General features: G+C 36.2%; 1 protein-coding gene and 1 pseudogene across 2 annotated transcripts; one reads left to right on the forward strand and one right to left on the reverse strand.

Annotated features, from left to right (window-relative positions):
- Positions 1-20,305: 20,305 nt before the first annotated feature.
- On the forward strand, positions 20,306-25,373 carry LOC129899891 (uncharacterized; annotated as a pseudogene).
- A 24,281-nt stretch (positions 25,374-49,654) lies between these two features.
- Positions 49,655-57,579, reverse strand: LOC129901673 (SNF2 domain-containing protein CLASSY 1-like). 2 transcript variants are annotated; one of them, XM_055976920.1, is made up of 6 exons: positions 57,119-57,579; positions 55,512-55,705; positions 54,435-54,688; positions 52,668-54,140; positions 52,299-52,454; positions 49,655-51,988 (listed from the first exon to the last, which is right to left on the reverse strand). In XM_055976920.1, the coding sequence occupies exons 2-6, from the start codon at positions 55,555-55,557 to the stop codon at positions 50,054-50,056; spliced, it is 3,864 nt and encodes a 1,287-aa protein (XP_055832895.1). In that variant the 5' UTR covers positions 55,558-55,705; positions 57,119-57,579; the 3' UTR covers positions 49,655-50,053. The 2 variants fall into 2 exon arrangements, with proteins under 2 accessions (XP_055832895.1, XP_055832896.1); XM_055976921.1 differs by lacking the exon at positions 57,119-57,579 and having other exon boundaries at positions 55,512-55,722.
- Positions 57,580-72,089: the final 14,510 nt, after the last annotated feature.

Consider the following 72,089-nt stretch of genomic DNA (forward strand, 5'->3'; position numbering starts at 1 on the left):
CTACATGGCTATGTTGCAGCCTAAGAGGGATATGAGTTTCCTATGGGGCTATATTGATGCTTAGGAAGGCTATATATTTCCTATAGGGCTATGTCGTTGCCGAAGAGGGATATGAATTGACAATGAGGCTATATTGATGCCTAATAGAATGACGCACTACCTAAGGGCTATATTGTTGCCTAAGATGGATACGTGACTGCCAACGAGGCAATGGGACTACTAATAGGGGATATAGATTGAATTGGCACCTTCTAGGCTTATGGGGGCTTGATTAGGTAGTATTTTTCGATGTTTGTACCTGTTGAGCTTATGGGGGCTTGGCTTATTTTTTGTTTGATTATTTTTGGTATGCTTAGATTCAGGAGAAGGCCAGTACGCTTATCTTATTCTTGATTTCTTTACCTGATTACTTTCAATATATTATGATACCTGCCTATTAAGTCTATTGCCTTTCATAATTGATATATTAGTTTGTGTTGATGCCCTACTGCCTGGGGGCACTGCATTTATGTCTGCAGGTCCCGATATGACTCGTCCTTAGAAGAATTAATTGACTTCTATCTGGTTGGCTAACCCCTTTCATTCGGAGTTGCCAGAGGTTAGAGGTTTGTTGGATTTTGTTGTATATATTTTTGTCTAGGATGGGACCCTGTCCCGCCAATCTTTACTATCCTTAGGAGGTTGTAAACTAGTGTGTTAGGTTTTATAGCCATATTATTGGCCATGTTGTCCTTGTATGCTGGTTGGTTTCAGTTTGATAGTTGTTTGATATATAATTTAGATATGTATATGTTTTCAACTTTTGTATAGAGATCATTGTGGTTTTCATAGCCCACATAGTGTTTATTCTTTCCTAGATACCATGGTGGCCTTGACGGATCAAACAAACTTGTTTGGTAGATGGTTACTGCTTTATATAAACTATGGGGACTAGCCATTTTCTTTGTAGAACATTTGACAGGGGCCTTGCTGGCCGAGGTCTTATTTTTTAGCTGAGATAGACTTGTATGTTTTCTTGAATGTGTATGGCTACTATGCACCAGTTCTTGTGTAGTTTATATTTTGTCTTCTCTTCTTTCTTGGCTTAACAGGTATAGGAATCTTGATTGGAAGCCCAAGCTGGTTTCCTTGCACCACACATGGGACACATTCAAGTTCTTGTTTTTATTTTTGTTTGCTGGTCTGTATAGATACACCACACTACACATCCTGGAATTTTTCTACATCAATAACAACAAGAGGAGCCACAAGGGAAGTGCTTCTTTGTTTTGGGGTTACAGAATTATTTCTAGACTTTGCTTTTTGTTTTTGCTTCTGTGCAGGTTACAAACTACAGCAGGAACAACATTCCATCCTCTTCCAAGATTACAGCAGTTACAACAATCCAAAAGCATTCATTAAGAACACCTCTCAACAACTCCTACCAACCTGAAATTGCACCTCTTGAGCCATCTGTGTTTGTTTGTTTATTATTACAAATTCATAACACACTCCAGCTGTGATAATTTAAACAACTTGCAGACATGCAGCTCTACAGATTCAGCAAGATCCCAAGATCAAAAACAAGAGGAGTTGTTCCTTGCAACAAGTTGTCCAAACTAAGAAAAAGCAGATGCCAGAAACAACACATCACCTCAGTAACAGCCATCAGCCCTCAACAACATGCATCATGCAACATCCAAAATCCTCCAAATTTTGCAGGATAATAGCATCCCCAAAGATGGTTGAGCCCAAGAAATTCAGCTCGAACGGATAACCGAAGACGTTAGTCGAGCGACATTAAAAAAGACAGCCGATGTTGCAGGCAGAACAGTAACTCTCAAGAGGAGCAACAGTATACATCATAAAAAATTCTCCAAATTTTACAAGAATACAACAACTCCAACAATTGTAGAGCCCAAGAAATTTCAGCCCGAACAGAGAATCGGAGATGTTAGTCGAGCGACCTTGAAAAAGATACCCGATTGTTATGGAACCCCTTTGTTTCTTCTTCTTTGGCAAAATCCGAATTTTAGCAACTTTCAACAACTTGTATGTTAGCTATTATATGGACCCAAGAATTTAAAGCCCAAATAGATTCTCAGAAATGTTAGTCGAGCATCACAGAAGATATGACCGATCTCGACCCATGCAAAGGAAATTGGGTATACTTGATTTTCTTCAATTTAGCTAGGTTCTGTACCTTAGTTGAATAGAACTAGTTTCCTATACTTGATCTTCCTAGTCGAGAGGAGTCCTCTCATTAGATATCTTTCATTTTATTTTCGGAGGTAAGGCCTTTCACATCCCCCTCCTTGTACTTGTAAGCTTACTTTTTTATATATAAGATGAAAATTTCGATAAAAAAAACTATGCACTAGTAGGAAGTGGTTCAGCAGGGTTGACTCAAGCCTATATTTTAGCATTAGGTGCCAGTTGTGCCCCTCGAGTTTGGTGTGTGACAAACTTGGTATTAGAGAAATATCATATCCTAGGGAGTCTGCAAGTCGTGTCTAGTAGTTTCTTGATTATAGATGTGTTGTGCACTACATTCTATACATAGGAAGCTAAAGGGAATGTTGGAATGGCTACCCTTTTTCTTACTCAAATCATTCTATAGAGATTAGTTATAAGGGTTGAGTTCTTAGGCTTACAATTGTTATCGAGCTTGTTCTCAAACTGCACATAATGACAATATGGACATCAGTCGAATTCATTCCACTGTGCAGAACATTGAGATGCTTTAACATCAGTAGTATATGATTGAGAAAGTCGAGAGAATGCACTAAAGATGGGCTAGGCCCACGGGTATTAGTTAGAGGCCCACAATTGCTCCAGACCTCGAGATTTATGGGGACTACCTAAACCCCCACAATAGAAGTCCTAGGGTAGCAGGTTGATCTTCGAGGGCGGTCAGGTCCAGGTAAGAGTTCACGAGCATCAGGCTCACAATAATGCATGGACCCAGAGTAGTTTAGATTAGTTGTGCCACATTATGATATATGTAGTAAACACATGTTAGGAGATTCCATCAAAGCTCTAGAACATGCTATTTTTGTAGCCAAGAGGGTCAGATACAAATATATTTTCCATTTAGGGACAAGTAAGGTTCAACAAAGACATAGATTAGCAACCAAATCAGTTTCCTCAATATATCTTATAGAAAGAGGTACTAGATTTTTTCAAGTAGCAGTCGAAGCTAAGAGGAATCATCTAGTTTTCGCAGTGGCCAAAATTGCACATATGCACTATAGGTTATCAAGATTCATATTCATAGCTAGATGTTTTGATAAGGAAGTAGTTTGAGAGTAGAAGGGTAGTACGACAACACTGAAAGGTAGGATTGTTTCCTATTTTAAAATAATGAAATGATCACCAAAGGTAACATTTACCATACTGTATGATTTTAAGATATTGATGTTGAGCTACAAAATCTTTAGTTTATTTCCATGACTAAAGAGTTTTTGGATGAGTTTCTTGGTATTCCCCTACAACGAGAGATTGACTTTGATATTGCTAAATTATCGGATGCTCAGCCGATATCAACTCCCTTATATAGAATTAGACTACTAGAATTGAAGAAATTAAAGGAGCAACTGAAAGATTTATTAGATAAGGGCTTTATTAGGTCTATGTGTCACAATATGATGCACCACTGTTATTTGAGCAGAAGAAAGACAGCTTGTTGCAAAAGTATATAGACTACCAAAAACTTAATAAGGTGACTATAAAGAACGAATATCCACAACCAAAGATTGTAGGTTTTTTTTTCTAGCTCCAGGATGTCTGATGCTTCTCAAAGATCGATTCACGTTTATGGTAACACTAGGTATGAATTATTGAGAGTGATATTTCAAAGATAGCCTTCAGGACTAGATATGTGAATTTTCAATTTCTTGTGATATCTTTTGGGTGGTGAACACCCTAACAATATTTATGGACCTCATGAGTAGTATCTTCATCCCATTCTGAGACTTGTTTCCATTGTGGTTATTGTTGATATTCTGCTATATCTAGTTCAGAGACCGACCATAGAGACAATGTCCGAGAAGTGCTTTAGGTACTCTGAGACCAGAGGTTGTGTGCTAAGCTCCAAAAATATGAGTTGTGGTTGCATTATATGGCCTTGTTGGGCCTTATTGTGTTAAATGCTAGTATTCAGGTTGACTTACAAAAGATTGAGGCTGTGAAGATTGTCCTAGACCCACGGCCATGACAAAAGTTCATAGCTTTTTGGGATAGCAGGTAGTACAAAAGGTTTGTGGAAGGGTTCTCTTCACTTTTAGCACCATTGACAAAGATGACTAAAAATGCCACTAAGTTTTAGTAGACTATAGCCTATAAGTGGAGTTTCCAAGAGCTGAAAGATAGAAAGACTTTAGCATGGGTTCTGACCTCACCAGAGGGTCCAAAGGGCTACGCAAGTTCTATGATGCTTAGAGCATTAGGCTGGTTTGTATTCTAGTGCAACACAAAAAGGTAATTACATATGTTTCTAGACAATTAAATAAGGATGAGAAGAACTACCCTCACCATAATTAAGAGTTGGTTATATTTATTCATGCCCTGGAGATTCTGAGGCATTTCTTGTGTTTCATTAATGTTGATTTATATATACAGATCATATATATCTCTAGTATATTTTAAGATTGAAAGAGTTGAACCTGAGATATTGCTAGTAGCTTGAATTGTTTAAAGACTATGACATGGATACTATCTAGGGAAAGATAATATAGTAGCGGATATCCTTAGTTGTAAGTCTACTGACAATCTATTGTATTTGGGAGTGAAGAAGCAAGAGATATTTTGAGAGCTCCATCAACTAACTAGTTTGGGGATTAGAGTAGCTCGGAGGCAAGATTCAGCAATAGAAGTCTTTAGCCTTTGATTCAGTAGGAGACAAAGTTTTTAGATTCAAAGATCAGCTATGTGTTTTTGATGTTGCAGGATTTAACGGTAGGTTTTTGAAGAGGCACTATTTTCTTTACTTTATTCACCCAAGATCCATCAAAACATTTCAGAGTTTGTAACACAATGTGTTAATTGTCAATAGGTAAAGCTTGAGCACCAGAAGCCAGTTGGTCTAGTCCAGAAGATAGCTATTCCTTTGTAGAAGTAGGGGAGGGGGCAATTAATACGGATTTTATTATTGAGTTACCTAAATCGCGGTGTAAGTTTGACTCTATTTGGGTAATAATTGATAAGATAACAAAATCAGCCAGTCAGAACTACTTTTACAACTAAATAATATGCATGGCTTTATATTAGAGAAATGTTAGGTTGCACGGTGTCCTAGTATATATTATCTTTGATAGAGGAGCACAACTTACCGCTAATATTTGGGACTCTTTCCAGAAAGGACTAGGGACGTAGGTTAATCTTAGTACAACCTTTCACCCTCTGACGGATGGTCAAGTTGAATGCTCAATTTAGATACTTGTGGATATGTTATAAGCGTGTGTGATATTCTTTAAGGGATGTTGGGACGACCACGTGCCTCTTATTGAGTTTGCATATAATAATAGTTATATCCAATATCAAGATGACATCTTATGAGGCTTTGTATGAGTGGAAATACAGATCCCCTATTAGATGGTTCAAGGTAGGTTGGTGAGGTTTGATTGGACCCGACTTAGTATAATACACAATGGAGCAGGTTAAGCTTATTTGGGAGCGGTTGTTGACTGCTCAAAGCTGATAGAAGGGACTTAGATTTTTGTGTCGATGAATGGGTATTCTTGAAAGTCTCACCTATGAGGGGCATTATGTGTTTTGGAAAGAAGGTAAAACTTAGCCCAAGATTCATTTGGCCATATCAGATCCTTTGAAAGGTAGGACGAGTGACTTATGAGTTAGAGTTGCCTTCGGGGCTAGAACCTATTCATCCAGTTTTCCATGTATCAATGTTATGAAAGTGCATAGGATACACTTCTTGGGTTGTCCCAATTGAGGATTTTCAGATCACAGATGAGTTGTCTTGTGAGGAAACTGTAATTTACTATATTAGATCGGCAGGTCCAAAGATTGAGGACCAAAGATGTGGCTTTTGTTAATGTATTTTGGAGAAACAAAAATAGGGAAGAGGTAACTTGGAAAGCTTAAGATGGCATCAAGTCCAAATATTCTCACGTGTTTCGTACCCTAGGGTGATGGCATATCCATTTATATTAATACAATGATGTAATATACCTAGTCGATCTTTATGTTGCTGCATATTAGTATTATTTTTGTTGTATTTTGATCGCACTACTATTGCGGAGCCATGATACTTAACTATTTGTGTCATCCTGTGAGACGCCTAGGTTATAATTTTCTACTTTTTAGGTTCTTGGATTGTCACATTTACAAAGGATACTCTACTAAAATTTCAACAACTCATAAGGACTTAACCGTGTGACTTAGCTTTTCAAGGATGAATGATCCTCAAGGGGGGCAGGATGTAACACCCCAACTTTTTGAAATATCTAAATTAACCTGTACCTTCTTGAAAAGACTAGAAGTTATTAATATGTTATGATATATTTCAATTTTTCAAGAGTCGTATCTCAAGATTCGAAGTCAAATAAGTTGAAAAATAAAAATTGGTGAAAGTTATCGTAACTTTTATTTTAAAGATTTCTCTGAAACTTGGGTCAAATATTTTGAAGATTTTATCCTAATCTATAAAGAGTTAGAAGGCCAATGAACTATCAAATAGAAGATCTACAAGTATATTTCAAACATATCAAACTGTTTGTCTATACGACTTCAGAACAAAAAGATGTTTGCATTTTCATAAGACTGCATAAGCACGTACTTTAAGGTGGGTCCCTAGCAGCTATATTGGCTTAGATTTATATAAGCAGTTTAAGCTTTATTTTAATTTTAAAAAATCAACCAAAATTCATATAAAATATGAGAGAGAGTGTATAAATTCTCCATAGATATTGATTCTTTCAACTCGGAAGTTTAACAAAAATTGCTCTACATAGCGATCTCGTTATTTTGTTATACTTTACCCCATTGATTTCATGGCGTATCTTTATGGGCTTTGTGGTAGAGATATAGCATGTGTTTATTGAATATTTGGCAGTAGATATGGATATATATTGCCAATGTAAGGATCTCGTACACTTATCTATATGTTGAATAGAGATTCTAAGCTTCTAATTACGAAATGTTGTAGTTGCCGATGACTTGTATTAGTTTCTTTTTGATTTTGGTTTTTGTTGTTGTTACTTCAAAGAGGCATATTTTTTATATTGGTATTTTGAAGGTTTTTTTCAAGGAATCCCTACGACCCTCCTTCATAATCCTATGTTCTAGTGTTATTTTATAGATTTTTTAGCCATGAAGTGGTGTTTTGGATATTGTTTCTCTGGGAAATCCCTTTTTCTTATTAAGTTGAGTTATTATTGTTGTATATTAGAGGTATTAAGGTGTTGGAGGAACTTGGGGTTTGTTTTATTCTTATCGGATTCATGTAAGAAGGTTTTTAGATTGAATGATGTGAAGTACGCTTAGGAATGGTGCCTCGAGAGCTCATTTATCCTTTGTGATATAGTCATCATATTGTGGTTTGTTTAGCTGCCATTTATTATTATTACAGGCCTCATTTTATTCTTTGGAGTTGGCTGGTTGTGAGTGTGACATTAACACATTATTAATTATATGGCTCATACTCATAGCCTTGTTGATTCTAGCAAATGTTGTGTTATGATAGGTTGGTCATGTTTCATATAGACACCTTTGAGGCTTTAGTTGGAAGCTGTTTTAAGGATATTTCCTTCTTTTGACATGTTTCCTTAAAGCTCAAGATGTATTCAAGAAGGTTGTTGTTACTGTTGATATGCTCGTAGCCATGATTATTGGTTGTTGGCTACTCAAATTGTTGTAATTCTCTATTGTTAGGATTCTTATTTCGTTAGTAGCAGCCCTATGTTGGGCACGACTTAGAGTCTATTTTAATAGGTTGCTTATAGCAAAATTGTGCGCTTTTTAGCCTATTGAATATTTATTATTATGCTTGGGGCTATTGTGGTTAGCTACAGGGCTATGTTATTTCCTAAGAGGGCTATAAGTTGCCTAAGGAGCTATGTTGATGCCTAATAAGGCTATGTGCTGCTTACATGCTATGTTATTTCCTAAAAGGCCTATGAGTTGCCTTAGGGGCTATATTGATGCCTAAAATGCTATGTGGTGCCTATAGGCTATGTTGCTGCCTAATAGGGCTATGAGTTGCCTATGGGGCTCCATTTATGCCTAAGAAGGGTATATATTGTCTACGGGGCTATGTTGTTGCCTAAGGGGGCTATTAATTGGCTATGAGGCTATTTTTTTCCTAATAGGGTGTTGCACTATGTATGGGCTATATTGTTTCCTAAGAGGGCTACTTGACTATCTATGGATCTAGGGGACTACAGATAGGGTTATATAGATTTAATTGGCACCTTTTGGGCTTGTGGGGGCTTGGGTAGGTGGTCTTCTTTGTTGTTTGTACCTGCCGGGCTAATGTGGGCTTGGTTGGGTTGTTTGATTATTTTTGGTATGCTTAGATTCAGGAGCAGGTCAGTATAGTTATCTTATTCTTGATCTGTTTACCCGGTTACTTTAAATATATTATGATACCTCCTCATTAAGTTTATTGCCTTTCATACTTATTACATTAGTCTGTACTGACTCCCTATTGCCTAAGGGTGCTGCATTAATGCCTGCAGGTCCCGACATGACTCAGTAGACATGCTCAGCAGCATGATTGGCTTCTATCAGGTTGGCTAGCCCTTTTTATCTGGAGCTTCTAGAGGCTGGAAGTTTGTTGGCTTTTGTTGTAAATATTTTTGGGTAGGTTGGGGCCTTGTTCCACCAAGCTTTACTACTCTTAGGGGATTGAAAACTAGTGTGTTGGGATTTACAGCCATATTATTGTCTATGTTGGCCTTGTGTGCTGGTTTCAGTTTGATAGTTGTTTGATATACAGTTTAGATATGTACCTTTTTTCAACTTTTTTATAGTGATCATGGTGGGTTTTACATCCCACATAACATTTTTGCTTTTCTAGATACAATGGTGGCCTTGATGGACTAAATAGACTTGTGTGCTAGATGGTTATTGCTTTTTATAAACTTTTGGGAGTAGCCATTTTCTTCATAGGGCTACTGATAGGGGCCTTACCGGCCGAGTGATTATTTTTATGCCCAGATATAATTGTTTTTTTCTCTTAACTGTGTGTGGCTGCCATGCGCCATTAGCAAGTGGTTTAACTGGTTGGCTCAGGCCTATGTTTTAGCATTAGGTGCCAATTGCACCCCTTGAATTTAGGTTGTGGCACGTATATTTCATGTACTGACATCTTTTAATGCCACATCATTTTATGATGCATGTTTAGGTGTTAGAGATCATCAATAGGAGCTTCGTTGAAGATCATGCTTCTCCAACTTTTTGTGAGACCTCCTTTCTTCCAAAGGAACCCCTTTCCAGTTATTTGGTTCTTTATTAGTAGCCCTTTTAAGGTAGCAATGGGCCTATCCTAGTACCTAACTACACTTATTTAGAGGCTTCATAGATAGAGTAGAGAGTCAGTTCAGTATGTCAGCATTATGTTTTAAACATTGGTTTTTGCCTTATATATATTCAGAGTATTTTCAGAAAATTTTTATGATTTTATTCTTAGTATTAAAGTTGCTCACTACTTTGAAATTTATCTCCATCATATCAGGTATTCCTCTTAGTTGTCAGCCAGACCAAAGGTTCACTTGGGACCAGCAATGGTTTTTGAGTGCCGGCTATACCTAGGGTATAGACCCATGGTATGAAAAATTTGGTATAAAAGACAAGTTCAAGAGATCTATGATGTCTATGAAGCCATGTCTAGTAAAATCCTTCCTATTAGTATAAAGCACGCAACATCTTTAATAAGGAGGCTAGAGGACTTTAGGAAGTAATCATCCTTCTTTCATACTATAAATTCCTGCAATAGAGTTTAACTCTATAAAAGTTTCTTCTAACTCATGTGCTTACGTGTTTTCAGATCATACCTTCAAAGCATACCATTAGTCATAGGAACATCGCCAATACCAAGATTCCACCAACTACCATGCCTCCACCTTCAAAAATGTTGACAAGGAATTGAGCTCACTTTTCTGACAAAGAAAATAATATTGGAACTCAGGAGGTTCCACAGACACTCGCTCCACAACCTTTCCCAACTTCTGAGGTCGTATTGAGAGGAGATATTTCTATGCTCACTCAGGTGATGGATGCTCATTCTGGCAGGGCACTCCAGTCACTATATCTACTTCTAAAGTATCTTCTGCAGATACACAAATAAGAGATTTATTAAGGATGAATCCATTAGTGTTCACAAGGTCCAAGGTAGAGGAGGATCCCCAAAACTTAATTGATGATATATGGAATATTCTCAAGATTATGCATGCTATTGAGGTTGAGGAGTTGAGCTTGTTTCTTACTAGCTCAAATATGTAGATAACATCTCATACAACTGCTAGGAAGAGATTCATGGTGAGGATACTGAACCGACCACAGAGAATAAGTTCGAAAGTGCATTCTTAAATCACTTCTTCCCAGAGAACTTAGGGAGGTGAAGGTGGAAGAGTTTGTAAATTTGAAGAAAGAAGGGTTGAGACTGAAGGAGTACAATCTTATGTTCATCCAGCTCTCCATATATGCTCTAGAAATGGTCCAAATGTGAGGTCTAAGATGAAGAAGTTCATCTTTGGTTAAGGAAAGCATGTGAAGAAGGAGTACAAGGTCACTCTACTAATTTTTAACATTGACATTTTCATACTTATGGTCTATGCACAACATATTGAGGAGGACAAGATGAAAGATAAGGAGGAGCATCAAAACAAGAAAGCAAAGTTAAAGGGGCATGATCCTAACAATCAGAAGAATGGTAATGGCAATTGATTATTCTTCCAGAAGAGGTCTTCTGGATATGAACCATCATCAGCAACAATAAAAAATATTGATGATCACAGGTCCTAGGGAAACCAGAATTTTAGAGCTCTAGATTCACTATCGCAAGGAAGTCTGACCCAAGGTTCTTATTGAAAGTCGCCTTGGGCTAAGTGTGGTAGGCTCCACCTAGGGGAGTGTTATAATGACACTAATGGTTGTTACAAGAGTAGTCATATGGGTCATTATATGAGATACTGTACAATGGAAAAGCAAGGTAATGAGGGAAATAAGGCCCAGTCATCTTTAGCAGCACCTCCAGGCAGGATTGCCCAAATGAGCACTACTTCAGGGACAGACGGAGGGACAAACCATCTGTATGCCATGATAGTCTCCAAGATTAGGGAAACTTGTCAGAAATTGTCACTGGTATGCTTTAAGTCTTTTCTCTTGATGTTTATGCCTTACTTGGTCTAGGTGCAAATTTATCCTTTGTGACTCCTTATATAATGTGAAGTTTGGGATCCATCCTCAATGTCTTTTAGAGCCTTTAAGTGTTTTTAGTCTTTTTGGTAAGTATATTCTAGCTAAATGAGTCTAAAGAGATTATACAGTTTCTGTCTATCAGAAAGACAGCACAACTTACTTAGTTGAGTCGGAAATTTTATATTTTGATGTCATTCTAGGCACTGGCTTTATGCTTGTTATGTCTCAGCCAATTGTAGGACTTGAGTTGTCCAATTTTAGTTCCAAATGAGCTAATTATTGAGTAGAAGGGTAGTCCAACAGTGCCTAAAGGTTATTTTATTTCATAACTTAAGGCCAAAAAGTTAGTTTCCAAGTTGTATATCTACCACATTCTTTGAGTTAAAGATGCTACTATGGAGACACCATCCTTTCAGTCAGTTCTAGCCATAAATATGTTTCCCGAAATCTTTTTGATGATCTACCTAGAGTCCTTTTGATAGGGGGATAGACTTTGGGTTAGATGTTCTTCCTGTATGCATAATATCTCTATTCTTCCATATATAATGGTTTAGCTTAGTTGAAAACGTTAAAAGAGCAGTTGAAAGATCTTCTCAATAAGGGTTTCATTAAGCTGAATGTCTCTCCTTTGGGCACTTCTATCTTACTCATGTGAAAGAAATATTGTTCTTTTAGAATGTGTATTGATTACCGTCAGTTGAACAAGGTCACCATAAAAAAAATTACCCTCTTCCCAGAATCGATGACCTATTCTACCAACTTCAGGGTGCCACTTATTTTACTAAAATAGACCTCAGATCAGGCTATCATTAGTTCAAAGTGAGAGAAAGTAACATTCCAAAGACAACCTTCAGAACCCGTTATGGTCACTATGAGTTCCTTGTTATGTCCTTTGGTTTGAGTAACACTCATGCAACATTCATGGATCCTATGAATAGAGTGTTTAAATAGTCATTTTTGTGGATGATATTTTGATCTACTTAAAAAGTGACAAAGAGCATGCCAATCATCTCGTGATAGTTCTCTAGACATTCAAAGACCGAGAGTTATATGCTAAGTTTTTGAAGTGTGAGTTTTGGCTCACATCTGTGGCATTTTTTGGCCACATTATATTCAGGAAGGTATCCAGGTTAATTAATAGAAGATAGAGACAGTTATGAATTGGCCAACATCCAAGTCTTCAAATGACATAAGGAATTTCTTTAGGTTTGGTTGGTTACTACAGAAGGTTTGTAGAGAGATTTTCATCCATATCATCTCAATTGACTAAGTTGGCCCTGAAGAAGACGAAGTTTCAATGGTATGATGCTTGTGAGAAAAGCTTTCAAGAGTCATAAACCAGATTGACTACAACTCCAGTGTTGTCGTTACCCGAGGGAAAAAATGTTTTTCTTATTGAGTTGAACTTGGTCGAGTATTGATGAAGAAATGTAAAGTTATAGCTTATGCCATAGCTTAAGACACACGAGAGAAATAAACTGACTCTTAACCGTGAGTTGGCTACAATGGTTTTTGCTTTCAAAATATGTCATCACTATCTCTATGAGGCACATATAGATGTGTTTACTGATCACAAGAGTCTTCAATATGTCTTAGTCAGAAAGAGCTAAACCTGAGGCAAAGTAGATGGCTTGAGTTGCTGAAGGACTATGATATGATCATTATCTACCATCCAAAAAAAATAATGTTGTTGTTGATGCTCTTAGTAGGTTACATTTGGGGAGTACTGCTAATGTTCAGGAAGGAAAGAACGAGTTGGATAAGGAATTGAATAGAGTTTCACATTTGGGGTTTACCTTATGGACTCAAATAAAGGCGGTTCTATTGTTCAGAATGGGGCTGAATCATCCTTAATGATGGAAGTGGAGGAAAGTAAGACCAAGAACCCATCCTACTTTATTTAAAAGAAGACTTTCATAAGTAGAATGTGATGGCTTTTGCTCAAGGGGGAGATGGTGTGTTGTGATACTAAGGTATATTATGTGTACCGAATATGGATGGTATAGATGGGATCATGGAAGAATGCCATAGTTCCAGATATTCTATTCATTCAGGGTCTACCAAGATGTATCATGACTTGAGAGAAGTGTACAAGTCGAATGGTATGAAGAGAGTTATTGCAGACTTCATTTCTATATGCCTGAACTGTTAGCAAATCGTAGTTGAGTACCAAATGCCATATGGTGTGTCTCAGAATATAGAGATTCCACAGTGAAAATAGGAGATGATCAACATAGATTTTGGTACTAGTTACCACGATCTCGCTGTCAGCATGATTTGATTTGGGTTATTGTAGATTGGATGAATAAATCAGTCCACTTCTTACCATTTAACACTACTGATCTATTAGAGGACTACGCTAGATTGTATATTCTAAAGATAGTCATACTTTATGGATTTCCATTTTCCATCATTTCAGATAGTGGTACTCAATTCACTACCCACTTTTGGAAGTTATTTTAGAGAGGTCTAGGTTCAAAGATGAATCTTAGTACCACATTTCATCCTCAGACAGATGGTCAGACAGAGCATACAATTTAGACTCTAAAGGATATGTTGAGAGCTTGCATCATTTATTTTAAAGGTAATTGCGATGAACACTTGACTCTTATAGAGTTTGCATACAACAATAGTTATCATTCAAGTATTCAGATGACTCCATATAAGGCTCCTTATAGGAGGAGATATAGATCACCAATTGGTTGGTTCAAAGTTAGTGAAGTTGAGTTGATAGGGCCATACTTGGTTCATTAGGCAAGGAGATTTAGAGTTTGAGGTGAATGATTGGGCAGATTTGAAGGCTTTTCCCATGAAGGGTGTTTTATGATTTTGGAAAAAGGGGAATCTCAATCCTTATTACATTGGTTCCTATCAGATTACAAAAATAGTTGGCAATGTAACTTATGAGTTAGAGCTACCATCAGAGTTAGGCGGTTGTTCATCCAGTGTTTTACATTTCTATGCTTAAGAAGTGCTAAGAAGATCCTTCGCTTATTTCTCCTACAGAAAGCACTGGTGTGAAAGATAGCTTGTCTTATAAGGCAATTCTAATTCAGACTCTTAATCGTCAGGTTTACCAGTTGAGTAGCAAAGAGGCTGCTTCAGTCAAAGTTATGGAGAAATCATTTTGTTGAAGAGGTTATATGGAAAGACAAAGAAAAAATGAAAGCGAGATACCTTCATCTATTCTTTCCTCATAGTATTGATGTTAAAGACAATACTCATTTCCCTGTCTTAGATTCAGTGTCTATTCATGTGTTTAAATGTTTTAGTTCTTGCATTACATTCGTGCCTTGTGTAAATTCTTAGATTGGTCATCATTCAAACATTAATGATCCCAAGGGGGGGAGATATTTTAACACCCACAAAATATTCTTACTTAGATCAGTCCAAAAGCCTAGAGAAAAGGTTGAGTTTTGCACTAGGTGACTTCCTACAGATTTTATCGATGACACATAGAAACTTCCATGGACTGTAGAAGGGTTCATAGGATTGAACCATGGCTATTGTATCATGAGGGTGAAGTCTTTAGACTAAGTCTACGGATGGTAGACCTGACCATCAGCCAAGTCTTGAAACCCAAAACTCTAAGTATACAAGACGAAGGGACCCTACAATCCATAGAGGGGTCTAAGGACCGTAGAAAGTTTCATAGACCAAAGTCCTAAAGACCCACTCTCAAAACCATTCCACAATTAGGGTCCACAATTTCTAATGAGAGTAGCCCACACGGTTTGTCCTATATGTGTTGTTCTCCTCGACATTCTCATTAACCTTCTCTTCCTTGATCTGTTGAACATGAGTCATCAATTGGGAGATGTCCATTTCCTTAATGAACATAACAGTTTTACATTTTTTTATCAACATCTCAGAGACAATAGAGAGAAACTTGCTCATACGGGTGCTGTAGTTGGCCACCATCATTAGAGCATACTTAGAGAGTTGAGTGAATTTTAGAGAGTATTTCTTCACAATCATGTTAGTCTACTTTTAATTGATGAATTCCTTGACCTTAGCTTTCCTTAACTCAAGTGGGAAGAACCTGTCCTGAAACATAGCCTCAAAATTATCCTAGTCTATTGGTCCTGCATCAACAACCCTGTCTTCCTTCTAATATTTGTATCAAATCTAAGCCACTTCCTTCAACTGGTATGCGGCTAAGTTTACACTCTCAACTATAATGACACCCATTATTTGAGTAAGCTTTTGGATGTCCTTGATGAACTCATGGATCGTCCTCCACCTTAGAACTATAAAATTTGCAGGATTCATCCGAATGAAGCCTAAAACTCCTATTTTTGTTGTTTTCCCATTTGGGTTGATTTGGGCCACAACTAGTCAATTGGCTTGAGCAGCCATGACTTGAGATATCACATGGAAAGTAGCCCTAAAATTAGTATGTGAGAATTGTTAATTCAGAGGGTCTGTTAGAGCTAGTGGTACTGGTTGGTCCTCACTCTTGTTCCTTCTAACATAAGCTCTTTTAGGAGGTATAATTCTGTAAATGCTTAGAGCATGATTGGAAACAGATTATATAGATTTGAACTCTATCACACAACTGAGAGTATAAAAGAAGTGAAGTATTTTCTAAAAATTTCATAGCCCCTCATTCATAGATGTGGAACGCTTCACACCTATGAATAAAACTTTATTTAATATAGATTTTAGATACCCTAGGACACTTGAACCTAGTTCTGATACCAAGTTTGTTACAAACAAGATACTCAAAGACATAAGTGATCCAAAATTAACCATGGTCTGGCATGACACTAAGATACACATACATAGACACTGAAATATTGATGCTAAAGTTGAATATAAAAGTCCTATTAAACAAAATACTGAATAAGAAAGTATTTGCATAAAAATAAGTTAAACTATGTATGACTATCTAAAAGCCTCTACGAATATGAGTTCCTAAACAAGCCCCTAGCTAACTTTAACTTTCCGTAAACTGAAATAATAAATGATTGAAAGAAATATAGAGGTCTTCCTCAAAATATGAGGACTCACTAATAAGGCTAGTCGTACTACCCCCAGATTGGATGATGAATGTACAAACCTATATTATCAAATAATATTGCATAGGGAGTATGTGGTTAGTAATTTGAATGTACTGAGTATGTAGGATATGCATGATAAATATAATAATTGGACATGCTAAATCTTGCCATGGTGAATTGAATAACATGAAATGATGTAGTGACTATTTAGTAAAGCATGCAACTAAAACATACTAAAAACTGAAATAACTAACTATAAGGAAAAGAAACTCTGAGATTGAACTGTGGAGATACTATAAACTGACATTTCACCATGTGAGCTATAACATAGAGTCTAATGTATAATCCCCATTAAAAAGGCGTACCTTTTCAAGGTTTAAAGGCTGATCTGAGGTAAAGTGGTACCACTAAGCTAATGTCCTTAAAGGACTAAGGAGTTAGTCTTAGTCTAACGGGTGACCCTTATAATCCTATGGTGGCACATAGTTCTAGGAATTAGAAATTTCTATTAAAGGTCTCAGTCCCAACTAACGGGTGAGCCTTTATCCCTAGGTCCAATCGATGCTAAGTAAAAACTCCCAACGGGAACATATTGATTAACTTAAGATACAATTCAACTAAATATACCGAATTATACTGATAGACTTATAACATATAAGTAGCACATGAATTATAATAAAAATTTAGAATATTTGAGAGACATTTTATCTTAAAGCATCTTAAATTCTAAAAGTTGATAACCTGAGTCATGCAATATTTGTATACTACGGTTCATGAAATTAGCATATATAATATTGATTTAAAGATGAAAACACATGATTTAAACTATTCATGAATAAGACTGAGTAATTAATAAAGAATCATGTTTGTCATAAAATCCTAACTCGTATAGAAATCATGAATTATAAAATTAGGATATATTTGGGACTCAATGAGTGAAAAAGATATCAATAAATGAAATTTCATTGCCTGGAATGAATAGACTAGCTTGAATTCTTGGATTGAAGCTTGAAGATGAATAGTCCTAGCTCTTGCTTGAGATGAACCTTGAGAGTTCTTTTTTGATTTGTCTAGGTATTATGCTTGAAAGGGAAGTTTTAGGTTAATTGAATTCCCTTAGTCGCACTTACAATAGGACAAAAAGAAATAGTAAAATTAAAAGAGTAGAAAAAGACGAAAATGACCCTGAGGAGAAACTATTGGAGGCCATCTAAAGTCGGGGGTTCTATCTATGGACCATAGATGTTGTTCGTAGAAATCATGACTAGGGTACTGAGCTCTAAAGTTTGATCTACGGGACCTTTTTATGGACTTTAGTTCCATTTATGAGCCATAAATATGCTCTATAAGAATCAGGTTAATATCTTCATTTACGAGACCCATCTATGGTCTGTGGATACATCCAGGGACCATAAACATTATTTGTAAGAATTAGACAAAACATTAAATTTTAGGACTTTGATTCACGAGTCCATCTACAACCCATAAATGGGTTAACGACCCAATAAACATGACTAGAAAAAATAAAGCTGGACTTAATATTTTTTTGAGCTTTTCAAGATCTGATTTGTCCTAAGGCTTTTGAGGTGTATAGAGGAGCCTAGTTTGAAAGTGTTGCTAAGTTTAAACGCTATCAGTCATAGTTCTTAAGGCAAAGTAGTCTTATTCATACTTCATGCCCAAGGTACACATGATTCGAGTCAAATAGCTTCAGAAAATGTGTGACTTATGTTCAAATTTATATCCTTCAGGCTTTATGAACCCATGTCATCAAACTAAGTTTTAACACTTTGAATTATTCTAACTTAGATAAGTCCTGAAGAGAATGGAGAAAGTGAGTACAGTACACTATCAGTGAGCCACGAATGGAACTTACGATTCATAAAATATTCTATGAGTCATAGGTGGGGGTCTAGGAAGGGTCCATAGAAGTGACCTTGATCCCAGTCTTCAGACCTTATTCCACGAACTATTTGTATGACCCATCTAATTCTCTATGAATCATAAGGATAACTAATAGATATAATGTCACACTCTAGTAGCTACTGAAATGTGCACCAAATTCCATAATCAAGGTCTACGATTCGTATAATAGTCTATGACTCGTAGAGGGATTCATACACCCCAATGCCTAAATTCCTCAGTTCGATTTCGTGAGCACCATTCACGACACGTCAAAGGGTCTACGATCCTTAGAAAAGGCTCATAGTCCCAACATGACAAATTTGAGTGAGTCCAATTTTTGGTACCCAGTTCCTATAACTAGTCCTCTACGGTTCGTAGAACGACCTATAGGTGACTAGAGGCAGTTTTAATGAGGAGTATAATCATCTTTTCCAACCTTTCTGAAACCAAAATTCTGATGGTTTTGGAATAATATTAACACTTAGAATATTCAAGAGCAAGGATTAGAGAGTATATAAGCTAGGGATCAAGCGTGGGCATGGAGTTCTTCAATTTTTGCAAATATTATCGTTCTTCCAAGTATGTAAGTCTATTCATAACATTGAAATCAATTTGTCCATATTCCGTACATCTTAATTTAGTAATTAAAGAGTTACATATTGAGCTTCAATCCCATGAAATTCAATTTTGAGTTAGTTCTATAATCTTCATTGAGTTCCCTATGTATTTGATCCAAATGAGATTATTTCCTTACTTTGAGTTGTTGAATTCACTGTTCATGTTTGCATCCACATGAATTCTAGTTGAGTATTCACATGCATTAGTATTCACATGCATAGTTTTAAGTTCAAGATGATATATGTCATGTCTTAATTAAGAAAGAAGTTTTCAGTATAATCTAATGAGTTAGAATGTTATGCAGCTATTTTAAGACTGAGTTGAGAAATCAAAAGATATATTTTATACATTTATTGTGTTTTTAGAAGTATAATATTTTTGTTACACCCCACACTCTTAAGCTCGGAATGTCTCTTAAGCTTCTTAGAAGTTATGAAGTGAGTCAGATAATCTACTAAACTATCACACAACTCTAAGGAAGGAGAATGTGATACCCCATAGTAGGGAAAGTTGGAAATATGGTCATGAGAAGTCGGAAAGAGTTGGAGGCCAAGTAAGGAGTCTTAGGACTCGACTTACCTACGTAAACTACTAATTTAGAAGTCTTGCATACCTAATCCACTTGAGTACATACCAAGCTTACGTAAAAAGGATTACATGGGTTCTTAAAGTAAAACGAAATTACAAACCCACACGGAGGAGGAGAGAATGACATGTGGAAGCAAGAGGAGGGGACACATGGCAGCCTAGGAAAGTGCCATGTGGCAGCAGGTGACCTACCTGCTTGGGGTCAAGTAGGTGACCCAGCTACTTGGGGGTGGGCCCCATCAAGGACACATGGCCCAATAGAGGCTGGACACATGGTACCCTATGGGGATGACACGTTCCACCTCCTAAGCCAACATATATATGTTTTTTATGTGACTATTAACTTTATTTCTCAGCCAAAACTTCAGCCAAAGAGCAAGAAAAGAAAGAAACGTAGAGAGGAAAAAAGAAGGTAGCCACGGTTGGGAGAATTCAAGGTAAGTTCCAATTTTCCTCTGTGAATTAATTATCTACGGTATTCCTCAACAACATGGAGATGTATATATATATTTTATGATGCCTATAGAACCATGTCTTCAGTCCTACATTTGGAAAAGATAGGAGAAAGTTGAAGAGAAAAATGCTAGGGGCAAGAAAGAAGGGCTATGGGTTTGGGGCTGCCAAGTTAAGCCTCCAACTTTCATTTCGTGAATTAATTATTTAAGGTGTCCCAAATTTATATAATGGTGTTTTATAATATAAAATTCCATTTTGGGGAAGCAAGGAAGTGATACAAACAGTCCGCATAATTTCAGCACGTTTAGAGAATGGTCGCCACTTCTACTAGGACCGGAATGATTATCCCTGCCTGATGGGTCTACATCCATCCCTGAATGTCGTCGGGTACTATTAACTTCCCCGCCATTCTTGTAACTATCACCTATAATCCGTGCAGGTGTGTCCACACCCCCTGAGTGGATGAGAAAGAAAGGATTTCTCGGAGCAACCCCCCAGGTTCCAGACCCAGGAGTCAACTTTCCCGTATGAGCATTCGGTACATGTATCAGTCCGTGGAAGAGTAAAAGGGTCACCACTACTAAGGATCCCCCCCTAATCTTAGATAGGTCGTCTGAGGATTCGCCGTGGTTCATTGCTGTGCTTACACACAAGGCTACCCTTTTTCGAAAGCTCCGCAGGACCACCTACCACTAGTCTTCAGCCGGAGGGGTTTATTGGATAAAAAGGCCAGGGCGCAGTCTCCCGAAGAGAGAAGCCCAACGAATGTCAGATGCAAAGCCCCGTACCTCATTAAGATCATATTGGCATACTCTCCCAAAAAAGAAAGAGCAGACCCCATTGAAGACGATAGTGAGGTACAACAAGGCCATTTCTGTCCACCACCCTTCTCACGGAGCCATACGAGGACGTTACCGCAATTTTCGAGTCATAATTTGGCAGTTTTGGCCAATTTTGGGTAAGGTAAGGTTTTTTATTTCAAGTTGGACTTTATGGTGTTGTTATGAAGTGTATTACACTTCCTATAGGTGGATGGAAGTATAAAATTTGCGTAAAAATACTTGACGTTGAAGACAATCTAAATTGGAGACGCTATAGTTAAATTGTAGTCGAAGCAAGGTGTTGTGCTTGTGGTGTGCTGCTGCAGGTGTGTGGTGGTTATTTCAGGGCCTAAAAGTATTCTAAAATAGGTGTGGGATCTGATTTTTTCATCCACATGACCCCTCGTTTTGTATAATTAAAGGTTTTGCAAAATAAATACTAGAAACCCTATTTTGGTGTCGTAATTTTTAGCAAGTTGTTTGGAGCTTATGTTGTGTAATATTGCCATGTTTTATGGGTATATGAGATGCACTTTGTTGTTGCTGGTTGGCTGTAGTAATTAGGAATGTAATTGGAAATTCGGATAGGGCATGTTATAGAGGAGGTGCTGCCCGATTTTTTTAACTCCTTAACTAGCTAAAGAACTAGTCGAGAAGACGAGCGAGGAAATGAGTTCTATGAATACTCGTGTGCAACTTAAGATGCTTAAAAGTCAGGGATGGTTTATATTTTTATTGCTTCCATGTTTAATAGGTTCAAAAGATGACGAGGTGAACATGACAAAGAGTAACTCATAAGAGGTATGTAAAGCCTGTCTCTCTTTTCTTTTAGGCATGTCTTAGATTTAAGTGACAAATGATATGTGTATGAAGCCTGGGGTAATTCTACTCATGAGCTCTGAACATGATTCATGATTCATAATTCGTGTTCACTTCTGAATGTTAAAACTATTAAAGTAGTTAAGCTCTCATTCCTCAGGTCTTCTATATGCTGAAAAGTAGTGTATGTAAAGCTTATTCCTTCTCTTAGCATGTCTTAGTCTTAAGTATGATGTGGATATGAAATTTGGGGGTAATTCCATTAATAGAACCTCGAGTATGGTTCGTCAATCTTATTCCCTTCTCGATATTAGAACTCCTGCGATAGTTGAGTTATGGACTTGTAAGTCTTCTACATAACGATAAGTAGTACACGTGAAGCCTATTCCTTCCTTCTCTTGAAACAATTAAGGTAAGTGAAGTGATATATGATATGAGCTAGAGGTGATTCCATTATAGGTTTCGGTTATAACTCGGGACTTGTACTCACTTCTTGAGGTTAGGCTTCTTAAAGTGGTTAAACTCCTGTTCCTCGAGCCTTCCATATGTTGAATAATGATTGGAGGCGTAAGCTCCTATACCTAGAGACTCTTTGACACATCTTATGATGATATTTGGGAGACATTTGTTATACTATCAAGGTTTATGTGCACGTATATATATTATTATATTATATAGGGACCGGGCCGAATGTTCCTCGGCACTAATGTGTTATATGTATAGGGATCGGTCCATACATTCCTCGGCACTAACATGTTATATATAGGGATCGAGCCATACATTCCTCGGCACTAATGTATTATATGTATAGGGATCGGGATGAATGTTCCTCGGCACTAACCTGTTATATATATGGATCGGGCTGGACGCTCCTCGGCACTAACCTGATATATATGGATTGGGTTGTACGTTCCATAGTGCTAACAATATACATATGCCTATCATGATAGATGATGTATTTGTAACACCGAGTCCCTGAGCAAGCCGGATACGGTAAGTGATAATGGTATACAGGACTTTATTTTGTGAGGTGCAGATATAGTACCCTACTAAATGCTATACTTGATTTCCTGCATCCCTATTTCAGTTGTTATCTCAGTTATTGTTATATACTCAGTACATATGTCGTACTGACCCCCCTTTCTTCGGGGGGTTGCGCTTCATGCCCGCAGGTACAGACACAGGTATTGGGAGTCCGCCAACTTAAGATTCCACTCAGCTAGTTTGGAAGAAGCTCCATTGATTCGGAGCCGAGTTGTAGTACCAAACCTCCTATGTATATATTTGTTTATTCAGGGGTACGGTGGGGGCCCTGTCCCGCCATATATTACTATTAATGTTCTTAGAGGTCTGTAGACATTTGTATGGGTTATACGTGTAAGTTATATTCAATTATGTCTACATGATGTATTGGAAATATTAAGAAACTATGGCAGCCTTGTCAGCTTGCACGCCCTTTCATGATAAGATACAAATGAAAGAGGATACATGTATGAAAATGCTATAACCCATCAGGGTTCTTCTGTACAGTTTTTATATTGATCATTACATTTGATAGATACGTATAAAGAGGGTCCAGATCGGAACCCAATCGCGGCCCACAGAGTTGGGTTGTGACATTTTTGAAGAAAATGTAATAAGTTGAGAAAGGTTGAGTTAAATTGAGTAAACTCTAATGAGACTAAATAGGTTATGTTTTGAGTATTTTCACTCACTTTAGTCTATGAGAATAACATATGATTTTTGGCAGCATTATTGAACACCGATATGGGTAAGAGTTTAGAATAACTTAAACCTCATAAACTATGTTGCCAGTGTAGGATAGGTTTGTGTAGTTGGTTTGGGCGATTCTGTACTTCAGTCCTTGATACAACCTTTTATATGATCTATGAGATAAGTTTGTGTCCCTCACCTTGGCAAGGTATTGGATAGATGTTGCAGTGACAGCAATTCATTGTGTCATTGCAGTGCTCGTAGTGATGATTGTTGGTTAAAAAAACTCCGCTAAGAGTGAATATTATTTTTATACTGAGTTGGATTTACTTATCTGAGTTGAATTACTTTAGTATTTATTATATTGAGTATGTTTCTTTTCCAGCTATTATACATATATTACATTCCATATACTAATGTCTTTCAATGCTACATCATTTTATTATGCACATACAGGTGCTAGAGATCCTCAATAGGCTCATCATTGAAGATTAATTTCTTTCAAATTTTTTATGAGACCTCCTTGCTTTCAGAGAAACTCTTTTAGTTTATTCAGTCTTTATTTATTAGTGCTTTGAGGTAGCCATAGGCCTATCCCGGTACTCATCTAGAGTTATTAGAGGCTTAATATTTATAGACAGAGTATGGAGTTTATTTCACTTTTCAAAATTTATGTTTTTAAACAACCTTTATCTGTTTATAGTATTTGAGACTTATTTTTGAGAAGTATTAATTATATTCAGTTGCATTCCCATCTGAGTTAGCTTTTTGCTGTGAGTTAAGCCTTTCGCTGAGTAGTTAGCCAAGCCAAGGGTTTGCTTGGGAACCAACAATGATTTCTGAGTATCGATCACGCTTATTGTGTAGATTCGGGGTATGAAAAACTTGGTATCAGAGCCTAGATTTCAAGAGTCATAGGATGTCAATAACAACAGATAGAAGATGAATAAGGAGGGACTGCAGCACATACTTCACAAGAGCAGCTCTCCCTCCATAACTGAGGACTTTGATCTGCCATCCTCTAATTCTGGATATCACTTTGGACACCATACTAGTAAAGTATATGATCCTTTGACCTCCAATATATAAGGGGCATCCCAAGTAAGTAATAGGGCCATGGGTTGTTTTGAAACCAGTGTTAAAAGTGACCCTTTCAATGATCTCAGGATCAGTATTTAGAGGGATCATGCACTGGCTCTTTTTTGTGTTAATAAGCTGGCCTGAGGTCTCCTCATACACCTGCAGTGTCTTCATGATCGGCTTGAGAGAGTATCTCTATGTTGAAGTGAAAATGATAATATCATCAGCAAAGCTCAAATGATTAATCAATGGACCCTTTTTCTCCATATAGAAACCTTTGTACAAATAGTGTTGATGAAGATTATTGAGCAGTCTTGAGAGTACCTCAGCTCCTAAAATAAATAGGGCTAGACATAAAGGATCTCCCTTTTTGAGACCTCTTATAGAGTGGAAGAAACCATGTCTACTTCCATTCACAATAACTGAGTACCAATTATTAGCCATAGACTCCAAACCATGTCAATAAATACTTATCCAAAACCAAATCTTCTCATGACTAGACATATAAATGACCAAAACACCCTGTCATAGTCTTTGTCCATGTCTAATTTGATCACAACATTATCTCCAAGCTTTGGTTTTATAATGCCATAAATGATTTCCTTGTGCCAGCATAATGTTTTCAGATATACTACTTTCCTTAACAAATCCTGACTGATTTTCAGAGATTAGTTGAGGTAAAATAGGAGCTAGTCTGAGACATAGAACTTTTGAAATAACTTTATTGGTGAATTTACTTAGTGATATAGGTCTGAAGTCTAATAGCTTATTAGGATGGTCTACTTTTGGGAGTAGGACCAAACAAGCATGTGAGATGAACTTGGTAATAGAGTATCCACAGAAAAAGTATTTCACCAAGTTTAATAAGTCTTCACTATTGATTTCCCAGCAAGTATGGAAGAACTTGCCATTAATTCCATCTAGACCTGCAGCAGATATATCACTGAGAGAAAATACAGCTTCTTTCAACTCCACTTTAGTAGGCATAGCATTAAGGGCTTTGTTTTACTAATCTGTGATGGATCTAGGGATACACCTGAGGATATCCTCATTGATAACCTCTTTCTTGCTAGTAAAGATCTTCTCAAAGTAGTCATATGCAGCAGTAGTTATATTCTGATCACCTTGAATGGTATTATCTTGCTCATCACTAATTTGATGGATGAGTAATCTTCTTCTCCTTCCTCTAATAATAGCATGAAACTACTTGGAATTTGCATCTCCCTCCTTAAACCACTGAAGTTGAGTTTTTTGTTTAAGGATAGATTGTTCAGTCTTTAAGTATTTAATGTACTGAGCATTCACATGATTCAGCTTGATCTTGGTTTCTTTAGACTTGTCATGGATGAGAGCATCTTCTGCTTGCTTTACCTTCTCTTCAAACTCTTTGACAGCTTCATATAAGTCTCCATACTGTTGCCTTGACCAGTTAATAAGAGTACTAGACACCCTCTTAAGTTTCAATTGGAATATTCTCATTAGATTACCTTCTACTGGTCTTTCCCAACAGGATCTAATAGTGTCTAAGAATGTCTCATTCTCCACCCAACAGTTAAGGAACTTGAAATATTTGCTTTCAAGTAAAAGAGGATAGTGATCAGAACTTATAGAAGCAAGGTGAGTCACAATAGTCATAGGTATTATATCTAACCACCTATTATTCACCATGGCCCTGTCCAACCTCTTCCATATTCTAGCCTCCATGTCCCTATTGTTGCACCATGTTAAATTCTGCCCATGGAAGCCCAAATTAGTGAGACCATATGCCTCAATTACACTTATGAACTCAAAACTTTTGTTCATATTGTATAGTTGTCCTCCTAGCTTTTCTTCAACATTTGTGATTACATTAAAGTCCCCAATAATGCACCATGGCTTGTCTGTGTCAGCATACTGCAGCATCTTATCCTAAAGACTTCTTCTCATGTAATCCTTACACTTGGCATAAACAAATGTAATAATATGAGAATTAGGATTAGCCACATATTTGATTTCATAAGTAACCTACTGTTCATGTTGATCTATAATGGAGTAGTTCACATCCTGATTCCAAAACAACCAAATCTTGTTATTGGGGTTATGAATTGCACTATCCAATCTCAACTGAATTCTATAGTGGTTCAGCTGTGATTGATTAGCAAATGGTTCAAGAATTGTCAATATAGATAGTTTGTGATAATCCTTGAGTTTTTAAAGTCTATATAAGGCACCTTGAGTATCAATACTCCTTGCATTCCAGCTTATTATATTCATCATCAAAGTTTCAGGGATTTGGACCTTGTGTAGATGCTACTCTTCCAAGTAGCATTATCTGAACTAGTGGAGGTTTCTTGTTTCTTTTGTTTTCTTATTCTTGTCCTGCTGACCCCTGGGTGATAATCCCTGCTTCTCAGTAACCTGCAACACTTCCTCCTGAGTTATAGTATCTGTGATAGTATCTAGTGCTCTCAAAGGAGAGGCACTAGTTTCTTCATCCTCATCATGAGATTGTTCCCTTTGATCTGGATCCTCTTTATCTTCAGATTGAATAGTTCTGTATTCATCCTTAAAGTCATCTTATATGGCTCTCTTATTAAGCACACACAATTAAGTACAGTTGGCTTGAATTTGAAGAGGTGTCATATGAATCCCTGCTTGTTCTTCAACCAAAACATAGTTTACTCTGTGTTGTGTCTTTCCAGACAGAGATTTTTTTGTCTTAGGTAACTTCTTCTTCAGTGCATCCCTCTTATTCTTACTCAAAGATAGAGTATATTTATTATTGAAGAGCTGAGTCACTACACCCATATTTTGTTTAGTAATCTTTGGAGGTTTAGTACTTTCCTTATCAATTTCATTGAACTGGAACCTATCCTCTGGAACCTGTTGAACATCAGCTTGTTGAACCTGCATATTGGACCTTATATCTGCTGGAAGAGTGGTGGTAGAGGCTCTAGGGTCTTTTCTATGGTCAACCAATAGATTTTCCCTCCCCCTGGTTTCCTCTTCCTGTAGGTTAGTGATTTTCTCTTGTATTCCCTCAACCTCACCTCTACAGACTTCTTTATCCACAACAGCAATACTGTTTAACATATTAAAATAATTAGGGGAGCCATAGGGGTGTGGGAGCATTGAGTCAATACCTGGGATTTTTCCATTGGCATTATTGCATTCCACATTATACAATTCAGTATTTGGTTCAAACCTAACAGTAATATTATGGTCTTTTTGTTTGTTTGCAGGTCTGCTAGTTCTATTAACATATAAAACCTACTGCATGGGATTATGGGGGCTGGGATCCAATGTTGTATAGGGAGGGGGGAGTAGGCTCTGGATTCCAGAGTCAACATTACAATTTTGGATATTACAAGTATTAGAGTTAGAGTTATTAAGCATACCTGCCTGCTGTTGAGTTTTTCTTTCATTGATGCTGCTGATATTATACTGGGGGGTTACTGAATTTTCCCCTTTTGACATGGATACTTGTGTTTTATGTTGTTGTGGTTGTTGTTGGTGGTGTTGTCCATCTTTTTTGCCTTTCCTCCTTTGAATTTGCCAGCCTACATATTCTTGGTCTTTTTTTTCAGCTTCAGCCCTGTTAGTGTTTTGTTGTTCCTTAGTTTGTTTGTCTTCTTCGTGTTACAGCTCTTTGTTCTGCTGTTCTTTACTCTTATCAGTGCTGGACTTGTCTTTGTTTCTTGCTGTTTCTTCTTGATCTTTCTTTTTCTTAATATCCTCATCTCTTTTTTTAACAGTACAAACATGAATGGTGTGATCTTGGTGCTTACAGTATTGACAGTAGTCTGGCACCCCTTTATACTGAATAGATTGCCACCTTCCTGCTCCATTTTCATCTTTACCATAGCCCAACCATACATGCTGGGTTTTTTTTGGTAAGATCAATTTGAACTTTGACTTTTGCAACACTACCCCTTATTTTCTTGTAGGTTGCCAAGTCCAAGAATAAGACCTTTCCAATTGGAGATAGTAGTGGGGTTACCACTTCAAGGTGATAGCAGTGCCAAGGTAATTTTGGTAATATAGCCCATATAGGGACTAAAGGGGTTTCTTCTTCAGGCTTGAAGGTGGGGGTCCATAGCTGGAGTCTCATAAGTTGGCCATCTATGTACATTTTTCCTTTGGACTATACAGTAGAGTGATCATACTCATTGTACAAGTCTATGTACAGATGCCTAGAGTAAAGTGGGTAAGTTTCACTCCTCCTCTGAGCTCTATTTGCAGGATGAATTCCTTTTAATGGTTTCCATCTTAGGCATAGTGTTTGTGAATTTGCCTATTAGAGTATACTTACAGTCAATGGCCAATTTCACCATGAAATCTTCTTTTGTAAATACCACAACTGGATAGCCCTATTTTGTAGTAATTTTGGGGGGTGTAATATCAATAATGGCAATTTTCATGGCTTCTTGGGCTCTTAACTTAGTAGTCAAAGTTTGAGGGATGACAGGATTAGGGAGGTTGGAGTATTAGTATTGGAATGCTTGATTTGTTTGACAGCCAGATTAGTATTGGGAGGCACCACATGATTAAGAGGAGTAGGACTATTAAAAGTTGGAGTTCTAATTTGGTTTGGATATTTGGGACCTAAAGTGATTCCATTATTCACAGCAGTAGTTTTATTATTGGATTTGATAACATCAAAATTGTTAGACACTTTCATAGGATTGCTATTAGGAACATAGGGTCTTTGGACAGGTTGAAAGTTCACATTGAGACCCCTGTTAAACTAGGCAGGTTATTTGTTTTTCTCTTCATTTTCAAGTGATATGTTCCCCTGCTCCTTGTGCTTATTAACAAGATAAACATAGTGAGCAGTAGTTAGGCATTACCCTTGCTCTTAAAAATATCCTCATCCATAAATCGATATAAGCGTAACTTTTATGATGCGTCCGCAATACTAGATTTTGTGATCATTGACTTTGGCTCATGTTCCAGTTTTAGCAGCATATCGTTTGACTTATTTGGGAAAAGATATTTGGTACTGTTGTATTCTAGTTGGGAAGTAGAAGATTTGGAATCATGGGATAAACTATCAGTGAGCATCCGGGTACCAAGTCCTGGCCTCTATTCTAAATTATCGGGGAGCATCCGGGTACTCAGCCCTGGCCTCTACTGGCTTACTAGTATGATGAGCATCCGGGTACCCAGTCTTGGACTCGATCATACCGATGTATTATGGCGAGCATCCAGGTACCTAATCCCAGACTCGACCATACTTATGTATTATGACAAGCATCCGGGTACCCATTCCTGGCCTTGGCCACTTTGAACATTCGGTGAGCATCTGGGTCCTAGTCCTGGCCTCAACCCCTAAGTCACCACTAGATCGATTGACTCTTGGAGATTCTGCGTTTGAAAATGATATAGTACTTTGGCTCCTAACATCGTAGATTCTTAGTTCCTAGCCTTAGTAGTTGTAGCTATTTTGTGTACTCGGTGGGCTTATGGGGGTTTGTTCAGGTATTTATTTAACTTGCATACGAGTGTCCCGGCTGGGTTTATGGGGGCCCAGTTGGGTATAGTTAGCTTTAGTTCTCATAAGTAGTACTCTTTCCCCCTTTTGATGCTTATGTTGACTCCTATTTAGGCTATTCCTCTTTTTTATATTGTTTTTACCTTTTTTGCTCATTCGGCCTGTGATGCTTACTGGGTACCTGTTATCTTGGTACTCATACTATATTCTGCATCTACTTTCGTGATGCAGGACTAAGCACCAGCTACCACTGTGGATAGATCAAACCTGTTGCAGTCAGCTTTGAAGAATAAGGTGAGCACTTGGTATTTTTGGATCATTCCTGTCTCCTTCAGTATGGATGGCCCATCTTTTTCCTTTTGAGACTAGCCAGTTGTTGTATATATTTTTGTTCCACTTTCGGGACTTATACTCATTTTTTATTTTGTAGCAGCTCTATAATTATGACTTCTAGGTTTTGGGAGGGATATTTATTTGTTTATATCATGTTTTGGTTTACTTTCGCTTATTCTTTCTGTCTATCTTTATAATTTGCCACTCTTATTTAGTTTCTGCCCTCAAACCCATTACTTGATGTTTCGGGTTGATGGGTTGGCTTACCTACTGGTGGGTTATAGTAGGTGTCATCATGACCTAAGGAATTGGGTCATGACATTAGCCCAATAGCATTGAAGAATATTATAATTAAGAAGACCCAATGCAAATCATGAAATTAGGGCTTTTAATTAAAGAAATTATAATAGAATTTGAGAAGACTTCTTTGGGATTCCATTGGTAAAAGGAACCCATGGATGAAGTCACACATACCTTGACCTTTACTAGCCCTAAATTGAAGAGAATGGAAGCTTGACCTTGAAGAAATCATTTGAATTGCTTGAGGGAGAAAAAGACATTCGAGAGAAAACTTGGGAGAGAAGGTTTTTGTTATTTAGGGAATTATGGTGAGAATAGGACGGTTAGGGTAATTTAGGTTAGTTAATGGTTAAGAATCTAGTTCCAAAACTCATCCACATTCATTAATAAAATATAGAAAAAAGACCAAAATAATCTCAATTTAAAACTGGAACTGGGCACCTGGATAGGACCTCACCACGAACGGTGAAGGCTAATATGGATCGTACTGAAGGTCGTGGTGATGGACTTTAAATTCTAAAAAAAGGGGTTTTGGAAGGGGTGCCACCACGAGACCTACTACGGTCCATGAAGGGAAATGCGGTCTGTGGTGGTGGGGGCATAGTACTTGACTTAGAAAGAATTCTGAGGGGCTCGGGGAGGGGGGTCATCGCGGAGGGAACCATGGATCGTGGTTCTCACCATGGCTTGTGGTCCCTGTCGTGGACCTATACCTACGATTTCTAAGTTTCTGAACCTCCACCATGGACCGTGGTGAAGAATACAGCCCATGATGACCTTCGTGGTCATCATCTGGTGTTAAAAACTGTATTTTTCTGAAAATTTATCTTTTGATCCTCATTTTTGGGATTTCCCACTTCTGAAGTCTTACATAATGTCCTTAGTAGATGGATCCATTAGAAAATATAATTAGAGTTATTATTTAATACGTGACGTCCTATGACTTTTTAGAAATTTAATGATCCATCTATCAACCCGCCCAACTAAAAACCCTTTTATCTAAAAAGACAAAATCATAAACCAGAAACATTTTCTCAATTCCATTCTTCAATGGAGAATTCTTCTGAACATAACTACATTAAGCTTTTTTGAATTTCAAATATTTTTGGAGAAGGTTATTAGAAGAGACTTTCTCCTTGATCTTTCTGGCTTATTAGATATTTGAGAATTAGTTTGCAAAAGAAACAATTGCTTCCCCTTTGCAAATCAAACAGGTTTGGAACTTGCAGGATATGATTAAATTTTTCCAAATTTTCCAAAAGCCTCTTTCTTAATATCTGATTTACTAAAATCAATTCATGCAAGGTACCTTAATTCATAATAAATTCGCAACTATGCGTACTTAAGGGACTTCTTAGAGAACCCTTATCAAATATTTCTCTGTGAGTTAGAAAGTGACCATTAGATTGTTTATGATTGTTATCTAGAATTGATTCATTCATGATAAATTTCGGCATTGAATTCCAACATTGAATCAGCATTTTTTGTCCAAACAAAAATAGAAGGGAAATGGGGGGTTTAGCTGGGGCGGGTAGGGATTAATAGATGGATCTGGGTTTGGATTAAAATTTAATTTATTGGGGTTTAAATTTCCAATGAATCACAGGATGTCACATATTAAATATGTCACGACCCCGATTCATCGTGACTGGAACCCACACTATCCTCTGATGGAAAAACCATCCTTACAGCTCAAGCTATCACACTTGTGAGATATAACAGTTAAGGATTTGCAGAAGCAGGAATAAATTAAGAAATAATATTGAGTCCCCATAAATTTAGAAAATAATCTAAACAATAACTAAATGGAGTCTCTCCGCAGCCAGCTAAATATGCCCTGTACTCAACAAAGGCAAAGCAAGTGTAGTATCAGTACACAAAAATAGCAGTGCAATGGTAGGATCATGTGATTAGCCAATACGCGCATCATAGAAAAGTAAATTCAACATAACAAGCATACACATATACAAAATAGGTCAACCAATCTCATCTTCAATCATATTTAGCAAGATCACAATTAAATATCTTCAACATGCTGTAACTTCACACAAGGGTCCTCTCAGGAGACCTACAAATAATCAAATTTATGTCGGAATATGACACCTGATCCAAATATGTGTCGGAATGTGACACCTTATCCAAACATACTATAATCACAACTACATTCAGTATTTACAATATTATATGTACCAAGAACACGTTCATCATAAGACATGCCAGCAAGTGATCTTTCACACATAATCTAGCATGTTTCCTTATTCATATACACATAAGCATGTCATAAAGAAATTTACCAAGTATATGAAACACATATGGGAAACAAGACCATCATCTACCTCAAATTCAAGCTTCAACCACCTTACAGTGCAAGAGCTTTCCCATTCCAGGTTCGTTCCTTTTGTTCTTGGTCTAGAAATAATAAATACATATAAAAGATCAACACAATGGCCTAAATATCATGAAAAATAAAATAATTCTCATCCTAGGCCAAATCTATGATCCTAACCCCACCCTAGGGCTATTTCTCACCATTAGTTTTTAGTTCAAACCCTCCCCCAATGATTACCTATCATAGCTTCTAGGTTCTACGAATCAAAGGATGAATTTAAGGAGTAAATTCCTTACCTTAAGCATAAAAATCTATGGAAAATTTCCCTAGGTCACCTCCTAAAGTCTTAGGAACTAATGTTTTGCAGAAATAGACCATTTTGGGGTTTTTTCCGACTTAAGTCTCATGAATATCCCGCTCTGATGGGATCATCCCGCTCTGGCAGGACAGATCCCGCTCTGGAGAATTGCAAAAAAATAGAGAGCTTGGGGTTTGATATCCAAGCCTCCACTTCACAACACACCCCTTCGAAGACATATTAAAATTTACCCTTCATGCCAAATTTGATTTCTGGAGTTTTACTCGCCCGAATGTGATTCTATAAAGCCGTAAATGTTCCTTATCATCTTGCATATCATCCTATACTATTAAATTAGAGATTTGATCTCTCACCATTCACATGATCACCCTAGACCTTACCTAACTCAAAATTCATTCAAGTTTGGCCTAGGCTAAATTTTTCCAAATTTACTACCTAGAGTTTCTTTCCCGAAATCCTTTTCCATTGGCCTATTCCACATGAATAGGAAAGGTTTTTACAATAGTTACCAATTTATCCATCACTCATCTCCGAGTGACTAACTAGGGAAAATAGGTCTAAAGTAGAGATAGAGTAGTACCTGTTTCGTCGAACAGTTGAGGATACTTGTCTCATATGTCCTTTTTAGTCTCTCGAGTAGATTTCTCCACAAAGCGATGTTTCCATTGCACCTTGACCATATTGATATCTTTAGTCCTTAACTTTTAGACATCACGATCAAGAATTTCTACTGGCTCTTCCTCATACTGAAGTTCATTTTCTAATAACACCGAGTCACATTTAATAATATAGTCCCTATCTACATAGTACTTCTTCAACATTGATACATGGAACACCAGGTGTACCTAAGATAAGCTGGGTGGTATGGATAATCTATACTCCACTGGCCCTACACAGTCAAGAATCTCAAAAGGTCTAATATAGCGAGAACTGAGTTTGCCCTTCTTGTTGAATATCATCACCCCTTTAATGGGTGACACTTTAAAAAGTACTTGCTCAGCAGCCTCAGATGTCATATCCCTTACCTTACAGTCAGTGTACTTTGTTTGATGACTTTGAGCCACTAAAAGCTTAGCTTGGATGCTCCTTACCTTATCCTGAACGTCCCTCACTAAGTCTACCCCTAATGACTCTACTTTTCTAGCTTCAAACCACCCTATGGGAGACCTGCATCCCCTCCCATAAAAGGCTTCAAAAAGTGTCATCTCGATATTGGAGTGGTAGCTATTATTGTAGGAGAACTCACACAAGGGAAAAAACTTGTCCCAATACCCCCAAAGTCGATCACACATGCCCTCAACATGTCTTCCAACACTTATATAATCCTTTCTAATTGACCATCTGTCTGTGGATGGAAAGCGGTGCTGAAAGTAAATTGAGTGACCAACCCTTCCTGCAACTTTATCTAAAATTTGTAAGTAAACTGCATACTATGGTCTAAAATGATAGAAAGGGTCACCCCATGCAACCTTACTATCTCTTTCACATAAATCCTGGTCATTTGTTGTACATTGTAATCCACTCTAATTGGGATAAAGTGTGTTCACTTTGTTAACCTATCAACCACCACCCAAATGGAGTCATACTTCCCCAAAGTCTTGGAAAGTTCCACCACGAAGTCCATGGCTATTATTTCCCACTTTCATTCAGGAATGGGCATTCTTTGGAGCAAACATGTAGGTCTTTGGTGCTTATACTTCACCTGTTGGTAGTTCTGACACTTGTCTACTTATTCAGCTATGTCTTTCTTCACAACAGGCTACCAATATAATTGTTTCAAGTCTTGATACATCTTAGTTACTCCCAAGTGAATAGAGTATCATGAACCATGAGATTCAGACAAGATTTTTTAAATTAGTCCATCTACCCAGGGAACACAAATCCTTCCCCTAAAGTGAAGCACTCTACCTGCATCAAGTGTTGAGTCTTAAGCCTTGCCCATCAATATTTTTCCTCTAATTTCATTTAAGTTAACATATTTAAACTGCTTGGTCTTGATCGCTTCTATAAAAGTGGGCCTTAGATCAACTTTGGCCATTATCCCACCTTTATCTTAGATGGATAGGCTTATGAACCTGGCCTCCAAGGCCTGAATGTCTCTAGCCAAGGGCCACTTAAGGGACCCCAAATAGGATAGACTGCCCATGCTCACTGATATTTGGCTCAATGTGTCTACTGCCACATTAGCCTTACCTAGATAGTATTGGATGGTGACCTCATAGTCTCTTCGCTGTCTCAAATTCAAGTTCTTCTAGGTGAACACATGTTGTAAGATGCGGTGATTAGTAAACACCTCACACTTGATGCCATACAAATAATGTCTCAGAATTTTTAGTGCAAACACTACCACTGCCAACTCCAAGTCATGAGTCGGGTAGTTCCTCTCATGCACCTTCAACTGTCACGAAGCATATGCTACAATATTCTTATCCTGCATTAATACAACACCCAAATCGGAATGTTAAGCATCACAATAAATAATGAAGTCTTTACCTTCGACCAATAGGGTCAAAATTGGTTTTGTGGTCAGAAGAGTCTTGAGCTTTTGGAAGCTCTCTTCACACTTTTTAGTCCACTCAAATGGCACCTCCTATTTAGTTATCCTGGTCAAGTAAGTAGCAATAGAAGCAAAGTTTTTTCACAAACCAGCGATAATAATTGTCCAATCCCACAAAATTTTTAACCTCGGTTACAGAACTAGGCCTAGTCCAATTTTTAACTATTTCAATCTTTTTTGGGTCCACCATTACCCCTTCTTTTGAAATAAATTAGCCTAAACAGGCAATTGAAGGCAGCCAAAATTCACACTTAGACAATTTTGCATACAACTTTGGTCTTTCCAAAACACCTAAAACAATTCGAAGATGATCTGTATGTTCCTACTCACTCTTTGAATATACCAATGTTTCATCTATAAACACTATTACAAATGAATCCAGGAATGTCTTGAACACCTCATTCATCAAATTTATGAAGGCTACAGGCGCATTGGTCAACCCAAAGGACAACTAAAAATTCATAATGCTCGTACCTGGTTCTAAAAGCTGCTTTGGACACATCCTCAAAAAGGTCGGTAGTCAATACACATTTTCATACAACCATTTTTTTCTTGACAAACAACACTGGAGCACCCCAAGGAGAAGCACTAGGATGAATGAACCCCTTATCAAAAAGATCCTGAATTTGAGCCTTAAGCACTCTCAACTCTATCATAGCCATACGGTGGGAGGAATGGAAATTGGGCGTGTACCCGTCTCTAAGTCAATGCAGAAATCTATATTCGATTAAGAGGAATACTAGGCAAGTCTGAAGGGAATACTTTCAAAAATTCTCACACTACTGGAATGGACTCAATAGGAGGAGACTCTACATCCACATTCTGGATATGGCCTAAATAGTCCAAACAACCCGACCCCACCATTTTTCTAGCCTGGAGAAAAGATATGACCTTAGTTGGCTTAGGCTTGTACACCCCTTCCCACTTTAACTTTTCCCTCCCCGGGATCTCTAGAGCCATAAATTTTACATTGCAGTTAAGTACAGCAAAGTAGAGGGACAACCAAATGATGCCTAAGATCACATAAAATTCTATCAAGTCTAAGATCACTAAGTCAACCCAAGTCTGGTATCCCATAAACACAATAGAACAATCACAACACATATGGGCGACTATGACTGACTCTCCAACAAGGGTAGAAACATGAACAAGGGCATCTAGTATATAACACAGTGCATCAAAACCCAAAGAATATTTCACAGACACATAAAAATAAGTAGAACCTAGATCAAACAAAATAGTAGTCATCCGATCACAAACAAGAATAGTATATATGATCACTATGTCAGACGCCTCTGCCTCGGTCTTGTAGGAAAAAGCATAAAATTGAGTCTTATCATCCTGATGGGATACTACCCTACCTAGAAGGGCTGCTCCTCGACCTACACTACCATTACCTCGGCCCCCACAGCCTCTAAAATATTTTCCTCACCCACCTTGTGGACATCCTCTGCCATAGCTCCCCCTAGCAACTGGTACTACTGCTCAGGACATCTGGAGTGCTGAAACTATTGGAAGGTGAGGACACTCCCTCCGTATATGTTCGAGCTCTCCATAATTAAAACAGTTGTGATTAAAAGACGGTCAGCTACATGGGAATGATGCTCCCTGACCTTTATGGGGCAGATGCTATTGTGGAGTACCTGAAAAACTATCAGTAGAAGTAGACAGCGCTGCCTGAATTGGCTGGGCTGCAATCACCGCCTGCCTGACCCTCTGGAATAGGATCTCTGGATATTACCTGTGCTCTTGGGATTCTTAGCCAAAGCTTTGGCTTTCCCATCTCTTCTAACACCTTCAACCTTCTTCACAAAGTCTGTAACTCATTGAAGCTCCTGCCTGACGAAGTCATATGGACAGACAGTACCTACAATATTCAACCCCTTCATGAACAACCTAATCCTCTTCTCCTCTGTGGTGATCAATTGAGTAGAATATCTGGACAATGCATGAAACTTGGGCTCATAAGCAGCCACTGATAACCCTTCCCACTCCAGGGCCATAAACTCATATTTCTTTTTGTCCCTCAAAGTATGGGGCAAATACTTTTCTAAGAACGGGGCATGAAACTGAACCCAAGTGAGTGTGGGAAACACTGACAAGCGATATTCTATATAAGCCCTCCACCATTTCTTGGCCTCGCTCAATAACTAAAATGTCACAAACTCCACTCCATGTTAGTGAACTATATCCAGCTTGTGCAACCTCTCATAGCAGTCAAGAATAAACTCATAAGCATCTTTATTTTTAGTCCCATGAAAGACGTGAGGTTTGAGTTTTAGGAACTTGGTGAGCATGTCATATTCTGTATTGGTCATTACTGGACCTATGAGTGGTCTGAAAAAGGCATCAGTGCCTACCATCTCATCTGCTAGCTGAGTTGCAGTAGCAACAGGATGAGCAACAGAAGCTGGTGTTGAGGGCATGGTGGGAATGGCTCCAATGCTGGCCAATCCACTCAAGAAGGTCATGATCTGCTGAGCTAGTATGGGGTCCAAAGAGGGAATACCAGCAGCTCCAATCTGGGTGTCCTCCTCTTGTTCAACATGCTCTTCTTCCTCTCCCTCTAACTCATTCTTGGGAGCAGGACGGGCCTCACCTACTTGCACCTCCTCAATAGGAACTTTCACCCTGGTGGGTGCTACTCTCTACCCCTACCTCATCTCCCTCGCCTGCCTCTTCCTCTGTCACGCCCTCGAACAGCTGGCTCTTCTTCTGGCTCTACTGGAGTTATGGGCCTTACACCATTATAGAGAGTATTGATCATCAGTGGACAAGAGAGTGAAAGAGGTTAGATACCAATTTGGATCGTCAGATACCAATTGGAATTAAGTTATAGCATGAAGGAAAGAAGACAATGAAACTTTTTCTAAAATTCTGTAGCCTCTTGAAGAAAAGTACAGACATCTTCGTACCATTTCGGAAGAATCTACTAGACCCATTTTGGTACGACGAGATCAACGAACCTAGGTTTTAATACCAAATTTGTGACGACCCTGACCCGCCGTGACTGGCACCCATACTATCCTCTAGTGGGAAAACCATCCATACAGCCCAAGCTATCACACTTGTGAGACATAACATTTAAGGATTTGAGGAAGCTGGAATAAACTAAGAAATAATACTTTGTCCCCATAAATTCAGAAAATAATCCAAACAATAACTAAAAATGCGAAAAATATTCTAGGAATTGAAAGTCGTCTGTACCAAAACTCTAACCAAACATCAGCATAAGAAAGGGGAACACCCCCAAAATGAAGTCATAATACTAAAATAGTATTTGAAATCTTAGTCTTGGAAAAAGGAATAGAACAAAGAAGTGTCCACGGCAGCTTAAAGTAAACAGCTCACCCTTGAACTCGAACAAGCCTCACTCTACTAAATGGGGTCTCTCCGTAGCCAGCTAAATATGCCCTGTACTTAACAAAAGCAAAGAAAGTGTAGTATCAGTACACAAAAATAATAGTGTACTGGTAGGATCACGCGTTTAGACAGTAAGTAGATCATAGACAAGTAAATTCAACATAACAAGCATACACATATATAGAATAGGTCAACCAATATCATCTTCAATCATATTCAGTAAGATCACAATTAAATATGTTTAACATTCTATAACTTCACACAACTCTTAAAGGACCTACAAATAATCAACTTTGTGTCGGAACATGACACCCGATTCAAATATGTGTTGGATATTTGACACTCTGTCCGGTTTATGTGTCAGAACGTGACACCCGATCCAAACATACCACATTCACAAATACATTCAGTATTTACAATATTATATTTACCAAGAACACGTTCATCACAAGACAGGCCAGCAAGTGATCATTTCCCTATTCATATACACATAGGCATGTTTCCCTATTCATATACACATAGGCATGTTATGAAGTAATTTACAAGTATATGAAATACATATGGGAAACAAGATCATCACCTATCTCAAATTCAAGTTTCAACCACCTTACAGTGCAAGAGTTTTTCCTTTTCAGGTGCGTTCCTCTCATTCTTGGTCTAGAAACAATAAATACATATAAAGGATCAACACAATGGCCTAACTATCATGAAAAATAATACAATTCTCATCCTAGGCCAAACCCATGATCATAACCCCACCTTAGAGTTATTTTTCACCATTAGTTTTTAATTCAAATCATCCCCCAATGATTACCAACCATAGATTCTAGGTTTTAGGAATTAAAGGATGAATTTAGAGAATAAAATCCTTACCTTAGGCGTGGAAATCTATGGGAAATCGATGAAAATCGCCCTAGGTAGCCTCCAAAAGTCTTGGGAACTGTTTTTGCAGAAATAGACTGTTCTGGGGTTTTTTCTGACTTAAGTCTTGCGACTGTCCCATTCTGGCGGGACCATCCCGCTCTGGCGAATTGCACAGAGAGTTTGATCTCCAAGCCTCCATTTCACCGCACTCCCTTCCCAAGATGTATTAAAATATACCCTTCATGGCAAATTCAATTCCGAAAGTTTAACTCCCTCGAATGCGATTCCGTGAAGCCGTAAATGCTCTGTATCGCCTTGGCTATCATCTTATCCAATAAAATCAGAGATTCTATCTCCCACCATTCACATGATCACCCTAGACCTCACCTGACTCAGAATTCATCCAAGTCTGGCCTAGGCTAAATTTTTCCAAAGTTACTACCCAAAATTTTCTGGCACAAAATCCTTCCTCATTGGCCTATTCCTAACGACGGGGACAGGTCGTTACAAAATGAGAACTCTAACGTCTACATAAGGGCATTATATGGACACAAAAATTGATGTCGAGGGTATTATAGAGCCAATAGGTCAACGGAGGGTATTTTTGTACCAATTCAATAATTCAATGGTATTTTAGATCATTTTCCGTACTTTTAAAGTAACTAGTTTATTGTACGTTTGTCTCGCGTTAATCAATAGAACTATATCAAATAAGAATAAATTTATTTGAAAGTAGAAACTAACATTAAAATAAATGTTATATCTATCTAAAATAATTATAAAAATCATATATGAAGGTTAAAAAATTATTTTAAAAAATGTGAATCTGCATCTTTAATATTTTTAATTCTTTCATTTATTTATTTATTTATTTATTTTACTTATCATAATTTAAATAATATTTATATAAGATAAAATATTAATTTTAAAGTTTTAACTGTTAAGACTTTTGATCGTTCAAATAAGGAATGATCAAAGAAGTAAATATTTATTTAAGTTAAAATACTAGATATTATGAGTTCTTACCTATTACAAATAAGTAAAAATTTAATAGCTTAACTTTAAATAATTTCAAAGTCCTAAATATTAGGATAGATTTAATAACTATGTCAGTGTACAGTGTGCGTGCATTGCACGTGTATGTAGATTTAGAACCAATAAATCACAAACTTATTTAAATAACAGGCGAGATAAATCTCAAAATCTAATTTCAAAATTATTATTGATTACTAACACATTAAACACAATATGACCGGAAAAAAATAAAACAAAGGAGAAAAAACGAATGACCATTTATAATTATGAGCATGAGGATCTACAAATTTAATACAAACTTTATTAGGTCATGAATGAATTTTATATGTGTAACAATAACATAAAGGATCTCAATATTTAACAATACAATGCCAAATATTTAGAAAGAAAAAATGTATTTGAGCTATTATATAGATACTAAAAAATAAAAGGTGGGCTATTTTATGTCAAATTTTAGTCCATGTTATATTGCCATCACAAAAATCCTATAAAAAATATATTTGAGCAATTAGATACCAAAAAATAAAATGTGGGTTTTTTATGCCAAATTTTAGGTCATGTTATGATAGCAAAATTCCTAAGTTTTCCTAACGTAATTTTATTTTGCTTTCTATTTTTTGTGATGCATCTTGTTTAAAATATACTCTCTCTATTCCATATTAGTTGAATTTCTAAGTTAATGCATACATATTAAGAAACACATTCAAGGACAAAATTTGAACCATATTTTTCTCTATTAGCCTTTTGTTTAATCAACATCACAAAGATGATTAAATGTGAAATCATAAATACAAGTAGTCCTTTATTGGAATATAACTTTGTAAATAGTATAGTTTACTCTTAGGAAATTACAAAATCTATCTACATATAATAGGAGAGGCAAAAGTGACACATGTCAGCACCACAAAAAATAGAATTAATGAATTATTAAAATTAAAATTAAAATAATTTAAAATCTACAAAAAAAATAAAAATTGCCAACTCTACATAAAAATGAAAAATACTAATGTAACCATATGCGCTATAACTCCCCTAATACGCTTCTTTTTACTTCTTTAATTAAATTTAAATTCATACAGTTTTTAATTGTCTATATATTCAAATTTAAAGTAAAATATTAAAAATAGTAATAAATTGATACGTGGGTGATTCCTAAACTTTAGGAAGAAAAAACTAAACTAAGAATCCATTATTTAAGAAAACAGTTTTAATAGTAAACCAACCAATTAACCCCATCTTTTCAGAAAGAAAAAGAACTGCATTAAAAACTCATGCCTAACTTTTTCATTCCACATTTTGGTCATGCATTATCACACACAATTTTTATTTATATTTTATTCATAAATTTTCTCTTATTTGATATAAAAAAAACTGTCGAAAATAAAAATATTCTGTCATTCTTTTCTTATATGTATGCATTTATTATTTTTTTTCAAAATATTATCATGGGGCAATTTCTGCAAACTGATGAATATTAATTGAAGTTGCGATGGTTACAGAAGATCTATAATTATTCCAGCCAATGCTTCAAGATTAAGAAGAGGTCGATTTGGCTATGTATGATAAATGAAAACAGGTTTGACTATCTATATTTTCTTCTGTTTTTGCACTTTCGAGTATTCATATATTACAATATGTATAGCCAAAAAGTCACTTTAGAATTAGTAAGTATCATTAATTTTTTATTTTTTCTTTGTGACGTTGTTTATTCGAAAATAAACAGTAATATGGAGAATGAATGCATTAAAACTCCAAGTGAGAATATCAAAATAAATTGAAGAATATGATTGAACAACTTTAATGCGTTTTTATAAATCTAATGGTATATAACATTACAAAAATTATATGTTTATTCAATATGGTATACAGAAATTAAAAGTATAATATTTATAAGATGTAATAAAGGTCTAATCTACACTAATTTATTTTATGTGGAGAAAAATAATACGGCCACATAAGAATAAGAAGAATGAATCAGTTGAAAATGCTTTCAAATTCATTTCGCAAAAAAAAAATATGAAATTGAGAACAAATATATGAACTTCATTTCTTCTTCTTTGGGTAAAACATCTTCATTTTCTTCTATTGTGAAACTTTAGCAGCCTTAATCAAGTAAGAGACGAAGGCAATCAACCACAGAGTAAGAGGTTTAAGGTTTTCAACACACACTGATTCAATGTTTCCTATAATGAAAAAAAAATGTGGAAAGAGGAGGATCACTTGGTAACCTTCGTAGTTCGGTGGCTAAGACTCAGATAGATTTTCTACTCCTTAGGAAGGATGATAAAGGTCTGTACAAAGACTGTAAGGTCACTCCGATCGACAACCTTACAACCCGACATAAGCTCTTGGTGATGGATTTAGGGATCAAGATGACGAGGAAGAGGAGGGTTGGGGATAACCGACCTAAGATCAGATGAGAGAGTTTGATCACGGCTAGTGCCCTGGAGATGGGAGATAAATTGAAGAATATGGGGCCTAGGATAGTAGTGGGGATGCGAACAATATGTGGGATAGGACGGCTAGATGTATTAGGGTTGTAGCAAGGGAAGTGTTGGGAATCTCGACAGGTAGTCGTAGTTGGCATCAAGGGGACTGGTGGTGGAATGGATAAGTGCAAGGGAAGGTGGAAGCAAAGAAGATGGCGTATGCGAAGTTGATATAAAGAAAGGATGAGGTGGAGAAGTGGACGAATTGAGAACTTTATAAGATAGAGAGGAAGGAGGCGAAGTCGGCGATTTCGACGGCAAAAATGGCAGCTTTTGAACGCCTTTATGCTAAACTAAAAGAGAAAGGCAGGGATAGAAAATTATTCAGGCTAGCCAGGGCACGGGAGAGAAGGGAACGCGACGTGGATCGAGTGAAGTGCATTAAGGACGAGCATGGAAAAGTATTGGTAGAGGAGACCCTCATTAAACAGAGATGGCAGTCATACTTCCATAAACTCTTGAATGAAGAAGGGACAGAGAGATTGTGTTGGGAGATTTGGAACATACAGGGAGGCATCACGATTTTGAGGGTTGCAGGAGTATTACGGTCGAGGAGGTTAAGGGTGTTGTTCATAAGATGCATTGGGGAAGAGCGACTGGACATGACGAGATTCCTAGGGAATTTTGAAAGAGCACGAGCTCGGTAGATTTAGAATGGCTGACTAGGTTATTTAATGTCATCTTTGAGACGGCAACGATGCTCGAAGAATGGAGGTCGAGCGTAATGATCCCTCTATACAAAAACAAGGGGGATATCCAGAGATGCAACAATTATAGAGGTATCAAGCTTCTAATCTATACTATGAAAGTATGGGAAAGAGTGGTGGAGATGAGGGTGAGGAGAGGCGTGTCTATTTCAGAGAACCAGTTCGGATTTATGCCGGGACGCTCAACTACAGAAGCCATCCATCTTATGAAGAGACCGGTGGAGCAGTATAGAGAGAGGAAGAGGGACTTACGATAAAGTTCCACGAGATATACTATGGAGATGTTTGGAGGCTAAAGGTGTACCTATGACGTATATTAGGGTGATCAAGGACATGTATGAGGGAGCCAAAACTAGGGTCAGGATAGTAAGAGGGGACTCTAAGTACTTCCTAGTTGTGATGGGGTTGCATCAAGGATCAGCTCTCAGTCCATTTTTATTTGTCTTGGTGATGGATGGATTGACGCGACAAATTCAAGGTGAGGTTCCATGGTGTATGCTTTTCGCAGACGACATAGTCCTGATCGATGAGACTCGTAGTGGAGTTAATGCTAAGTTGGAGGATTGGAGACATACCTTGGAGTCTAAAGGGTTTAAGCTGAGTAGGATCAAGACAGAGTACTTAGAGTGCAAGTTCAGTAAGACACCTCAGGAAGTTGGTGCGGAAGTTAGGCTTGGTGACCAGGCCATCCAAAAGAAAAGTAGTTTCAAGTACGTACCTTGGGTCTATCATGCAAGGCAGCGGGGAGATTGACGATGATGTCACACACCGTATTAGGGCAGGGTGGATGAAATGGAGGCTCGCTTCCAGTGTATTATATGACAAGAAGGTGCCACCGCAACTTAAGGAAAAGTTCTACAAAGTGGTGGTTAGACTGGCTATATTATATGGGGCGGAGTGTTGGCCAGTTAAGGTCTCTCACGTTCAAAAGATGAAAGTTGTCGAGATGAGAATGTTGAGATGGATGTGTGGGAATACCAGGAGCGACAGGATTAGTAATGAGGCTATTCGAGACAAGGTATGAGTGGCCTCGGTGGAAGACAAGATGCGGGAAATGCGACTGAGATGGTTTGGATATGTGAAGAGGAGAGACACAGATGCCCCAGTACGGAGGTGTGAGAGGTTGTCCATAGATGGTTTCAGAAGAGGTAGGGGTAGGCTGAAGAAATATTGGGGAGAGGTGATTAGACAGGATATGGCGCAACTACAACTTACCGAGGACATGACCTTAGATAGAAGGGTGTGGAGGACCCATATTAGGATGGAATGCTAGTTCATAGTCTCGTTGTTCTCCATTATTAGTAGGTGCATTAGCGCACTATTATTTCTTGTGCTATGATTTCTGTTATTATCTATTACTTTGTGTATTTTTTGTACTTTGATTACTCTATTTTATCTGTGTTGCTATCGTTATTTTCTTTTCCATATTGTTTTAAACTGCTTAGCCTTATCTAACCTCTTTTTATGCTTTTACTGAGCCGAGGGTCCTTCGGAAACAGTCGTCCTACCTTGGTAAGAGTAAGGTCTGCTTACACTTTATCCTCCCCAGACCCCACGTTGTGGAATTTCACTGGGTTGTTGTTGTTGTTGTAAAAAAAATTAAATATTAATAATTGTTTTAGTTTTTTCAGATTTATGATCTTTCATTCAAATTTTAATAGTTGCATATATCTTTTTATATATCTAATTATAACTCAATTTCAAAATCTACTAATTTCAAATAAAATTTAAAAAACGTGGGTTGTGTAAGGAGAGAAACAAGGTGAGTTGTTATTGTTGTTTTTTGTTAATGATATTTATTAGAGTTAGATAATCATTATTTAATTATTATTTTATTAAAAATAATCACATATCTAATCAAGAATGAAACCTTTTTTCCTTCATTTTCTGGCACTTCCAAAACATTCTCAAATATTATTTTTTTCCAAAAAATAAAAATCAATTTGCATATTTTTAAAAAATTTAAACTTATTAGTAAAAAGCTAACTTCAATTACAACACAATGCACGTAGCTCATCCTTCCCCCCACCCCCCCACCCCCACCATCAATTAATTTACAGATTTTTTAAACTATTTAAACTTATCAATAAAAAATAAATTTAATTAAACTTTTAAATTTAAAATTTAAATTGAAGTTAACTGCATTTCTTTTAGAGATAAGGTGGTTGTAACTATGTTTATCAATCTCAATATTAAATGTCTATTCTTTTGTTTTTTCTTTGTTGAATAAGTAAGAATTAATAATTTCTCAATAAATTGTCTTTGTTTGATGAAATTTTATATTTCATTATTTTTTAAATTATATTTTTTTAGAAATAAATTTGTTGGATAATTTATACTGACATGGCACAAAATTTATATTGTCTTAAAATCATGCAATAAATTAAAGGAAAAATCAATCTTTTGAGGTATTGTGAAGGCGATAAACTTTATTTGTCCATTTTGCAACTTTTTTTAATCAAACGATAAAATAAATCTCAAGATAAGTACTTATTAATTGCTAATAACAAAAAATATGTCAATATATAATATGAGATAAATAATTATGTAAAAAACTATCAAATAAAATTGCCAAAAATAAAAAGTCATATATTACTAATTCACAGATTTTCTTAAAAAATTAAACTTATCAATTAAAAGGGTATCAATAAATTACAAAACATCTAATGCACGTACATATCCTCTCATTTCTCTCCCACTTCATGTATTCTCTACTTATCAATTAATTTGTAGATTTGCTAAACCTTTTTACTTTCAATAAAAATAATAATTTTAATTACATGTTTTTTTGGATATAAGGTGGTTTGAACTATCCTTATTAATTTCAATTGTATGATTTTTTAGATATAAGATAATTTGAAACTATTCTTTTTAATTCAATATTAAATGTTTTTTAAAAACAATCCACATAAATAAACAATTTTGAAATTAACAAAAAACTATTGAACAAAAAATAATATTGTAGATAAAATTCTAATAATTTAGAAGAAAATTAATTTTATCCAAACAGAAACTAAATAAATATTTTAAATTCTATTTTGACTTCTTTAATAGAAAAATAAGATATTAATGAAAAAAATGGAGCAGTTTATCGTATTTAAATTATAGAAGAAGATTTATTTTTGGTCACCAAAATTTATTTTTTATGCATCCTTAGTTTATGAAATTGTATTTGATTAAATGAAAATCGAATAAGAGATTAGTGTAAAAAAGAGATTGCAATATACTAAGCAAATTATAGCTAAAATAGAGTCATTATTTTTAATACTAGGTTCAAATTTGATCTATGAATTTAAAATTTAATTATTTAGCACAAATATCAATTCAACACACGCCACATTTGCTATTAATCTTCATTGTGTCGGCAGATTACCGTAAAATTTTATTAGCAACAAGTATTATATAAAATCAAATATTATATATGATTACACTTGCACTTCTGGCTCAATAATAATTTATATTAGTTATTTTTAAATTAAAAAATTATTATATTTTAAAATATCCGACAGATTAACATAAAATTTTATTAGCAACAAGTATTTATATAAAATCAGACATTACATATGATTACACTTGCACTTCTGAGTCAATAATACTTCATATTAGTTATTTTTAAATTAAATTTTTTTATATTTTTAAAATATTTGCGCAACGCACAGGTACGTATACTAGTCTCATTAATGAAAAGGGTAAACATGAAAAAAGTTTCAAATATTTCTCTTGAATTTTGAACAATTCAACTATTTTGAACAATAAAAAAAACTCTAGAAATTCAGTTAATATGGAATAGAGGGAGTATTTGTTTACCATATATTTTAGGACTTATTAATTATTAATTCTCCTAATACTTTGTACCATATATTTTAGAACTCCTTAATTTTAAATCGTATAAAGAAAATTAAATAACAATTTGAGAAAAAAATAGTACATGTCATTGACAATATTATCTATTGTGAAATATTTTAATGAACAAAAAGTTCAATCAGGACTTTCATGTTTTAAAAGTAATATAAAAAAGGGACTAAAATGCTTTCGAATTATTGAAAATGGTACAAAATGTCCTTTATTCATTTATTGGGCCTAAAATTCCCTTGACATCCACCTTTAGCTCCAAAAATAACCTTTTCTTTAACGAAAAAGGGCATGAAGAGCATTTTTGTATCATTTTCAATAGTTCGAGGGCATTTTAGGACCTTTTCCGTGATTAAAATTTTGTTAAATAAATTTGATTTATAATTAATTTTAAATAATTAAATTGTAACCAATAGATGACCGCCACGTATTTTAAAAAATTATTCAAATTATTTAATTAAAATTTTGTTAAAGAAAATGTCATTTTTGGAACTAAAGGTGGATGATTATCACATAAAATTTTGAAAATTAATGCCCTTGCCATAATTAACATAATTTTAATTAAATAATTTAATAATTTTTTAAAACATGTGATGGTCATCTATTGGTTACAATTTAATTATTTAAAATTAATTATAAATAAAATTTATTTAACTAAATTTTAATTAAATAATTTGAATAACTATTTTAAATACGTGGTGGCCATCTATTGAGTTACAATTTAATTATTTAAAATTAATTATAAATTTAAATTTATTTAACTGAACTTTAATTACGGGCCTAAAATGCCCTTGAACTATTGGAAATGGTACAAAAATGTCCCTCATGGCTTTTTCCGTTAAAGAAAATGTCGTTTTTGGACCTAAATGTGGATGTCAAGGACATTTTAGGCCCAATAGATGGATGAAGGGCATTTTTATACCATTTCCAATAGTTCAAGGCATTTTAGACCATTTTCCAAAAATAATATAGATATGATTAGAGTCCAAATTTCAAGAACCTTTGCACCAAAATATTGTGGTTTGAGCAAAACCTTATTGAGATGTCTGAACTTTATGGTAGCCAAACTTATGTAGATGGGGCTTTTAAGGTTGTTATTTCAGCATTTCACTATCTGCTTCTTACTGGTTGGGCACATGGCAGCACTAATATTCATTACCCTAGCTGTTTTCCTAAACAGGAAAAATGTTTTCACATAAAATTAGGGTTACCAGTTAATTGTCAAGTTCAGGTTCAATTGCATACTCGTCTACTAGCGCAAACCTCAGGCGTTAGACTCGAAAGAAATAGAGGATGAAGGCAAGGATAAATTCTTAAGTGGACTAAACCTAAACTACTAATTTGGGATCATAAGAATCACTGTCTAGCCTAAAGCAACAAGTAGAACTAATGCAAAACTCCATAGTTATGACGACGCCAGTCTATGATTAATATAATATCAATCAGTTATAAACTTGAAGGTTTTGAGACGATATATAAGTCCTTCCATGTTGGAAGACGAGCAAAAACACAGTATGCAAGCACGGGCTATTCAGCTCGCGAGTTACATATATATTATTCAAACTAAAACACACTACTTATTTATGCCAAGTCCTTACACATTGCCACAGAAGCATAATACAAATAGTATTTTACACCTATTTGCTTTAAATCCTGAATCCGCCACTCATTGTTCTCAGCTCAAGTTGCATATATATAATTTAAGATGCTTAGAACACACTTATTTATACCGAGTCCTTGCACATTATCATAAAGGGGCACTAATACATTACTATTCCACACGTACCGACTTTAAAATACTGAATCTGCCTCCAAATGCGATGGAACACATTTTTCCTTCACACCAGCTAATGTCTGGCTAATGGAACACATATATATAATTCAAGATGCTTAAAACACACTTATTTATACCGAGTCCTTGCACATTGTCATAAAGGAGCACTAATACATTAATATTTCACACGTACCGACTTTAAAATCCTGAATCCGCCTCCAAATGTGATGGAACACATTTTTCCTTCACACCAGCTAATGTCTGGCTTATGGCAGTCCCTTATTAGACAGAGGGACTTCATTCCTGCAGACTTCCCATGTTAGAAGCCTTCTCATTTTTCATAATGGCATGGAATAATGTAGCTCGATCCTCCTCAACAATTTCTCTCAACAATTCATCTTCAATTTTTGGTGCTTGCCAGTGAGAAGGGTCCTCCACAAGGTCTTCACTAAATATCATGCTTGATACCCATTCTTTCCATGTTGTTCTTTTGTATTTCTCCTCTTCCAGTGTGCCCGTAGCCAGAAGCTGGTACACATAGACAACTTTGTCCTGACCAGGACGAAAAGCCCGTGCAATGGCTTGCTTGCTCTTAGAAGGATTCCACTCCGAATCCAGTAATATTACACGTGATGCTGCGGTCAAGCTAATACCTTCTGCACAAGTTGTGATGGAAGCCAACATAACCTTTGATGGTCCACCTGGCTCCTCAAATTGATCCATTATCCTTCCTCTTTGAAAAAGTTCAATGTCACCTTGAAGCACCAGTACTTCAATGCCCTTTCTCCACCCATAGAACCTCTCAAATATCTCCAGAAAAAGATTAATCGGAGCAATATTGTGGCAAAATATCAAAACCTTTTCTTTCCTGAGGAGACAACGGGGCACTAGGCTCATTACAAATTTGACTTTCGAACCCAGCTTCAGATCAAACTTGAATTTCTGGAGAGCCTCCAGCTCCTCTTCCTTGAAGTACTGGCTAGAACATGCTGTTGTTCTGATTAACCAAGGATGAATTGCCCCAAGGGTAATCAACAGCTCTAACTCCAGTGGAAATCCTTTGTAGATGGGCCTTTGATTTTGAAGCTTCACCAAAATTTCTTGTTGAAGAGTAGTTGATTTCATCATCAAGGTGTAGCATTGTAAACCAGGAAGGTTATCAGATGTTCCACCGTCATGCACATCTATGAATCCACCTGTTAGTTTCTTCAATATGTTTAGGCCTTCTTTCCTTTTCTTGGGGATGTCTGAATCAATGACGCTGGAGATTTTATCAATAAACATCTTTCTTGCTCGATTTTCCAATGAAAAGCGCGATGCGCCTTTGTTTTTCTTCTTGTACTTGGGATCTAGCTCCTTCAAGACCTCATCAACAAAGGTTGGCCTTGCTAAGGTAAGTGTGTTGAAATACTCTCCAAAATTATTCTGAAATAATGTACCAGAAAGTAAAATCCTAAGTCGTGTATTGACCTTCATTAGACCCTTTCTTAACCTGGATTTTGTACTTCTTGGGTTGTGCCCTTCATCAAGTATTAGTAGCCCTGGACACTGCCGCAACACCTGGGCCATATATTTCCTATGCGCATAAGGTGAATCTTCCCGTGTCAGTGTTAAAAAAGAGGTATAGCCCATAAGGAGAACACTGGGTTGCGAAAGCCACATCTGCATTTTCTCAAGGCAGTCCAAGACATGCATGACATCTTGGTTGCGAGGAAGACCAGGGCATAATTTCACCTTTTCCCTTAGAACCTCTCCCTTAAAGGTTTGACCACCATGAATTTGGTAGACTGGCACAGGAATCTTCCACTTAAGTACTTCTTTGTACCAGGTGTAGAGTGTTGTCTTGGGAGCAAGGACCAATGGTCGTGATCCAGGAAATAACTTCAGGTAGCTTACAAGGAAGGAAATAATTAGTAAGGTCTTCCCAGCTCCTGGAGTATGAGAAATAACACAACCACCTCTCTCTTTGCTCTCTGGTTGCATTTCCGCAGGAACTATGGATCCAGCAATATTTTTCCACAGAAATTCAAAGGCTCTCTTTTGGTGTACCCGTAATTTATTTCCTAGATCAGGTATCAACGCCCAGACATTTTCTTCCCCTTCTCCTGATGATGAGGGTGCACTGGAAGAAGCAGGAATGGACAAAGTATCAAGGCCATCATCATCCTGCTTGTGATCTGTAGCTTCATCAGTTCTTTGCTCCTTGCTGGAACTGTAGTTTGACGAAGGCATCTGTTGATATGAATAAATGGTTAGTAAGCATGGCGAAGAAAATAAGTAAAAGAGGGTAGTAATAAAAGCCTAATATGCAAGAATCATAGTCTGCTTCTACAAGCGTACTGAATTACATGCCGAATATACTTCCTATTACATCAGGATAAAATGATGACATGGACCAAGACAAAGCTTCATCTCTATGTCAAAAAACATTTGGGAACTGCCACCATTTCTTGGAATCTTCTACAGGGAAAATCTCTCTGACTTCTTAAGCAGGTGCTTCAGATTAAGAGAAACTGAAATAAGTAAAGAGACTTTGACTTACAAAGGGTGGTGGAACATCCTTTATTTCGGTGCTAACGAATCCACATAACCGGCAAATAATTCCGATTTCTTCATTAAGTCGATAATCATGTCGACAAACTTCTCCACGTATTTCAGCTCCTATCCTGACATTACTTGCATATTGAACATGGGAATCCTGTGTCATATTTGATAAGGACAACATCAAACATAAGTAACACAGAAGTTATATAATCGAAAGATAATAGAAAAAATAACATTCACCTTTGATCAAGACAATATCAAAATATAAAACAGTGACCAAACCAATAATTTCCAGCAAAAGGCACATTCCATGAACAATATATCTTTGTTAACATTACCAATGCCAGTAATTATTCATGTGACATACCTCACTGTCATCTAGAAGATAACATGATGCCAGGGCTAGTTCCATCTCCTTCCATAACATATCAATTTCTGAAACCTCCTCCTCCTTATTCATTGAGAGATTCTCAGCTGACTCTCTGTGGCTAGATTTTGTTGACTGAAACTCTTTCCATTGATCAATTATTGGTGGTTGTTCCTTATTAAGTGTGGCATCAATGTTCGCCATGCACCTTCTAATCAGTTCCTTGTACACATTAGCCGCTACAGAACCCTTTTTGAATGATCTTATATCATAAATACTATCCTTCTTTGAAGTATTTCTTTTGTATTTCTTATGTGAACCTAACGCCCCACCTCTACGGTCAAGTCCCATGAACTTTAACTTTGAAATTTTGACTTGCCCCCAGCGTCTAGCTTCTGGTTTTGTGAAGTTCATTTTGGAAGCTTTCCTATCATGCGATGTTGAAGAACTATTGAAATAAATATATCTGGAAACTATTTCACCAATCTCTGCAGATACATGTTCAGGAATATCAACATCAAGTGGAACCTGTTCATGGACAATAAAATCAGTTCCTGAAGGAGGATGCAGGGGAACGATAGCAAGTTGATGTTGACTGTCAGCTGTAACTGATTTCTTGTCTGCAAGCTTATTTACATCTGATTTGACTGTGTTTCTCCATCCGGATGAACTTTCAGAGGACTTCTTCTCATGAGGTCTGATATTTCCTCCAAACAACTCTCTCTTGTAAGACCTGGCAATTTCTTCAATTTCACCATTTCGAAAAGCATGATCAGCCTGAATAGAAAGTGCAAGTGGTAGTTCTTCATACTCCACTTTTCTCCTACCCCCAACTAACCGTGTCATCTCAACATCAAATTCTGCCAAATCATCATCACATCCATAATAACGCTCTGGCTGTACAAATCGACGCTTTGACCTCCGTGGGCCCATTAGGTCATACAGAACCAGAGGCCCAGCTTCACTTAGGTCACTGGTAGGATTTATATCTGGGATATCCCTACTGAATTGAAAAACAGTGGTTGTAGAAACTCCATTTTCTAACTTGAAATTCACGGAGTAAGAATGTTGGTCCGAATTTGATTCTTTTTTGACAAGATCATCATCCATAATCTCATAGACAATCTGGTTGTGTATCGATCTCACATCAAATGTAGCTTCTTTCAGAACAGATGCAGTCACTAACCATGTGAGGTCAGAGGAAAATTTTCCTATGAATAGTTTAAAAGTCTGCAACGAATTGCAGTCATCAGAAGAACTCCAACGGTAATGTTTGTCTTCACAAGGTTTAGGTTCAAGTTTTTGGAGAATTGCGATCTGATCAATGGACAACATATTTATCTCTTTACTTAGGGTTTTCTTCAAAATGGGAGGAGGGCCTTGAGTGACATAAACGCTGACATGAAATTTGCAAGTACAAGTGATCTCGTGAGGCTTCCTCTCTATAGATCTTATTTTTGCATCAATCCACACCTACATGGAAGAACCCAAGGTAAATAAGATCGTAAACTTCACAGGAAAGCAACCCCAACAAACAAATGGAGGAAGCACTATGTGCTACTCCATCAGAAGTCGGGAAGAACCCAACTTAGGTACCAACAATTGGTGAAAAATATCCTCTCTTATTTGGAATAAACTTAGGTACAAGAATTGGTGAAAAATATCCTCTCTTATTTGGAATCAACTTAGGTACAACAATTGGTGAAATATCCTCCCTTATTTGGAATATAAAAGAAGGCAGTACAATTATCCAATGCTGCTACTTACAGGCTTGACATCTTTCTCATCTCCTGAATCTTCTGCTTGGTAAGGGATTGAAAGCACACAAACCTCAAGTCCAGGTCGTAAGAAGCAGGCACAATCGGATAAAGTAGCTTTTCTAGACCTCATTCGAAGATTTGTTACCGGAATATTCTCCTCAATCACCTCCCCATTAACTAGAACATGAGTAGTGATGGTCCCCACATTGATCCTTAGGCGCTCCACAGCTTGCCAAGAGCCGTACCAGAATGCCTCAAAAGCTGTCAAACGATACAGGAACAACCAAAGTGCAAAGTCAAAATCAAGATGTAGTCCTATGTCAGACATAATTTACAGCCTCACTTCTATAGAAAAGAAGTGATACAAATTCGGTTCTGTCTTGTTTCTAAATTGTTGCAAATAGATAGTTTGCTTCAGAAAAGAATAGCAAATCAATCCATTTTGTATCAAGAACGACTAAAATCTAACATTGAAAGGAGACTGAGTATCAAGCAAAGGGAGGTAATACTCATTGCTTCAACAAGAGGCAGCAATATTGCAACCGTTTGACAACTTTTTACGACTGAATGGTGGTATGAACAATTTGCAGTAACCAGTTTCTGCTTGTCTTTCTATAACTGGTATCGCTTATAGCTAAAAAGTATGCATGCACTCGTGCAGGGAAATGAAATGAACTGCTATATGACAAATATGAAGCAGGAGAAAGAGTGTAATCTTATACACTTCAGCAATGTTATATATGGTTAATTTGATTATAGAAATTAATAAATGTTACCAGAGAGTAGACAATCAGGCCAAGGCTTTCAGAAACATAAATAAGTTGTTTATATGAGGTTTGACTCCTTATGATCCAATAGTAACCAACCATTAAAATATCAATGTCATCACAAGAATCCACTCCAATAATGTATTGCTTTAATAATCAGAATATATTGCAAAGGTGTATTTAATAATTTCATGATGGTTTAATGATACAACTTTCAAAACCACATCCAACTTAAATCAGCATTCTACCAGACAGCTTCTGCTGATAACAGTAATCAAAAAGTGAGAAGGAGAGTCAGTTTGAAGGTCAATGCTTACGGTGTGGATCAATTGGATGAGCATTGTAATGTATATGCCTCTTCATCACCACCTAAAGATTCAAGTCCAACCTTGTCAGCAATCAGAAGAAAGAATCACTTCAGTTGTGCCCAATAGCTGCAGCGGATACTGACAGGGCCAGATTTGAAGTCAGCACTAAAGGAACTTGCTATGTACAATATTTCCATCTGTTACTGCAAAATTTTCCCAGTATAACCAACTGTTTAAAATCCTGGATAATCAAAAGAATCCACAACATTTATGTAAGATGACATAAATAGAAACACTATTGTTCTCCCTCATTCCTTTTTATTTTTGTTCCTTCCATGAAATGGTCAAATTTTCTTATTCGATTGATTTTTGTTTTTTTTCTTTAATCTCGTTCTCATATCTAACACAACAAATTTAATCAGTGAAAAATGCATTCCTGAACGACCACACTGTGTGAATGTCCATGCTGGACTTTACATAATCATAATCTATGTTGCTCAGACTCAGGTGTGGTGTCCGATATGGGTGCTTATCTAGAGGTCGGATACTCTATGATATAGATTTTAAGACTCGAGGATACGGATCCATTTATGGATACAGGGGCTGGTATTCGGCTAAAAATAATTCAACTATATAAAAATAGAGTTATAAAACCGAAATTATGAGATATTACGTGGAAAACTTGAGGAGAAAATATTAATCAAGAGGACAATCATGGAAGGAGATAAAAGGAAAGGGAGTGACAATAGAAATATGTACAAGGTATTTCATTTTCTACAATTTCACCCTAGTTTTTGTTTTGATCATAGAAATCATTGAATCTGTCCAGAATTTCTCCCTCGAATTTGGTCAAAGTACCCAAAATTGATTGACCAGATTGGGTACGGTTCCCACACCCATGTCGCATGGGTGCGGCACCAAAGGTAAAGAGTCCGAGCAACTTAGATCATAATTATATATAAAACTGAAAAAACTTTTGTTTCTGAAGATAAATTCTCAGTATGTTAGGGAGATATATATATATATATATATATGGGGGGGGGGGGGGGGGCTAGAATAAGAATTGGGGATTTGGCTGAGCACAGTAGTAGTTTTGATCCAAATTCTATTTTTGTCTTAAGAAATGTAATGAATATGTATAAACTCTTAATTTAGAACCAATAACTAGAATCCCGAACCCATAAACTTCAATTCTTGGCTCCGCGTACTGTCTAAGAAACAAGGGAACAGAGTTGCATTAAAAAGTGAAATTTATGCACACTTATGTGGTTACGTTCACTAAGGTTGAAAAGTTTCTCCTTGAAGGAAAAAAGACACCAGAAAGAAAAACAAACCTTAGGAGAAGTGTTCTCATAATGTAACTTTGCTATATATGTTGAGTTTTTGACATAACAACGTGATTAGTACCCAATTGTCCATAACCACTAAACTGGAGCCAAGGGCGGCTCAAACCTAATAGTGGCTTTAGGCCCCAAAAAATAAGGGCCTCCAAAGAACCAAATTCAGTTCGCTCAAATACGAAAACATACCGAAGATGCAGAAAAAGGAAATAAATTCGACCGATTAAACGAAGAACCAAAAGAACTGAGCAGACAAAAGATGAAGGAGATACATACCTACATACATAAAAAAGACAACCAGATCTGATGAACGGCGATGTAAAATGTTAATATTAATTGTGAGAAGCACGCAATAGCACACTTGGATGAAACCCTAGGGGTTTGGGTTTATTGTCTGCTTTTCTGCGTCACATAATAGTTTTTTGTGCATTACTAGTCTACTCTCTGCCTTTTTCCATGACTCTGCGCGATAAATTTGAGGTGAATATTTTGCAATCCCTGATACAGCTCAGTAAAAGAGGACACTCAAAAACCATATACACATTTTCTTTCCACCTAATACCTCTCACTGACAGGTGTTTGAGCTCAAAACCTCGTTCCAAATTTTACTCAAGTGCCCACATTAAATTTTCTTGATATCCGATCCAAAAAAAAGTAAAAAATTCTTCATATAAAAGGTAGGAGCCCAGAGAAAAATACAACTTTATAGGATCAAGAAGTAAATATTGACAAGTTTCCACAAGTAACACGATGAAAGAAAATAAACGCAAGGAGTAGTTGGTAGGAACATTAGTTACCGCAATAATTGGGCCAACACTGGCGAGTAGTTGCAACCAGTGTCTACTAACTAAGGAAGGGTTTACATGGTTTGGTTAATCTATGAGCCCGTTTGGTTGGGCTTAAAAAAAAATAACTTTTATGTATGAAGTGCTTTTAGAATTTTAAAGTGCTGAAAGTTATTTTTATAAATAAGCAGTTGGTGTTTGGATAAAAGTGCTTAAATGAGGAAAATGATGTGAATTTTAGGGTTAAAAGAATAAAAAAGGTAGTTTGAGAATTTAGTTAAAATATAAGGGATATAAAAGTAATTTTCATGGTCAAAGAAAATGACTTTAAGCACTTGGAAAAAAAAGTTAGAAATCCTAACTTTTCATTTTTGACTGACTTTAAGAACTTTATGGCTTAAAGTTAGTATTAGGCAAACACGTCCAAAAGCTAAAAAGGAGCTTTAAGTTGATTTTGACCAACTTAAAACTCATCCAAACGGGCTCTATATTACCCTGTATGATAAGCGTGAATAGAGAGCAACTTAGGGTCAAGAGGACAAATTCGTAATGTAATCTATATTTTGTTGGTCACTAATTGCACTCAAACATCACTTCTAATTGCAGCTTCATTTCGTAATGTAATCTATATTTTGTTGGTCACTAATTTCACTCAAACATCACTTTTAATTGCAGCTTCATGTGTTGGGTTTGCTCAATGACTGCCACGTGGGGCTGCCTAGAGCAGCTTAGGGTGAATTGAAATATTGTTTTCGTTTTAATTTATTTATCTTACTTTTCCTTTTAGTATGTTATGTATTTTCAAATTTACACAACAATTAGAAATTTAAAATATTTATTGAAAAAATAGTTAATTAACTATTGAAATTTTACCTACGCCACATAAATCGGGATAGATGGATAACATATATTATTTTAAAAATGCATAAATAATACTATAAATCACAATAATTAACAACTTAAAAAAAATTAAAAAATATATTAAAAATTTGGTTGACTATTAATAGACAGGAAGAGTAATATATATTATTGATGTGCCGGCATTTCAACAGCACATGTAATGCATTTAACAAGGAATAAATGTTAGTTCTTAAGCAACTATAAGATATTTTAATGGTTTTTTATTGAATCAAGGCAGGAAATCAGAGAAAATGAATAAGAAGGCAAAGCAAAGTAAAGAGTTGCAAAAATGAAGACCTGACGATAGGTATGACGGACCATCACACTCACGATGGGCCGTCAACCCCATCATCAAGCTAAACCAGAAGAGGGACAGAATTTGATAAATATGATGACAGCTCTCACAAGCTGTCGCATCACTGACAGGGCATCAATTCCGTCGTCGGACTTAAACAGAAGTGAAGCCAAGAGGAAGAGTGCTGACGAAATATCTGACGGACCGTCACACCTCTGACGCCTCGTCATCTCTATCGTCAGAACAAGTGTTCCCACTTATCAGCACTAGTTAGCACTGACGGTGCAAGTGACGCGTCGAGTATGTGACGAGCCGTCATATCCACCGTTAGGCAAACGTCGGAGAGTTGCGTTTTGACTTTCGAATTTGTATTTTTTGAGATTATAAATACCAACTTTTAGGTTTTATTTTATTATCTTGCTTTTGGAGAACACACAGAACGCAGTATTACTTGAAGCGTGGTTTATTGAACGAAAACTGTGAATTACGAGATCAAAGTGTTGATTATTTCATCTTTTGTAAGTTTCTTTCCGTTAGATGAATGCAATAATATCTCTTATTTTCATAATCATGAGTGGCTAAATCCCACAACCTAGGGTTGTGGAATCCATGACGATTTGACCTAAATCTAGGATTTTGTACGGAATGACCTAAGTAGTGCATCTTGTTAAGTCTTTCATGTTAACTAATTTTTAAAGGTTGCAAACATTAGATGTTGCCCTAGGTTTGATTTGTTTGAGTAAAAGGGTAAAACCTGGAGAAAAGAGTTAACAACAATAATTTGAATTGTAAATTCGTCTAATAGTTAATGTTGTAGCAAGATTAACGACTTTGAGTGATTATCAGTGATTGACTAGAAACATTTTTAGTTTGAAAGAATAAAAATGTCACATGATTAAGATGGTTGAAAAACATTTAAGTGTGATAAATGTACGATAAGTTGATGCAATCTGCAGTGTGTCAAGTCATTTTGTACTAACCCGAAGATCGATCAAATTGCCTTGGTGAACACAAATCTGAGTAATTTTCCTCATTAACACCAATCTTCTGCTACTGTAAATCATTTTTTGGTTACTATTAACTTTTAAGAACTACATTCTAACCCCTCCCCCCCCCCCCCCCCCCCGTATTTCCACTTTGTATTGGAAATAAGTAACTAACAGTAAAATAACCGCATATGGCTTAGTTGTCGCCTTATTCCCCGTGGGATTCGACCCCAACCTAGTTGGGTTCTATATTTGACAAGGCCGCTTTATATCTCTTTGTCGAGGTATAATTTGGGCGTATCAAATTTTGGCGCCGTTGTACACTCGCTGTCAGCTGTTATTTTAAATTTTTTATATTTATTTTTTTCTCTTTATCCAAGTTTTCATTAATTACAAAGAGATATTTATTTATTTATTTTTCTTTTGTTTTTCATTCCCATCTTCATTTTTATTTTTTCACCACTTTATACCATCCTTCAAGCACTTTAACGAGTTTAATTACCCGTCTCTTTTCCTCTTAATATTTTTTATTGCGTTCCTTCCTTATCTTCATCATACCAAATTTGCAATACTTTATTTACGAGTTGCCGATGGTTAAGTTCTTGGGTCTTTACCAAACAATAATACAAATTGAAGATAAGATCTGAAGTTGATGAATGTTAGTGATCCAAAATTTATATAGAATAACTAAAAAAAGAGAAAAAAATTACGTTAAAATTTCTTTTCCGACGAGGAGTAGATTAATGGTATTGATTTTGATCTAATATGAGATTGATAAAATGAAAAAAAAATGGATGAAGACCCACATCATATACCCAATAACTCATTTTTAGCTTACTTTATGAAATTCTTGATCAAAAAAATTATTTTACAGTCATGGTGGTTTTAATTGACTGAATTTCTTTAATAATTTTTTTTAAGAAGACTTTAGTAATTAAATGAATTTTATGATGAAAGGTGTCCAATAATTATTTTTTTTTATTTGTTTTCCATTCTTTCTTCTTCTGACTTTTTTGTCTCTTTTCTGTGCAATTTTTTTGGAGCAGTGAAACTAATGACGATTTGATTTTTTCGATAATATGAGTAATTATTTTAATAATTATTTGATGATTTTAAGAGTGATTTGTAGTGTTAGTTTTGGCTAATGGTAAAGACAAATCAAGAAGAAATTATTTCAAGATGATGAGTTGATGGGGCTATTGTGGTGGTGGTGGTTCAAGGTAGATGAGATGATAGTGGGTGAGTGTTAAGTTGAGGAAAAAGAGAGGACAAAAAGAAAAAAAAATGTCAGGATAAGAAAATAAAAGAGAAAAGTAAAAAAAAATTATGTTTAACAAAAAGTCAAATGTATTATAAAAATAGTTTATAAAAAATTAAAAGTAAGATGAAAAATAAACAAAGGGGAAAAATAAAATTTTAAGATTTGTTTTTGATCTTCACTCTCTCAAAAAGATTGAAATACACTCACATTGCCACATAAGCATTTAGGGATGCGATAATTTCAATTTTAAACAATTCAGGAAGGTGATAGGACCCCCATGAAGATTGAGTGTGTAATTGAAAATTCGATTATAGCTTGGGGGGGCTTTTAGCTATTACCAACATATAATTTGAAAATTATGTTAAGTAAGAGCATTATAAATCACAATAATTAACTATTTAAAATATATTTAAAAGGCATATTAAAAATTTGGTTGACTCTCAAAGTTTCACATGTGCCACATAAATTGGGACAAAGTGAGTGACATATATTATTTGAAAATGACGTTAAAAGTACTGTAAATCACATTAATTAACAACTTTAAATATTTAAAAATCATGTAAAAATTTGGTTATTCTCCTAATTCTATAAGTGTCACATAAATAGAGATAAATGGAGTAACATATATTAGACCCTATTTTAAAACGTATTGAAATTTTGGTTAGCTCTCGAAATTTTTCCTATGCCACATAAATTGGGAATTGGGATAGATGAAGTAACATATATTATTGAAAAATTATGGTAAATGTACTATAAATCACAATAATTAACGATTTAAAATATTTAAATATTTTAGAAGAGAATGTGAGCAGCTTAGGATCAGTGATGAATTGACCGATTTCCCCTTCTACTTCATTTTCTCTATTTATATTTTGTGTTTTCTCCATTTTACTTAAGTTGTCTTACTTTCCTTTTTAATATGTAAATTATTTAAATATTACAAAAAAGTGTATTATAAATTGGAAAAATTAATAATTTAAAATATTTTTACAAAATATTATAAGTTTTGTTAGCTCTCGAAATTTTGCTTGTGCCAGATAAATTGAGACGGAGGGAGTGATATATATTATTGTAATTACGTAAAAAGCACTATAAATCATAATAATTAATAATTTAAATTATTCAAAAATCAGATAAAAATTTAATTGACTCTCTTAACACTTTGTTTGGATGGTTGTTACGTAATGTTTATAATGTATCGTATTGTATTGTATTGTATCGCACTATAAATGATTTGGATGATAAACTTACAAGAAAAGTAAGGTACGGGGTAGAGCTTCTATGAAAAGATAGGATAAATGATGAAATATAATTATTAAATAAAAAATAAAGATAAAATGAGAAGAAAATATTAAGGTAACGACGCGATCACACCAAATCGGTCGTTACATAAAATGGGTCTTTTCGCCGTGACCTAATGATGAATTTAAATGATACGATATAATAGAATTTAATTAACAATCAAAAAAATATTTTATTTAAATTAACAATACAATATAATACAATACAACAGATAACAACCATCGAAACAAGGTGTAAGTCAATCATTGCCTCAAAAATTGAGATAAATAAAATAATATATATTGGGTCCGTACTTGCACGTGCTCATGTAACTAGTATATAATAAAGGAGAGTAATTTGCAATATAGTTAAACCAAGTGACAAGCTATTGAAAAGCCACTTGATAATTTTAGAACAAAGTTAATATATTTTGTAATAAAAAGTTTTAATTGTTAATTTTGAATTAAAATTATTTAAACAATAAATATTAGATATAGTAATTATCACACTAAAGAGTTCTATCATAAAGATGCTACACTTTAGACTCCTAATTTGTAGGAGTTGTTCTAATTGAACATTTTTTAAAATTATTTATCGTGTATATATAGTTAACCAACAAACCTGGGGGATTGAATTAAAAGAGACTTTTGAGAGTGTAAATAAAAAAAATTGGACACAAGTCTTGAAAATGAAGTAAAAGGGACTTTTAATTAGTGATAATGACACATATTTTAAGAACCCACAAGTTTTTTTAATTTACAAAAGACTCCCTCTCTTTTTTTCCCTACCCCCCATCCACCCCTCAGCCCCATCCTCCCCCACCTCCCCTCCTCCACGTCATCATCACCTCCAAACAACTAGCAGATGTTTAAACATTTGTCTAAACAACTAACAAATATTTTCATATCTCGGTCTCCAAAATAATTAGCAAATATTTTCATATCTCTCCAAACAACTAGCTGATATTTAAAATATTCTCATTGTTTTAACTAAAGAATCATAAAAAATACCTAAACAACTTAGGATTGTTTAAATATCTTCTGGTTGTTTGAACTAAACAACTTTTGGTTGTTTAAACAATTTTTGATTGTTTAAACAACTTCTGTTGTTTGAACTAAACAACTTAGAGTAGTTTAAATAGCATCTCTTGATTGCTTGAACAACTCCTGTTTATATAAACAACATATCAAAAAAAAATTATAATTTTTACAATCAAATCGGAGTGAAAAAAAATGAGGATGACAACATCCGAAGAAGAAGATGATGAAAACACAAAAAGTTTGAAAAGAAAGGGAAAAACGGAGAAGAAAAAAGGCAAAGAAGTTAAGGAAGAAGAAGATGAAAGGGAAAAGGAACAAGAGCGTTTAAAAAAGTGGAGAAAAGAAAAGAGAAGAGAAGAGAGGAGGGAAAATGAGAGCAGAGCGTTTAAAAAAATGGAAAAAATGAACGAAATTTAGGGTTTTATTAAAAGTTTTTTATCTTTTAATTTTTACCCTAAACTTTTAAATATTCTAATTCAACCCCATCTCTTCATAATTAACCCTTAATTAAATGTTTATAACAAAAGAAAAGGAAAAAGAAATAGAAATCCCCTATCCTTCATTCCACTCTCAAAAATTCCTTTTAGCTCATTTTCCCAACAAACAACTTTGACTTTTATTAGATGAATTCTAAAATCAGAAAATAATTTCAAATAATAAATGAGTATAGAAAAGAGGGAACAAAATATAATAAATGAGAAAAAGAGGTAAAAAAGTCGTAGGGAAAAAATATTATATTTTATTGATTCTAAATATTTCTCTCAATTTTAATATCTAGCTTATAAGAAAAATATGCATTGTATTTAAAATAATAACGATAAAGATAATTAATAAAAAGATCTTCTTTTAAAAGATTGATATGATATTTGAATTCAAATTTAAATGAAATTTGAATTAGAATACGATTCTTGCTTCTTAACTTCTCTTTATTCTCTTCTTTTGTTGCTGATCATTAACTTTATGATCCATTTATTTACTTTATTCTTCATAATCTAGAAAGTTTTTTGTGTGTTAATATTCTCATTTTTATATGCATATCAGTGATGGCCATATTATAGGCTAATTTACTATATACAAGCTTGAATTGAAGTAAGTATGACTTTTCATTCTAATGTTGCTCATTTGTTTTTTAATAAAAATAAATACATTTAAATGAATAACAAAAATTTCTTTTATTGAGAATTTTAGTCAAGCATTTTAGCATTTTAAATGCTAACTTTTGTTATCATTTTTTGTATTGTTATTTAATTAAAATAAGTTCTCGTATTATTTTATGTGTTTTTTGTGATGGTCTACATATTAATCAGATATTGCAAGAAATTTTGATTAAAACAAGAAGAATGAGTAACTTGTAATTCAATAGCTTTTGTTCAGAGGGTATATTTTTTTTATTTGTTCATATATATTTTTTGTGTAGGTGATGGTCTATTTATTTAATATGATGTTGAAGAAATTTTAAATAAAGGCAAAAAGATTGAACAATTGATAACTCAATAATTTTGTTCTAATAAAAACAATTCTTTTTTATCATCTATTAACTTATTTAAGGTGTTCTATTCATAGTTATTTACGTACAAAACTGATTTTGGATGGTATATATTGTGTTGTTTTTTATTTGACTTCTTCCTCATAATTTTCGTTGTTTCATTTTCAATCAAACTTTGAGTTATCAAATTTAACTTTTAATAGACCAAATTCTATCACATGATGATTAACATGTTGTTATTTTTTTTATTGGGGTGGATGGGGCCGGGGTGATGAGTTGGTTTATATTTTACTTCATTTTAATAAGAAAAGTATCGATTTATTCATTTAAGTACCCATTATAATTTATATTTTTGTGTGTGTTTGTTTGTGTTGCAGGTATTACAAGAAGTAATTATTATATTATATGAGTACCAAAAACAAAAAAATACATCAGAAGCAAGAAAAAGTACATGAGGTATTTGAATTGTAAGTTCTTTGGCATAGAAATTATTCACATATTAAGATAAACTTATTATTTGTTAATAAATTATAGTTTTTTTTGAATTTAATAATTCAAAAAAAAGTTTCATCGAATTTTAAAAAAATAATTTTAAAAACTAAAGTGCATAATTTGATACAATGTCAACCTAAATATACAAAAATTATATGTACAGATAACTGAATTTGAATTGAGATAAAATTGTATTCGATAAGAATCATTAATTGAAATGGAAACTCTTTATGTTTAACCAAATACCATTTTTTTATTTTTTTTTATTTTTTACGGGAACAGACCCTACACGAGGCTCCCACCTCTCGTGCACAGTCAGGGGTTAAGCAACACCCCCAAGCCTTAACATAAATAATCAAAATAAAATACAAGGAGGGGGACATAAACCTTACCTCCAATCCTATGGTGGTTCATAAGTCGGCTAACCTATTAAGGTCGGCTAACTCATCCCCGATACAAAAAGAGACTAACTATAACTAGAAAGCAGTAAACCTGTGAGAGGACTCCTCCCGGTACAATTTCAACTATGAAAGCATAAATGAGGGAGACTCTCCCCTTCCATGAGAAAAAAATGAAAGTAACCTACACTAGTCCTATTCCAACTATGCTACGTACCGGACATAGCTACATTGAAGAAGAACAAGTATACGAAACTTCTATCTCACATGGGATGGGAAAATTCTTTTCATCTTTGCTCTTTCTAGTCTTGTCGTACCAAGTAAATCCAGGTGAGATGTGTCATTGCATCAGTATCATGATTATCAGCTATGGTGGCTGAAAGGAGAGGAAATATATGGAGCTATAGTATTTAACAGCCTTGGAGTTGTTGTGGATAAAATTGAGAGCCTGAATATCAGAACAAGTGTAGCTGCATTCGACCACCCTAGTAAGCCATGCTTTAGTATCCAGTTGTTTACAATTATGAGGATCTGCACCTATAAGTAGCCAAGGAGACAAACAAACATGGTTGTTGCAGTCCTGTATCCAGTTCCTTGCTACCTCTCTAGCTGCAGTGATAGCATGCTTGTTGTTGCAGGTTAGGTTCAGTAGTAGATCCCTTTTTTGGTACCTGCAAATGCAAACAACACCAGAAAAACACACAAGCAAACAATGGCTCTTGTGTGCTGCATATGCTGCATATTGCTGCTGCTGTGCTGCATTAGCAACTAACAAAGGGGGAGGCAACTGTGGGAAATGAACAGGCTGGTGCAGATTTGTGTGCAACTTCTTGTTGTTGCCATTGTAGTTAGGCTGCTTGTTGGTCCTTGCTTTGAAGTGGTTCAGCTTCTTGGAGTACCTGCACAGCCAGACAAAACCAACAAAACATACAACCAAAGAAGTGTGCAGGTCTTGTTTGGTTGTATCTCCATCAACCTGCATAAACCAAGAAGCAAACAAACAAGCAAGCACATAATTATAAGAACTTGCAGCTGGCTTCCACCTGCCAATCTGCAGGTTGCTAGAGCTGATGGCTGCAGGTTCCCTAGGCTGCTTGTTGGTCATTGTTTTGAGTTGGTTAGACTTCTTGGAATACCTGCACAGCAAAACAAAACCAACAAACTTGTGTATGTTTCTTGTCTGCTGCAGGTTGATGGAGTTGTTGCTGAGGTTTGTTGATAATGGAGAAAGTGGTTGGCAAGCTGATTGTGCTGCTCCAAAGCAACCCCAGGTTACTGCAACCCTTTTAGCATTTCCAAGGAAGGTCTGCCAGCTACATTGGTGAGAGCTGTAGCTGGGGTACCTGCATAGAACAAAACCACCAAACCTCACAAACAAGGAGATCTGCAGGCTGCTGTATCCATGTTCTTTATGTGCTGCCAGTTGGTGGAGTGTTTGCTGTGGTGTGTTTATGTTAGAGAGTGTGGATGGAAGGCTGAGTGTGCTGCTCCATGGGAGCCCCAGGATATTGCAGCTCTCATAGCAGTTCCAAAGAGGGCCTGCATAAATGAAAAAAGGCCATGGCCAAACAGGCTGAGAAGAACAAAGCCAAAGGTTGGAGTGGATGTAATGAGATTGCTTCTGTGGAATCCTGGTAGGCAGCTCCAATTTCTGATGGAATAGCTCCCCAGTTGTTGATGTACCTAAACAAAAACAATCAAACAAATACAAACAACCAAACAAACACAAAAACCAGGAGCTAATTGCCATTCTGCACAATTCTTTTGTAGGCCTCTTAGTGAAGGTATTTGTTTTGTTGGTTGTATCTGTATTGTGCTCTATGTAGGTGTTGATAAAACATGTTAGTGAGTCCATCCTGACACCTGCAGCTACACAACAAACAGGAGCCAGCAGGACAGGGGTTGCACAATGGGCTACTGCAAGTGTTGAGCTTTTAGAGAATTCATGGATGGAGTGGAGAAACTGCTGTAGGTTTGTGTGCAGCTCCAATTTTGTGTTGGAGCATGCTTCACAGAACAGAGGATCCTCTCTTGTGATCTGGTTCAAGTTGTTTGTGTGTGGCTCCCCAGTAGGTATTGCACCTAAACAAAAACAAACAAAGGAATACATACAACCAAACAAGTACCAAAAACAATAGGAGTCTCCATTTCTGCACACTCCTTTTGTTTCAGTCATGGAGAGTCCTGTAGCAATGTTGTCCTCCATGTATTTGTTGTTAAAGCATGTTGGTGTATATCTCCAACAACCTGCAATTACACAGCAAATAGCCAAAGACAAGCAAGGACCTGTACAGGTTAATAGAAGAGAAAGGATCTCAAAGGGAGTTTTGGAGCCTGTTAGCATTTTCCATGTCGCTCGACTAACGTCTCCTCTTATCCGTTTGAGCTGAAACTTTCTGAAATTTGCATATATATCCTCTCCTTTATCCATGCAAAGTTTGGAGGCTTGTTTCCCAAGACGGAGCTTCAATTTAGCAAAATTCTTCCTTTTTAATCTTAAGACAGCTAATTGTTTCAAGCTCGCTCGCCTAACGTTTCTAATTATCCGTTTCGGCTGAAATTTCTTGGGCCTTGTCAAAATAACATATGCTACAATCCTGCAAATTTTGGGAGCCTTTGGACAGGCCCACATGATACCCCTCACCCTGCACCTGCTGCCCTGCTGAGGCTTAGAGGCTGCAGGGGGTTTGGAGGTTGTATTTGTGCTCTTCTCTATGTATTTGTTGTTGAAGAGTGCTGCTATATCACTCCAAACACCTGCAATAATACAGAAAACAAACCCAAACAAAACATAATATACACAGACTAGCAATAGAGAAAGGACCTCATTAAGAGCCTTGGAGACTGTTATCATTTTCCAAGTCGCTCGACTAACGTTTCCAATTCTCCGTTTGAGCTGAAACTTTATGAAGTTAGTATATATATCCTCTCCTTTAGTCCTGCCAAATTTGAAGGCTTGTTTCCCAAGTTGGAGGATCCAAATTACTAAAGACCCTCTCTTTATGCTTAAGGCAGCTGAATGTTTCCATGTCGCTCGCCTAACGCCTCCAATTATCCGTTTGGGCTGAAACTTCTTGGGACTTGTCAAAATAATATATTCTACCATCCTGCAAAGTTTGGGGGCCATTGGACAGGTCCACATGTTACTCCTCACCCTGCACCTGCTGCCCTGCTGAAGCTTAGGGGTTGCAGGGTGTTTGGAAGTTGTTTTTGTGCTCTTGTCTATGTATTTGTTGTTGAAGAATGCTAATATATTACTCCAGACACCTGCAATAATACAGCAAACAAGCCCAAACAAAACATAATATACACAGACTAGAAATAAAGAAGGGACCTCAGTAAGAGCTTTGGAGAGTGTTATCATTTTCCAAGTCGCTCGACTAACGTCTCCAATTATCCATTTGAGTTGAAACTTTATGGAGTTAGCATATATATCCTCTCCTTTAGTCCTGCAAAGTTTGAAGACTTGTTTCCCAAGTTGGAGGGTCCAAATTACTAAAGACCCTCTCTTTAGGCTTAAGGCATCTGAATGTTTCCATGTTGCTCGCCTAACGCCTCCAATTATCCGTTTGGGCTGAAACTTCTTGGGACTTGTCAAAATAATATATTCTACCATCCTGCAAAGTTTGGGGGCCATTGGACAGGTCCACATGTTACTCCTCACCCTGCACCTGCTGCCCTGTACCATCCTGCTAAATCCTAAATCTATTGGTAAGGAGATTATCCTATTAGAGCAGTAAATTAGGGAGACTCTCCCTTTTTCAATGGACCTGATTATCATTATTAATATCAGTTAATATTTCAATGTATGAAGAAGTTCCTTCAATGTGGTTGATTGATCTTCTTCATCTTGGTTCTCCTGAAGCTAGCCATGCCAGCTTTGTCCATTTTGTAATGTCCCTTGGTCTCTCTTGGAAGCTGCTGAAAGCTGTAGTAGTGTTGTGTATAGCTTTTCATGTGGCTTTCCTTTGAGAGTGAATCTGCAGTGTAATTAGCTTCCCTAAAGATATGACTGAACTGGAAAGTCTCCAGTTTGCTAACCAATACCTGCAGTTCAGTAGTATAAGCAACAATGTTCCATGGAGGTTTAGCCTCTTGTTTGAGCCACTTGATTAGAAGTTCAGAATCCACTTCAAGGGCTACCCTGCTGTATCCATGTTGTAGGCACCACTGAATACCAATAATTGCTGCCTGCACTTCAGCTTGGTTATTAGAACCACAACCTAGTGGAGATGCAAAAGCATATATTAACACTCCATTATGGTCCCTTAGAATGCCCCCTGCCCCTATCTTCCCTGGATTGTTAAGGGCACTCCCATCTGTGTTTAGCTTGATCATTGTAGGCTGTGGTTTAGTCCAGCATACTTTGGTTATTCTCAATTCATGTTGGCTTTTTTCAACCATGGTAACCAAATCTGCCCAATTACTTGGCAAATCAATATATGGATACACAGTGGAGATAAGCATATATAGATCTTTGGATATTGAGAATATTACTCTAGTTGCATTAGACTTCTTGCCTCCATACTTGCATGCACATCTATTCTTCCATAGATTCCAACACACAAAAATGGGGGTGGCCTGCATTACTAACTTATGTAGCTCATTGTTAGTTTTGATTAGCCACCACCTCATCAATAGGTTTTTTAGAGGAATGTTGCTGTGTTGCAGACCCCAGTACCCTGAGAAGTGCTTCCATGTGTGTTGTGCAAAGTAACCTGATACAAAGATATGCTCTATATTATCAAGACCTGCTCTATAACAACAGGAGCATGCTGCAGGAGCATGTCCAAATGCTACTATTCTGTCATTTGTGGGGAGTTTAAGTCTGAAAGCTCTCCAAAGCAGAAAAGAGGCCTTGAAAGGAATACTATTGTGCCATATGTTGCTGTTAGTGGTTGATCTTGTCTTTTTCTTCCTTACCAACTCCCAGGCTGATGAACAAGTGAAATTACCATGAGAGTTAGGCTTCCAGTAAGCTTGATCCTGCATATTTGGATTGTAGCTGATGGGAGTGCTGAGAATTCTGTGCACCAGCTGAGGGGGTGCATGTTTTCTTACTTTCTCTTCATTCCATCCTCCATTTTCCATGAATTCTGATACAATAGAGTTATTCAATCTGGGGAGACTTTCATTGTGGTAAGCTAAGGGGCCTACCCCTAGCCAATCATCCCACCAAAAGCTGCTTGTTCCAGACTTAATCCACCACTGTATATGAGGTTCTATATCCTTTTTGTTGCTCATCATATGCTTCCACATTAGGGACTGTCCTGTGTTCCACTTTTTAATGACTGGATGAGCCCTTTGGCAGTATTTTGCTTTAAGGAATTCCCCCCATAGTGTCTTCTTTGATCTGAAAGTCCACCACTGTTTGTATTGGAAGGATAAGCACACATCCTCTAATTTTTTAACACCTATACCACCCTCCTCATAAGGATAACTGAGAGTATCCCAAGAGGCCCAGTGATATTTTCTTCTTTCAGTATCCCATCCCCAAAAGAAGTCAGCAATTAGTCTTCTGATCTGATTCATGGTTGTCTTGGTAGGACTGATAGCTGACAGCAGGTGTATAGGAATGGATTGCAGCACTGATTTCACCAAGGTGACTCTACCTCCATAGCTTAACATTTTAGTCTGCCATCCCCTAATCCTGCTTAGAACCTTAGAAACCATACTAGAGAAGTATATGATCCTTTGTCTTCCTATATATAGGGGGCAGCCTAGGTAAGTGATTGGGCCATGAGTGCATTTGTATCCTGTGATCATGCTGACCCTATCCACCACACCAGAGGGAGTATTCAGTGGCATCATGGTTTGACTCTTATCTTTATTGATAATTTGTCCTAAAATAGCTTCATACAGTTTAAGAGTTTTGGTAATCAGTGTAAGTGAGAAGTTGCTGGTAGATGTGAAAATGATCACATTATCTGCAAAGCTCAAGTGATTTACTTGAGGACCTCTTCTTTCCATCTGGAATCCTGTGTATAAATGATGGTGATGAAGATTGTTGAGAAGCCTAGACAGAACTTCAGCTCTAATGATGAATAAGGTAGGGGATAGGGGGTCTCCTTGCTTGAGTCCTCTTGTAGAGTGGAAGAAGCCATGCCTTGCACCATTAATGATGACTGAGTACCAATTGTTTGACATAATCCTCCAAACCATATCAATCAACACTTTTCCAAACCCCATTTTCCTCATGACCATACAAATGAATGACCAAGAGACCCTATCATAGGCCTTGGCCATATCCAGCTTTATCACCACATTATCCCCAGCCTTTGGTCTCTTAATATTGTGGATGATTTCTTGAGCTAGCATTATGT

Source organism: Solanum dulcamara, chromosome 8, assembly GCF_947179165.1.
Source record: "Solanum dulcamara chromosome 8, daSolDulc1.2, whole genome shotgun sequence".
NCBI lineage: Eukaryota > Viridiplantae > Streptophyta > Magnoliopsida > Solanales > Solanaceae > Solanum > Solanum dulcamara.

Coding starts and splice junctions, on each gene's coding strand:
- LOC129901673 (XM_055976920.1), bottom strand. CDS start 55,557: ATGAAGAGGCATATACATTACAATGCTCATCCAATTGATCCACACC. Junction 52,455..52,667: donor ATCTTCTAGATGACAGTGAG/GTATGTCACATG, acceptor AATATGACACAG/GATTCCCATGTTCAATATGC. Junction 51,989..52,298: donor AGGATGTTCCACCACCCTTT/GTAAGTCAAAGT, acceptor TCATATCAACAG/ATGCCTTCGTCAAACTACAG.